Genomic DNA, 72,089 nt, shown 5'->3' on the forward strand with positions numbered 1-72,089 from the left:
AAAGAAATTTAACAACAGAGGATTTTACCGAGATCCCATAGAATCATAAATTCATAAAAATCACCCATAAACGCCTTAAACGCCACTTCTCGGCTAAGCAGGCTGAAGGGCTACAACATGAATTTATTTTTCCTGGTTAAACTCGAACCTTGTGTTTACCATTTCCTTGGTTCATCTTTTTACCTTATGTTCTAACCAAATACTCTTATATTTCATTAAATTCCAAAAATTTAAATAGATATTTTATTATCTCAATCTGATTCCAAGAAAAAATAAATATAGATCATGTCATAGTAAGGTAATAATTTAGCACGAATACTTTAGCCTGTCATTCAAGTTAATCTTATGAAAAATAAAAATTTAAAACAGTAAATAAAAACAGAAAATAAAAACAATATAAACTTACAAATTTGTTATCAGAACTTCAAGCTTTTATTGATATTCTTCAGAAGGGTTTTTTACAAAAGAGAATAGAGGGGAGCAAACTCAACCGTGTCCAACTAAAGACACAGAAGTAACCTATAAATAGATAGAAAAACCGGACATCAAACCCCGGATTCCATCTCTAAATAAAAATAGTAAAATGCTTTATTAAAGCAAATAGTAATATGGTTACAAAATTCAAAAAGTAAAAGTGATATGCCACCCACTTTTTGTCACGATATACCTTGATGTGTTATTTCACCAACTCTGAATAGTGAGATTCCCCTTCCAACATCATTAATCATCTTTCATATTATCTTTTAGAGATTTCTTCAAATTTTCAAAGATTTCATCAATTTGAGATAATTGAGGAGTATTATCCTCTGGATCCTGTGCATACTGCATTTGCATTAGATGTATGAATTGATTTTCGCTGGATTCAGACGCCATAGATTTATCTGACTTTGAATCAGAACATCCAATATTCTGAAAAAGATCATTTTTCATTTCTTCAATATAAACCTCAATCATTTTTTCTTTTGAATAAATCTCAGAATATTTCTGAGTAAGAATCTTGAATGGACTCATAGAGGCTTTTTTCTTTTCTTGTTGATTGTGAAATTCTGTCTGATATAATAAAATTTTCTCCTCCATTTGATGAAGAGTGTCATAACCATAAGGTTTTTCAGTTTCTGGATCATCACGTAATAATTTGTCCCAAAATTTAGTGAAACTAACTCGCCATATGCAAGGGATTCCTTCATCAGTATATCCAAATTCTGGTTGCCATTTCCAGATCCAAGGAATTCCAAATTCCATGAAAATAGACATAAAGTCTTCCCATCAATCCAATGTTCTGAGAATGATTTTTTAATACTTGGGGAAACATTTAACCAAGTATTCATGGGTTTTATAAAAACCTCTGGCAAAATCTTTGCAGATGTACCAAATATCTTCCACCAGATTAGAAACCAATTTGGAACAGGATGATGAAAAACATTTTCACAAATCTTTAGAAACCATGTATGTTTCCTCTTTTCATTTTCATAGAATAGAGTTTTATTAAAACTCTCAATATAATCCCAAAAATTGAATTTGAAACTCATTTTATGACTTTCAGAATAAAACTCTTTTTCAACCAATGGAGATATACCTCATTCTTCAATAGATATGATCTTCTTAATAATGAACTTTGAGAAGTTATAACTTCCTTTTTGCTGAGTATTATTGAAAAGTGAGTTATATCAACACTTTTTGTAGATAACAGAAGATTTTCATAAAATTCTCTTTGCTTGTAAGAACCATATACATATGATGTATTGGTTAGATATCTTTCCATGATAGTCCATGGAGTTTTTTCCCATTGGGTATCTTTTTCTTCTATAAGAAGAATTAATTCACGATGTTTTGTCTCTGTATAAAGAGCTGAATCATTATCATCTTCTTTGATGATATTAGCATATGATGCTGAAGATTGAGAATCTGCATTACTTCTCTGTTTTTGTTTCAAAAATTCTTGAAACTCATTGTATAACTCATTATTTTGCTCAGTATTACTGACTGATGAACTGGATAAGTTCTGGGCTATTAGCCTCTGTTTACCATGCTGTGGAATGATATTAGGGGGTTTTTCCCTACCACCTCGCCCTCTATAAGAGGACTCTCCTCTTCCTCGAGAATTCATATATGTGGATAAAAACCTTAGGATAAATATTCTCGAGTTAAGAAATCAGGAAGATGATTATCTTCACCTTTTTTATAAATGATTTCAAAATCAAAAGGAGCTAAATGAGCCTGCCATCTTGCAAACATTTGCTTAGAAACATCATGTTTAAAATCTTTATTAAACATAAATTTTGCAGATTTGCAGTCAGTTTTTATAATAAACTTTTGATTATATAAATCATCTTGAAATTTCAAAATACATATGACAATAGCTAAAATTTCTTTTACTACGGTGGAATAATTTTTCTGAGCAATATTCCATTTGCCAGAATAAAATCTAATAAGATATTCTTGTTTAGTTTGGGGATCTTTCTGTTTTAATATTCCTCTAAAACCTATATCTGAGGCATCAGTTTCAACTATTTTATCCCATTGGGGATTAGCAAGCATAAGACAAGGAACATTTTTAACATTTTTCTTAATATTTTTAACAGCTATAGTATGTCTTTCAGACCAAGGTAAAGGATTTTTGTTTAATCTATTATATAAAATAGCAGAATCTTTAGTAAGATCTTTAATATAAGGAGAAATATAATTTAAACTTCCTAAAAATCTTTGTAACTGAGTTTTATCAGTTATAATGTCATGAAATTTAGAACCAAATTCTATACTTCTTTGTATACGAATTATTTTACCTTTCTCAATCATATGACCAAGAAATCTAATATTAGTTTGAAATAAAATCATTTTAGATTTTGATATGACAAGTTCATTTTGAATAACAATATTTTTAAACATATCTAAATGTTTAAAATTTGTTTCAATATCATTAGAAAATACTAAATATCATCAATATAAACAATTATAAAATTGCTATAATGATAAAAAAATATCATTCATTATTTGTTAAAATTCAGAAGGGGCATTTTTAAGGCCAAATGGCATTACTGTCCATGCATAATGTCCTATTGGAACATTTAAAGCAGTTTTATATCTATCAGATTCTTTTACTTGAATCTGCCAAAATCCTGATTTTAAATCAAATTTTGAAAATATAATTGCATTAACAAATCTATCTAATAAATCTTTTTTATTAGGAATAGGATGCCTAATCCATTTTAAAACCTTATTAAGGGGTTTATAGTTAATGACTAATCTAGGAACTCCTCTTTTCCTGCTCAAAATGTTTATTAACATAAAAAGCAGTACATGACCAAGGAGATTGAGAAGGCTTTATCAAACCTTTTTCTAATAAAGAATGAATTTCATTCTTACATAATTCTAAATATTCAGAATTCATTTGACAAGTACGAACTTTGGTAGGAATATTCTTTTCATCAAAATTCTCTTCATATGGAAGAGAGATAATATGCTTCTTTCTATTCCATTAAGCATTAGGGAGATCATTACATATTTCTAATGAAAATTTATTATAAATAAGTTTAATTTTTCCCTGTAATTTAGGATTTTGTAATTTATCATCTATAGTTAAAATATTAACTTCTTCTTTTAAAAAATTAATTTGAAAAGATTTCCTATTCAATCTTTTCTTGTAATTCATTAATAATCAATTAAACTTGCAAACAACTTCATTTTTCTTTTTTTTAGACCCGAAATAAATTTAATGCAGCTAAAGCTCTAAACTTCCATCCAAGATACACATCACCGTGGCCAGCAGCGGTTGCGTAGATGGGACTATATTCTTTCGACATATCCATGATGCCTTTGTTAACTGATGGACCCGATGGAATCTGAGAAAATCCAGCCATGTCATGTTGGGTTTGTCCCGAAAACCAGATCTAAAACGCAGCGAAAATTTAAAATTTTTAGATCTACGATATTTCAGGGACGATCGATTGCCTTTGATTCATATTTAGTATATATGTGTAAATAAAATAAATACACGAATAGAGCTTATCCACACGATCTAGATCGTGGTGACGACAATCTTGTCCAAATCTGACTACACGACTTGACTTTGCCACTACTACGAACCGCCAAAATCCGGTCCACCAACTGTATATATCTTCCTCGAAATAGTTGGCACTAGACAACTATCCGATTTTCTCCAAACAAATTAAGAAGCACGAAAATCAGATAAAAATTTATTTCATCAATCAGCCGAGAGCGAAGTTGAGAGAGAAGCAAGAATTATTTTATATATTAAACTCTTCTTCAATCACACCTCTATTTAATTACACGGCTTATTTAATGAATCAATGTCCTACAATCATTTTTAAAACATTATCATTTCAACACTTCCGTAGAACAATTGAATTGCATATTCCTTTTTCATTTCTTAGTCCCCACATTATAAATGCATTGTACAATCAATATTAAAATGCATCACGTGGATACCTCTTATTTCATTCATTGAAATGCCCACTTATTTATATATATAATATATATATATACACACACACACACACTTATATATGTCATATATATATAATATACATGTTCCGATATATAATCATATATATATAATAATTCAACAAATCCAATATTTCAAAAATATAACTTTTATTCGATTTTTCGTGCTTACTTATAATCACTATTATAAGTTAATCATATTAAATTTATTATTATTAAATCCAACTCTTTGAATTTAATTATTTTTGTTCGGGTAGATAACAATCAGTATTTGTGTGACCCTCAATGGTTCAGCAATACAACTAGCTGTGAGTTCACAACTTCTTTGTGATTCAGAACAACATTTGTTCTTATTCGAGCTTACCCTAATTAGCTCCATTCTTTTCATCAACCCCTAGATCAAGAATGTCAGTAACCCAACTCTGATTGCACTCATCGGATCATGATAAGAGCGTCTAGTAGCATCGCCCCATGATATTTTAGGTATCACTGATAGTGCCTGCAAGAACCTTATGCTATGGTTAATGTACAGTATGTTCCCTTCAACCAAGTATATCCCGATCGAATATGCAACTACTGGTATATCGAGAGTTGCTAATTAATTCGATAACAATATGATATATCTCTGATTAATAATAATAGCATTGTATGTGCAACTAGAGAACCACCTTCCCTAAAACACATTTATTGATCTGGCCAGAGACTTCTTGCACTATTAACTAATCAGATTACATAGGATATCTTCACCCGTAGGTGATCGGTGAATCCCCAACTACAATATATTGGCTCCTACGTATTTCGAAACTACACCCAATCTCGTCACTTTATGACCCTCAGTGGAATCGGTAAACAAGTCAAAGTGCATGCTAATACGCAGAGCCTCCATATTGTCCCGGGTCAAAGGATTAATGGTGTACAACCATAACCATGGACTATTTCACTCGATAAGTGATAACCACTTGGAAGGTCCCAGAGAGGGTTGTTCAGTGCATTATCACATGATCACCCATCTATATGAATGAACCTCTCCATCCCTTGTCAATGAAACATAACGTTTTCATCACATATGCTAGTCTCAAGCTCAAGCGATCTTTATCCTTGTTTTAGGCGGCTGAATCAACTAGGAACCGATTTAGAATATACAGTACACTTCCTAATGAGTTTCATGATCTTATGTTGAAAGGCAGACCTCATGGTACTTATTGTATATTCAACGACTTTATCTATGCAGCTTGCATGAGTATACAGATAAAGTAAATGTCATAATATGATTAAAATCATAAAATATTATTAAAATAAATATTGTTGTACATTAGAGTCAATAAAACCCTAGCCACAAGTTGGCTTGTCGGGCACCTACTCTAACAATCTCCCACTTGCCCTATAGCCAACTACCCATAGATCTCAGACCCATTTCTTCACGATGCTTCTCAAACAATGGTCCTGGCAAGGGCTTTTTCAGTGGATCAACAATGTTATCTGCAGAGGCGACTTTTTCTACTGATATGTCTCCTCTTCCCACAATTTCCCGGATGATGTGGAACTTCCTCAGTATATGTTTGGATCGCTTATGAGACCTCGGCTCCTTTGCTTGCGCAATGGCACCGGTGTTGTCACAGTACACCTGGACTGGATCAACTCCTTGAGGTATAACGCCCAACTCTTGGACAAAATTCCTCATCCAAACTGCCTCTTTTGCTGCAGCTGATGCAGCTATGTATTCTGCTTCAGTGGTCGAATCCGCTGTGGTGTCTTGCTTGGAACTCTTCCAAGAGACAGCACCACCATAGAGCTTGAATACAAATCCAGAGGTTGATTTCGAATCATCCACATCTGATTGGAAACTAGAATCAGTATATCCTTCCAATTTTAATTCTCCATTCCCATAGACCATGAAAAAATTCTTAGTTCTTCTCAAGTACTTAAGAATATCCTTCACGGCTTTCCAATGCAATGGACCAGGATTCGACTGATATCTGATTGCAACACTCAGTGCAAAAGCAATATCAGGTCGAGTACATATCATACCATACATGATATTGCCAATAGCAGACGTATATGGAATGCGGGTCATGGATTCTATCTCATCATCAGTCTTGGGGCACATAGACTTGGATAGACTCGTACCATGACACATTGGGAGATATTCTCTCTTGGACTCCTCCATAGAGAATCTCCTCAGTATGGTATCAATATAAGTAGATTGGGTAAGCCCTAGAATCTTCTTTCATCTATCCCTGTAGATCTGTATTCCCAATACATATGATGCTTCACCCATATCCTTCATGGAGAATTTACTAGCTAACCATATTTTAGTTGACTGTAACATCTCTACATTATCCCAATGATTAGTATGTCATCAACATAAAGTACTAGGAATGTCACTGCACTCCCATTAACCTTCTTGTATACACAAAACTCCTCAGAATTCTTAACAAAATCAAACTCTTTGATAGTATTGTCAAATATGATATTCCAACTTCTTGATGCATGTTTGAGTCCATAAATGGATCTCTGAAGTTTGCATACTTAATGTTCACTTCCTACTGATGTGAATCTTTCAGGTTGAGACATGTAAATCTCTTCCTTAATATCACAATTAAGGAACGCTGTTTTCATATCCATCTGCCATATTTCATAGTCATACCATGCTGTTATGGCTAGCAATATCCTAATTGACTTGAACATTGCCACTGGAGAAAAAATTTCCTCATAGTCAATTCCTTGTCTTTGAGTATATCCTTTTGCTACCAGTCTAGCTTTTAAGGTCATTACCTTCCCATCCGCCCCAAGTTTCCTTTTATAAATCCATTTGCTTCCTATAGGAACAATTCCCTCAGGTGGATTTACTAAGGTCCATACTTGGTTCGAATACATGGAATCCATCTCGGACTACATGGATTCAAGTCATTTAGATGAATCGGCATCTAATAAGGCTTTTTTGAAGTTCCTTGGATCACATCCAGGAATAGGCTCATCTTGGCCCTCTTCAAGAAGCAGGCTCATCTTATTAGGTGGCCTTGAGACCCTTTCGGATCTTGTTGGAGCTTGTGTCTCTTAGACTGGCTGTTGGGGTGTAGGTTCTACATTTTCAACAGTGGGTGTATCTTGAATTTCTTCAAATTCTCTAAGAAGGTGGCATTCCTTGAAACAAACACTTTTGTTTCTTTGGAATCAAAGAAGTAATATCCAGCAGAATTTCTTGGATATCCCACAAAGTAGCACAATTTTGCTCTACTATTCAATTTGTCTCCCACTACCTGCTTTACATAAGCAGGACATCCCCATATTCTTAAGAAAGAATATTTGGGATGTTTTCCCATCCAAATCCCATATGGAGTTTTATCCACTGCTTTTGTATGAACATTGTTCAACAATATTGCCGCTGTTTCAAGCGCAAATCCCCAAAATGATGGCGGCAATTAAGTGAATCCCATCATAGATCGAACCATGTCCATCAATGTACGATTACGACATTCTGACACACCATTCATCTGTGGTGTGGCAGATGGGGTCCACTGTGAGAGAATCTCATTTTCTTTAAGATAGTCTTGAAATTCAATGCTTAAGTATTCTCCAACTCGATCAGATCGAAGTGTTTTAATACTCTTTCCTAATTGTTTCTCTACTTCATTTCTGAATTCTTTGAACTTTTCAAAAACTTGAGACTTGTATTTCATCAAATACACATACCCATATCTCGAGAAAGTCATCAGTAAAGGTAATGAAGTACGATTGCCCATATCTTGTGCTAACACTTAGCGGGCCACACACATATGTATGGATTAATTCCAGTAGATCATGTGTACGCTCTAATTTTCCTAGGAAAGGGGCCTTGGTCATTTTTCCTTTCAGACAGAAATCACATGTCTCAAGAGATTTTATATCTGACTGATCAAACATGCCCTTTCCTATTAACTTGTGCATCTTTCTTTGGGAAATATGTCCTAGCCTAGCATGCCACAAGTGTGCTTGATTAAGACAATCTTTCTTTCTTTTATTTGTTGTTGAAATCATGTTTACATGGACATTTTCAATAGGAATATCTTTTATTTTTAAATTGTAGAGATCGTTTTGTAACTCCTGTTCCAATCAAACATTCATTCTTGTAAATTTTGCAAACACTTTTAGCAAATAAACAAGAAAATCCATCTTTATCGAGCATAAAAATGGATACAATGTTTTTAACCAAATCTGGAACATATAAAACATCTCTTAATAACAACTTAAAATTATTGTCTAACATCAAGAAAATATCTCTTATAGCACTAGCAGCAACTCTTGCTCTATTGCTCATTCTTAGAAAGGTCTCATCCATCCCTAAGCCTCTTACTTCTTGTCATCACCTACAAATCATTGCATTGATGAAAACCACATCCAGTATCTAATACCCAAGAAGTTGAGTTAATCGAGATATTTACTTCAATGTAAAACAAACCTTTGCCAGAACCTTTCTGAGCTAGATATTCCTTACAATTGCGCTTCCAATGTCCAGGCTTATTGCAGTGGAAGCAAACATCTTCTATTGTTTTAGGCTTTGCAAGTCCCTTAGAAGTGTTTGTAGATTGCTTCTTCTTGGGTTTGAATTTGTTGGAAGGATCAGAACGTTTCTTTCCTTTCCTTTGTGGTACTTTTTTCGTCCCAGACGAGGAACCCACTAGGTAAAAATATTTTTCCTTTTTTTATGGTGGCTTCATATGTAGTAAGCATATTAACTAACTCTTCAAGGCTAGCCTCCATCTTGTTCATATTAAAATTCAACACAAACCCATCAAACGATGCTGGCAGTGACAGTAACAGGATGCCTGTAGACAACTCATTTGGTAAGACTATTTCTAGTCCTACCAATTTTTCGATGATCCCAATCATCCTCACACCATGCTCATGGACCGAGGCCCCATCTCGCAAACGTGTAGTCATGAGTTCTTTGACAGCTGCATGCCTCAAGGGACGAGTCTGTGCACCATACAACTCTTGTAGGTGTGTGTAAATGTCAGTGGCATTAACAACATCCTTAAACCGCCTCTGTAATTCATTTGACATCGAAGATAGCATATAGCTCTTTACTTTCAAGTCATTGTCCCACCATTTCTCTAGCTTTTCGAACTCATCAACAGGTGCATTGGCTGCTGCCTCTTTTGGAGGAGCTTTAGTGAGCATATATGCTATCTTTTCAAAATTTAAAACAATTTTAAATTCCTTAGCCAGTCATGATAATTCGGTCCGGTTAACTTGTTTTGATCAAGAATCGCAGATAATGGATTTCGTGTCGTCATCGTAAACATACTGAAATTGGAAACAGATAAAAGTTATTGACTATTTTAAATATTTTATAAGACGTAAAATAAGAATTTTTATTTTTTACGAATTGCCTCCCACTATTTTAACATTTTCACCACGCATTGATGAAAAATGGGAAATCTAATTTCCTTAGTGAGTACGTAAGGCCCAATTGCTAAATCATGATCCCAATTATCTTGGAAAATCACAATTTTCAAAAGGTAGATTCCAATTGCAACTCCTTGCAACCCTTACGTAATTTTGCCTCACGTTTGATGAGAGCCCATTATAGGTGCTCTTTCTCTTCACGTGTCAAGCCCGACCCATCAATATTGAACTTTAGTGGACGGTCACCATGAGATCCCCATTATCTAGGCCAATGTCATGGGAGTTCCACATAATTCGCATCAAATATGTCAGTGGAAGTCACAGCTTTCCGGCTTCCAGACCTCCCTATTATCTAGGCCAAGGTCTGACCGCGGGTAGCATTCATCATGCAACCACTGTTGATGGAAGACAAGGAAATATTAAACTTTCTTTTAATTTTTCCTTTTAATGAGCTTTGATATAAATTTTGAATTTCATTCAAAATAAGGGATTTTAATTTTTGAAAATTTGTCTCATCATTTAAAATCTCATGTCTTACTTGTTTGTTTGTTTGCCGATTCATGCAACTATATTTTATTCCATGCAACATCATACGTATAAATAAAATATACAAACAACATTCATCATACATCATATGTATAATTAATTAATGTAGATGATTACGGCATTTTCCTATGTGATCCACGTGAGCCACAGCGTGGATCATTGATCTTTCTAGAGTAATGCAGGTATGCAATGCAATCCTATTACATTGCAGCTTCCATTTTACAAGTCTTCATTCTTCTGCTTCATCTTCTAATTTATACCTCCCATTTATTTTAATGAATTACATTTAACTATTAAATCGTGAAGACAGTAAAATAGGGATACAAACCGGGGTGGGTAACATCAGAAAGTAAAGAGAGTGAGCTCGCAGGCCCAATTAAATATTACAACTTTAAAATTTAATGAATACCTAAACACATTGGTCGAGGCTCGTAATCATCCACTATGCAAATATCTCAATATATTCAATAATATTAATTAATTACATCACATGTAATTAATATAATTAATTTAATCTATCGTTTCCATTAATCATATTTCAATTCAAAATTAAATCAATAAATTAAATAAAACAATTTATTTAATTTCTAATTGATTAACTTTAAATTTTGTGGTAAAATCATATTTTACTTTTAATCATAATATTAATTGAGAATAAGATTAATAAATTAAATAAAACAATTTATTTAATTTCTAACTAATCAAATTTCCAATTAATTGTAAAATCTCTATTTTACACCTAATAAATTAAAAATCAAATTTTAAATAAATTAAGCATTATGATTAATTCTTTAGAAAAATAAATTTGTAAAAATCGAGAATTGGACATAAACAAATTGAGTTTATATTTTAAAATATCATACTTATGGAAATGAGCTAGACATCATCTTCACGAAAGATGAAGCCTCCATTAAAAACTGTATCTTTCATGATCAATTACCAAGTTTTAATAATTGGCCAGAGACGGATGTATTCTAGGGCTAGCCCACTTTTTAATAATTTAGCGACGGTTTTTCAAAAACCGTCGCTAATATTTGCGACGGTTTTAGTAAAACCGCCGCCGATCTGGATCGGCGACGGTTTTAATTGCACCGTCGCTACTAGTGACGGTTTATTCAAACGGTCGCTAATAACAGTCGCTATTAGCGACTGTTTTTTGAAAAACCGTCGCTATTAACCGTCGTACATCAATGTCTTAGTCCAATCAAGTCCCGTCCATTTACAAGGATGAGACCAAATTTATCCTCTGATCCGCCCCACCTCAATTCTACAAAATTTCTCTCCCAAGTCCCAAGCCCTTTAGCGACAGAATAGAATTGCGGACTCCCGAAGAAATCGAATTGCTCATCGGCAAGGCAACAATCCAGGTAAGAATCGGCTATACATTTTTTATTTTGTTTTTTATAGCTTCTCTGTGTGTGATTTGTGGTTTCTTGATTGTTTGTTGTTGAGTTGTTGAGTGACTATTACTTGTTTATTTGGTTAATAATTATTTTATTCTTGTTTAAGATTATAAATTGAACTATTTCAAAATGGAATATCAATCTGCTGCAAAGAAAGGAAAAACATTGATATCCTCTTTCTTTAAGAAGAGAGATCGTCAAGCTAGTGAAGATACTTCAATTCCTACGGTCCTTACAATGCAACAGCAATCCAGTGAAAGTCTTCTATTTCTCAATATCCAAATTCCTTCATGTTTCTCTCCTAGAGACGATCATCAGTCTTCGTCTACTTTTATTGAACGAGATCTAGGAAAAAGAAAACAGATATGTGAATATCATGTTAATGTACGAGATGAGTTAAAACGTTCATATCTAAATATGGGGGCTTATCAACCAGATATGTTGGAGTATCCAGGTACAAAATTTGGAAGCCAGAATCGTCATTTTCAGAAAAAATGGTTTCAGAAATTTTATTGGTTGGAGTATTCGCCTTCAACAAATAAGGCATATTGTTTCTATTGTTTTCTTTTCCTGAATGATGTTAATTCATCTAATATCTCGGCATTGGTCAATGAAGGATTTGACAATTGGAAAAGGGTAAACCAAGGAAAAACATGTGCTTTTCTTGCCCATATTGGTTCTGCAGCTTCTTCACCTCATACTATGTGTGAGAGAAGGGCTGAAAATTTGATGAGGCCCTCACAACATATTGATAAAGTGATGCATGCACAATCTAAAGAGGAAAAAGAGAAAAATCGTCTGCGTTTGAGCACCTCAATTGTAGCTGTTCGTTGGCTAGCACTTCAAGGTTGTGCTTTTAGAGGTAACGATGAATCTCTATCTTCATCTAATCGTGGAAATTTTCTTGAATTGGTGAAGGCTTTTGCAAAAATGAATATAGAAATTGATGAAGTTGTGCTTGAGAATGCTCCAAAAAATGCCCAATATATCGCTCCAGAAATTCAGAAAGAGATTTTACATATTATGGCCAATAGAGTACGACAGATGGTTCGTGAAGAAGTTGGAGATAAATACTTCTGTATTCCTGTTGATGAAGCCCGAGATATATCTAAACGAGAGCAAATGGCCATTATAATGAGGTTTGTGAACAATCATGGGATTTTGACAGAAAGATTTTTTGCCATCAAAAGTGTTAGTGACACTACCTCAATGAATTTGAAAAATGAGATATCAAATGTTCTTGTTCATCATGATCTCCATGTTAAGAAAATCAGAGGCCAAGGATATGATGGTGCTAGCAATATGCGTGGAGCGTGGAATGGACTTCAAGCATTATTTCTCAAAGATTGTCCCTATGCATACTATGTCCACTGTTTTGCACATCGTTTACAACTGACATTGGTTTCTGCAGCTAAGGATGTTAGTGTTATTTGGGAATTCTTTTCTCATTTGGACAATATTGTTAATATTGTCACTTCTTCTACTAAGCGCATTGCTGAATTACATACTGCACAGAGAAATGAAATTGAGTATATGTTGTCAATTGGAGAACGTGATTCTGGAAGTGGTGCAAACCAGATTGGTAATTTGCAACGAGCAGGAGCTACTCGTTGGAGTTCTCACTATGATTCGATAAAAAGCTTGATAGGTATGTACACTGCAACTTGCAAAGTTTTTGAAGTTCTCAGTGATTATTCTCCAAATGGAAGAGTTAAGGCTGAAGTTCGGGGGATTTACAGAAACATGGCAAGCTTTGAATTTGTGTTTATTTTGCACTTAATGCATAAAATTATGAGAACAACAGATACTCTTTGTCAAATTCTTCAAAGAAAATCTCAAGACATTTTGACTGCTATCACATTTGTCACTACTACCAAAACTTGCCTTCAAGAATTTAGAGAATGTGGGTGGAATGAATTTCTTTAGGAAGTTAAAGTTTTTTGCTCAAGAAATGAAATTGATGTACCTGACCTTGATTGTCTATATAAGATTGGACGTTCCTGTCGGCAAACTAAAATAGAACATCATTACCACTTTGATGTTTTTAATGCGGCAATAGATTTCATTTTGATGGAGTTAAATAATCGGTTCAATGAGTCATCGGTGGAACTTCTTTCTCTTAGTACAGCTTTAGATCCTAAAAATTCATTTGACTCATTTAACAGTGATGATATTTGCAAGCTTGCGAAGAAGTTTTATCTTGGAGATTTTACAGATCAAGAAATTGTTGCTTTGGAGTATGAATTGATACATTATAAACTTGATGTGATGCAGAATTTAAAGGTTTCTACACTTGTTGAGTTGTGTCAGCAATTGACCGAGAGTGGACGGTCAAGTGTTTATGTTATGTTGACTAGATTGATTCATCTTGTTTTGACATTACCTGTGTCTACTGCCACTACTGAGCGGGTTTTTTCAGCAATGAAGCATGTGAAGACGGCACTTCGCAATAAAATGGAGGATGACTTTCTTGCCGATTGTTTGACACTCTATATTGAACGAGATTTAGCTAAACATATTGATGTAAATTCTATTATTGATGAATTTTATGTTTTAAAATCTCGTAGGGCACAACTTCGTTATACGATATAATGTAAATTTTTTTTTAATAATATATAACTTATCATATTGACTTCAAGCCCCCCCAACTTTTATTCCTGGATCCGTCCCTGTAATTGGCCAAATAAAAATTATTTGTTGCCCATCTCTTTTTTCATGTAGTGTACACGACATGAAGCTGTCATGTACCTCCATCATATGGAGAGCATACGAGCTTCTCGTGCTCGGCCAGCATATGTTCGCAACAGCGTGCAGGTAGAGGTCTAACCTCGGCTTTGGGCTGCTTCCGCTAGCGGTTACAATGATGAAAATTTATTTGTCCAAATTCCTTTCCGATCCGGTTAATCGATTAATTTTGGAAACGATCTATAAATTAATTATTTAACATAAATATGAATCAAAGTACAAACCTGGCTCTGATACCACTGTTGGGTTTGTCCCGAAAACCAGATAAAAAACGCAGCGAAAATTTAAAATTTTTAGATCTACGATATTTCAGGGACGAAAGATTGCCTTTTATTCATATTTAGCTATATGTGTAAATAAAATAAATACACGAATAGAGTTTACCACACGACCTAGATCGTGGTGATGACAAACTTGTCCAGATCTGACTGCACGACTTGACTTTGCCACTACTACGAACCGCCAAAATCCGGTTCCACCAACTGTATATATCTTCCTCGAAATAGTTGGCACTAGACAACTATCCGATTTTCTCCAAACAAATCAAAAAGCACGAAAATCGAATAAAAATTTATTTCATCAATCAGCCGAGAGCGAATTTGAGAGAGAAGCAAGAATTATTTTATATATTAAACTCTTCTTCAATCACACCTCTATTTAATTACACGGCTTATTTAATGAATCAATGTCCTACTATCATTTTTGAAACATTATCATTTCAACACCTCCGTAGAACAATTGAATTGCATATTCCTTTTTCATTTCTTAGTCCCCACATTATAAATGCATTGTCTAATCAATATTAAAATGCATCACGTGGATATCTCTTATTCCATTCATTAAAATCAAGGTCCGAGGGAGGGTTGTTCAGTACATCATCACATGATCACCCATCTGTATGAATGGACCTCTCCATGCCCTTGTCAATGAAAAATAACGTTTTCATCACAGATGATAGTCTCAAGCTCGAGCGACCTTTATCCTTGTTTTAGGCGGCAGAATCAACTAAGAACCGATTTAGAATATACAGTACACTTCCTAATGAGATTCATGATCTTACGTTGAAAGGCAGACCTCATGGTACTTATTGTATATTCAACGACTTATCTATGCAGCTTGCATGGGTATACAGATAAAGTAAATGTCATAATATGATTAAAATCATAAAATATTATTAAAATAAAGATTGTTGTACATTAGAAGTCAATAAAACCCTAGCCACAAGTTGTCTTGTCGGACACCTACTCTAACACGTCAGCCAGTATTCTCCACTTACCAAAAGCCTCGTGCCTTTCTACCCGTTCAGGGTCCTCACAAGCTAGTATGTTTACCACATCCCTTGCCACGCAGTATTCCTCTGCGCTAATTCGCTGCCTGTCATCCTTCGCCCGTACTGTGTCGATGGAATCAAACATGGCTGTTTAGTAATCTAGAGTTCCATGGAACCGACAAAAGATTGTTGAAGTGTCGTGTTGGATTCTTGTTCGACAAGGGTCAAAAACCTTGGGTGACAGTATATTAAGTCGTCTGAGGAGGAGGTCTCAGTGATTTGCGGTGCTCACGCGCTCATCTGGCACGTAGGTAAGGAAAATTCACAGCCAAGGCTTCTCCACGTCGAACCTGAAGATCATGCTCGAGCCTGACATCACATCCTGATATAGCAGCACCGTGGAATTCGAGTGGTACTCCAGATGGATCAGCTAATTTTATTAACCTCTGGTAGACTAGCTGAAACCCTTGAGCATGAGCTGATTTTGGAGTCGTCTACACCTGTGATTCGAATAGACGGGGGCCCACCAGGTTGATGCTAAACAGCCCGTATGAAGGACGTCCATTGACTACCTTGAGCGATTTGAAAATCTATTATGTGAATTCTATTCTCGGTTTCCATTGCTTCCCCGATTATTGTTAGAGTAGGTGCCCGTCGAGCCAAGTGTTGGCCGAGGGTTCATGATTAAACTCTATGTATAAACAGTCTTTATTTTAATAATATTTGAATTTATTATTTTGGCACTTCTTTATCTGTATACCCATGCTAGTTGCATAGATAAAGCCCTTGAATATACAAATAGTAGAAAGAATATGAGATGCTCATATGATGAGTATCATGAAACTCATATTTGGAATACTGTATATTCTAAACAGTTCCTAGTCGATTCAGCCGCCGCTAAGAAGGATATAGGCCGCTAGAGTTCGAGACTAGTATCTGCGATGTGAGTACCATGTTTCATTGGTAGGGGACATTGTGATGTCCGAGCATGCAGATAGGTGCTCCTTGTAGAGTGCACTGAACAACCCTCCATAAAAGGACTTTCCAAGTGGTTCTCACTTATCGAGTGAAAAAGTCCTAGTTTATGGTTGTACACCATTAGTCCTTATGACCCGGGACAACATTGAGACTCTATGTGCTAGAATTACACTTTGACTTGTTTACCGACTCTCATGGGGTCATCAGGTGGCAAGGTTGGGTGTTCTGTCGAAACATATAGGAGTCGATGCATTGTAGTCGGGGATTCACCGCTTACCTTCGGGTATGGATATACTATGTGTTCTCATGTATATGTAGTTTGAAATCTCTGATCAGAGTATGGTGGTAATTAAGAAAGGGGTTTCTTAGATTACACCATCGATACAACTAAGACATGACACATAGTATCGATTCATTGACAACTCTCGATAAACGACAACTCTCGATAAACCAATGGTTGTCGACCATAATTGAATGGTTCTTGCAGGCACTATCATTTGATACCTAGGGAATCATGTAAGCGATGCTGCTAGGCGTTTAACATGATTGGTTGGGTACTATCAGACTTGGGTTCTGACGTTCTTATTATCAAGGAGTTGATAAATAAGAATGGAGCAATTGGGGTATGCTCATATAAGGACATGTTTAGTCCGAATCACATGGAGATGTGAACCCACGGCTAGTTGTATCAATGAACCATTGACGGCCACACAAGTACTAGCTTTCTAAATCCCGTTGAGAAGTAAAATAGTTCAAAGTGTTGAACGGCTTATAAATGAGTTTATAAGCGTAAGGAAAAATAGAAGTATGACTTCTATGAGAGAAATGTAACTTTTAATTTATGAATGTGTTCCTGAATTAAAAGTAGGCCAAGTGAATAATGTATTTGAAAATTGTGATTTTCATAAACATTATTATGGACTAAATTAAATTAATTCAAGTGTTGAATTAATTAAACACTAGTGGGCCTAGTATAGTCCAAATAATTAAATTAATTCAAGTGTTGAATTAATTAAATAACATTGGGCCTTGTAGAGCTCAATTGGAAATAATTATTTAACTAGTGGGCTTGAGTAAAATCAAGTAAACTATAAATGGACTCAAATATGTTTGGGACATTTAAATAAAAGTCCATGGGCCTTGTAATTGTTACAAGCCCACTTGATATGCATGCTTGGGAGATGAAAGGTTGGAGAATACTTTTGATTAAAAAATTGGTATGGCATGCAACTTTTTGCAACACCTTTTTCCACACCCAAGACAAGTCTTCCCCCTCTCATACACATACCTTGGTCCGAAACTTGAGGGATCTCTCTCCAAGTTTTTTCTCTTCTTTTCTTCTTCAAGTGTTGAGGAAGAAATATTCTTCTCCTTGAAAAATCCTATTAATTTTCTAGTGCAAATTAAGAGGGGATTTACCTAGCAAGTGGTGGGCCTAATTTTGAAGGAAGGAGAGCTTGTAGATTGTCTTGCCTTGAAGAGCTTTGTTGTTTGACAACAAAGTTGGAGCCACAATCAATCTTTTAAAGATTGATAGGTATATCTCTCAAACACCCTATGTATGACATGTGTTTGTTTTTGTATTTGCTACACAAAATGTGGGGTGGCCGAAATTTCTTGAGTAAAAATTCGATTTTTTAAACTTCCGTTGCGCTTCCGGTCACCGTAACCGATCCCTTTCAATTATGGCGTCAGATGAAACGTATGCAAACTTGTAGTATAGGCAGATTTGATAAAGCACATGCATGGAAGACATCAATTGAGAACTCGTTGGTTCCTCGCACTAACTTCTTGTATATTATGCTTCCATAAGCCAACAATCTAGCCCGAAGCCCTTCCAAAATGTATGCGCTTAATCTTTCTAAAGGCTCGCCAGATACCGACACGGCTGCTGATATTGCAACATTGATTTATCTGTAAAAGAGATGGTGTCTACTTCTGAAACTATCTTGGAACAGGAAATAAACAATTGTTTCAGGTCCATATGTTGTGCCATTTCAAGGATTCTGTCGTACCCGGTGAAAAGAGTGTTGGATCTCGGTTTTCTCGTGCCCAAAACGGAGCAGAAGTTTAAAATTTTTATTTTATTTTGACAATCAAAATATATATGTTTGAGCACTGCTATGGTTTTATGAATAAGCATTCATATGGAGTCTAGTAATATACCTTTAGTGAATTAATTCACTTGGCTCCAACTAATCCGGTATAGGCAGATATAGCTCTTGATGAATTCCCTACGAACTTTCTTCAAGAACTCCCTTTTTTATTCTTCGAATCAGGTCCACGACTAGAAGATTTGTTCCTCTTCCAAATAGCACTAGAATATTTGGAAGAAGTTTCAACGTAAGAGATCAAATTGAGAGGCGGCTCAAGATCTTGAATAAAATTCAAGTTGGCCGAAAATTCTTTGTGAGGAGAGGGAGGATTTTCGAAAATACCAAGTGTTATGGAGGCTAGGGTTAAGTCTCCTACTTAAATAAACCTCCATGACCTAATTATCATAATATAATAATTGGGCCTATTTAATTAAAATTAATGAGCTTGATTAATTAATTGGATTATTGGACTAGTTTAATTAATTAATCAAAGTCCATTAAAACTTTAATTGTTTAGTATGTTGGACTTATACTCTTACATACCCTATTAAACACACTTTTCACTATATTTAATTTAATATTACTTTTGAGTTTAATAAATTAAATACATTATAAATTCAACATTTGAATTTAATATTTAAATTATAAATTCAACTTTTTGAATTTACTATCTTATAAATTCAACTCTTTGAATTTATTCTCTCAACGGGAACAAATGATCCAGTGCTTGTGTGACCCTCAATGGTTCAGAGATACAGCTAGCTGTGGGTTCACAACTCTTTGTGATTCAGGACATAATCCTTTATTCGGGTTTACCCTAATTTGCCACATTCTATGCATCAACAATTGATCCGGAGAATGTCAGAAATCATATTTCTGATTAAACCTATCGAATCATTGTAAGAGCGTCTAGTAGCATCGCCCCATGATTCCCTAGGTATCACTGATAGTGCCTACAAGAACCAGTAGTCTATGATTAACGTACAGTACGGTCCCTTCATCTCATATATCAAATCGAATCTGCAACCATTGGTTCATAGAGGGTTGCATAATAATTTGATAACTATGTGATAAATATAAATAGTGGCGTCGCATGTACTTTTTGAGAACTCATTCTCTAACGTCCATCTTATACTCTGGCCAGAGATTCCACGCACTATTATTTCATCAGATCACATAGGATATCCACACTCGTAGGTGAGCGGTGAATCCTCGACAACAATGCACTGGCTCCTATATGTGTCGCAACTGTACCCAATCTCGCCACCTGATGACTCTCCTGGAGCCAGTAAACGAGTCAAAGCACTGCCCTAGCATATAGAGCCTCAGTGTTGTCCCAGGTGGTAAGGACTAATGGTGTACAATCATAACCACGAACTTATCCTCTCGATGAATGATAACAACTTGGAAAGTTCGAAAGAGGGTTGTTCGGTATAATCATCATATGACTACCCATCTGCATGTTTGGACATCTCTATGCCCTTACCAAGAAACGCGGTACACAACATCAGATATGCTAGTCTCGATCTCAAGCGACCTTTATCGATGTTTTAGGCGGCTGAATCGATTAGGAACAAATTTAGATTATATAGTGTTTACAAATGAGTTTCAATATCGAATTACGATTCATTTGTATTAAAGTATAATCAAGGACTTTATCTATGCAGATTGCATGGGTATACAAATAAAGTAAAACATGACCATAAAAAGTTAAATTATATTAAAATAAAGATTGTTTATTACACTTGATTCAGTAAATTCCCTAGCCAACCGTTGGCTTGCAGGGCATCTACTCTAACAATCTCCCAATTGCTCTAGAGCCAACTACCCTTAACTTTAATCACATTGTTTCGCAATGCTTTTCAAACAATGGTCCTGGCACGGGCTTTGTAAGTGGATCAACAATATTATCTGCAGAGGAGACTCTTTCGACTGATATATCTCCTCTTCCCACAATCTCTCGGATGATGTGGAACTTCCTCAGTACATGTTTGAATCGCTGATGAGACCTTGGTTCCTTTGCTTGCACAACGGCACCAGTGTTGTCCCAGTACACCGGGACGGGATCAACTCCATTAAGAATAACGCCCAACTCTTGGACAAAATTCCTCATCCAAAATGCCTCTTTGGCTGCAGCAGATGCAGCAATGTATTCAGCTCCAGTGGTGGAATCCACAACTGTGTCTTGCTTGGAACTTTTCCAAGAGACAGCCGCACCATTAAGCATGAATACAAAACCAGAGGTCAATTTTGAATCATGTATGTCACATTGGAAGCTAGAATTAGTGTAGCCTTCCAATTTCAATTCTCCACCCCCATAGACCATGAACAAGTTCTTAGTCCTTCTCAAGTACTTAAGAATATCTTTCATGGCCTTCCAATGCATTGGACCAAGGTTCGCCTGATATCTGCTTGTAACACTCAGAGCGTAAGCAATATCAGGACGTGTCAATATCATACCATACATGATACTACCAATGGCTGACGCATATGGAATACGTGTCATCATCTATATCTCTTCATCAGTTTTGGGACACATAGCTTTAGATAGAGCAACACCATGACACATTGGTAAGCATCCACTCTTGGACTCTTCCATAGAGAATCGTTTCAAAATGGTATCGATATAAGTGGTTTGGGTGAGCCCAACATCCTCTTTGATTATCTCTATAGATTTGTATTATCAATACATAGGATGCTTCATCCATATCTTTCATGGAGAATTTACTTGCCAACCATACTTTAGTTGATTGCAGTAATTCTACATCATTCCCAATGAGTAGGATGTCATCAACATAAAGTACTAGGAATGTCACTACACTCCCACTAACTTTATTGTACACGTATGGTTCTTCAGGATTTTTAGCAAAACCAAATTCCTTGATAGTGCTATCAAATCGGAGGTTCCAACTCCTTGACGCCTGCTTGAGACCATATGTTGATCTATGAAGTTTGCATATCTTATGCTCACTTCCTACTGATGTGTATCCCTAAGGTTGAGACATATAAATTTCTTCTTTGATGTCTTCATTGAGGAATACAGTCTTTAAATCCATTTGCCATATCTTATATTCATACCATGCTACTGTGGCTAGTAGTATTCTAATGGACTTAAACATAACAACTGGTGAAAAAGTTTCCTCATAGTCAATTTCTTGCCTTTGAGTATAACATTTTGCAATCTGCCTTGCTTTGAAGGTCACTACCTTCCCATCCGCCCCAAGTTTTCTTTTGTAGATCCATTTGCATCCTATGGGAACGATTCCCTCAGGTGGATCTACCAATGTCCAGACTTGGTTTGAATACATGGAGTCCATTTCAGACTGCATGGCTTCAAGCCATTTGGTTGAATCAGTATCAGGTATTGCTTCTTTGAAATTCATTGGATCACATCCAACACAATGCTCATCATGGCTTTGGTCATGAAGAAGCGTATATCTTTCAGGTAGTCTAATAATCCCTATTAGACCTTCTAGGAGCTTGTGCTTCAACTACTGGTTGTTGGAAAATTTGTTCAACTTCTATAGTTGAGGGTAGTATCTTGAATTTCTTCAAGTTCTATCATCTTGCCTTTTTTATCTAATAGAAATTTTTTTCCAAAAAGGTGGCATTTCTTGAAACAAACACTTTTGCTTCATTGGGATGATAGAAATAATATCCAACAGAATTCTTTGGATATCCTACAAAGTAGCACAAAGTGGATCTACAATCCAATTTGTCTCTCACTGCCTGCTTCACTGAAAGCAAGACATCCTCATATTCTCATGTAAGAATACTTGGGAGTTTTTCCCATCCATAACTCATATGGTGTTTTATCAACTGCTTTAGTATGGACATCATTCAACAACATTGCCGCAGTTTCAAGCGTAAAGCCCCAAAACGATGTAGGAAATTCAGTGAATCCCATCATGGATCGAACCATGTCCAACGAGGTTCGATTACGACGTTCAAAAACACCATTCAATTGTGGTGTTGCTGATGGAGTCCACTGTGAGGGAATCTCATTCTCTTTTAGATAACCCAAAAATTCAGCACTTAAGTATTCTCCATCTCGATCAGATCGAAGTTCCTTAATATTTCTTTCTAGATGATTTTCTACTTCAGATCTGAATTCTTTGAACTTTTCAAATGCTTCAGATTTGTGTTTCATCAAATACATACCTATACCTCGTATGGTCATCAGTAAGGATAATGAAGTAGGATTGCCCATATATTGCGCTAACACTTAGCGGGCCACAAACGTCTGTGTGGATCAAATCCAGTAGACTATGCGCACGTTCCGCGTTTCCATTGAATGGAGTCTTTGTCATTTTTCCTTTTAGACAGGACTTACAAGTAGGTAGAGAATTTATGTCTGACAAGTCAAACATGCCTTCTCCCACTAGTTTGTGCATCATTCTTTGGGAAATGTGACATTGTCTAGCATGCCATATTTGTGCGGGATTTGGATCATCTAACTTTCTTTTGTTTGTTGTTGAAATAATGTTTACTTGGACATTCACTTATCATTTCCAGAATATTTCTGGCACATATAATTTCTTATGCCCAGACTTCTTGCAGTGAAATAAATATGTTCTGACTTATCGGGCTTTGTATGCCCTTTAAGTGTCCTTCAGAGTTTGCCTCTTATTGGGATTGTTCTTCTTGTGAAGGCAGAACATTTTTTTCCCTTACATTGTGGGTCATTTTTCGTCTGACGAGAGACCCATTAGAAAAACAACAATTTTCTGTTTTATGGTGATCTCATAAGTTATAAGTGTATTGTCTAGCTCTTCAAGGCTATCATTTATCTTATTCAAATTGAAGTTCATCATAACCCCGTCAAATGAGGAAGAGAAAGAAAACAAGTTGATGTTATCTAGTAACTCGTTAGGAATCACATATTACATGCCCACCACATTCTCAATAAGCCCAGTCATACGTACACCACACTCATGGGCCAAAGCCCCATCTTGCATACGTGTAGTCATGAGCTCCTTGAAGGTGGTGTGCATCATTGTATGAGTTCATTGAACCATGCAACTCTTGCACGTGTATTCGAATGTCAGCAGCATTCAACATTTCCTCAAACTGTCCCTACAGTTCATTTGACATAAAAACGAGCATGTTACACTTTAGCTTGCATACTATGGTCCTACCATCGTGCATGCTTTGTCAGTTCAGCATGACTGACAATAGTGTATATGCCATTTTATCCGAATTCAGAACAATTTTCCCAACTAGTCTTGAAAATTAGATTTGATTAGCTTGTTAATAATAAAAATGGATACGTGATGAATCGAAAATATACTGATACGGAAACAGAATAATGGTTGCTGATAATTTAAAATAATTCTAAGATATAAAATATGGATTTTATTTTATAAATCTCCCTCTCATTATTTTCACATTTCCACCACCCTTTGATGAAAAAGGGAAATCTTATTTCCTTAGTGGGCACGTAGAGTCCAATTAGCCAATTATAATCCCGAATAATATGAGTCCAATTATAATTTCTAAAAGGTATAATCCAATTGCATCCCTATGCAACCTCTGCGTGTTTTGCCTCACGTTTAATAAGGACCCAATAATATGATGTCATTTATTTTCACGTGTCAAACCAACCCATCAATATTGAATTTTAGTGGACGGTCGCCATGAGTTCCCACAATAATATAAGCCAAAGTCATGGGAGTTCCACTCAATTCACATCATATGTCCGGTGGAAGTCAGAGCTTTCCGGCATCCATGCCTCTCCAATAATATGAGTCAGAAAACTGTCCACGGGTAGCGATCAACATGCAACCACGATTTTAATTTTAAAATTGTCTTATCATTTTAATTTAAAATCGCATGCCACGAGTTTGTATGTTTGTCGGATTCATGCAACTATATTATCTAATAATATACATACATGCATACTACTATATATCGCATATATATCATAATATGACATTCAACAATAAATAAGGATGATCGATCACCAACACTATTAGATCCATATGAGCCAGACATGGATCCAGATCAAAAACCTAGGTGAATGCAGGGATGCAAATAAAATTATTACAAGAGCTTCCAATATTTTATATGTCTTCATCTTGTGCATCGGGCCCACCATCTTCCGGTGTTGATCTCTCAGTATTTCTAATAATTACATTTAAATAGCCATGGCACATAAGGGATACATCTCATGGGGTGGGAATGTGCCATAAACCAGGTCCACTTTAATAATATCAAATATTAACAAAATGAACAAAACTGTAAAATATCCTAACATACACCTAACACATTGGTCAAGACTCTCGATCATCCTTCATGCATTTAATATCAAACATTAACATCAATTTAATTAAAAAAATTAATTAATTGATAAATCATACATCTAATAATTTTATTACTAACCACCACAATTATTAAAGAATTTAATAAATTAAATAAACACCTTTATTTAATTTCTAATTAATTCAATAATAATTGATTTCTTTGTAAAACTCATTTTTACCATAAATAATTAAAAACATATTCTAATTATTTATTTTACAATAAAAATATTAATTTTCCAAAAATTAAATTTTCAAAATTGCGCGCACCCGTCACGCGCTGTGCTGACGCTTCGAATAGCGTTCGCGCGTGCAGCCGCCGAGCGCTGTGCGGAACCTCTGCACAACGCGAGTGCGGCACTGTGCGCGCCTGCCCGGAACAGTTCCGGGCAGCTCCCCAAATTTTTTTTTATTTCTGGGAAAATAAACTTTTTTATGGTGCATCAATTTTCTGAAAAATTTTCTTGTGTGGTTAGAAATAAATTATTCAATATGATTTAAAACCATACGATATAGAGAACCTGGCTCTGATACCACTGTTGGATCTCGGTTTTCTCGTGCCCAAAAAGCAGTGGAAGTTTAAAATTTTTATTTTATTTTGACAATCAAAATATATATGTTTGAGCAATCGTATGGTTTTATGAATAAACATTCATAGGGAGTTTAGTAATATACCTCTAGTGAATTAATTCATTTGGCTCCAACTAATCCGGTATAGGCGGATATAGCTCTTGATGAATTCCCTACAAACTTTCTTCAAGAACTCCTTTCTTTATTCTTCGAATCAGGTCCACGAGTAGAAGATTTGTTCCTCTTCCAAATAGCACTAGAATATTTGGAAGAAGTTTCAACGTAGGAGATCAAATTGAGAGCCGGTTCAAGACCTTGAATAAAATTCAAGTTGGCCGAAAATTTTTTGAGAGGAGAGGGAGGATTTTCGAAAATACCAAGTGTTATGGAGGCTAGGGTTAAGTCTCCTACTTAAATAAAACTTCCATGACCTAATTACCATAATATAATAATGGGCCTATTTAATTAATATTAATGAGCTTGATTAATTAATTGGACTAGTCCAACTAGTTTAATTAATTAATCAAAGTCCATTAAAACTTTAATTATTTAGTATGTTGGACTTGTACTCTTATAAGCCCATTAAACACGCTTCCCATTATATTTAATATAATATTACTTTTGAGTTTAATAAATTGAATCAATTATAAATTCAATATTTGAATTCAATATTTAAATTATGAATTGAACTTTTTGAATTTACTATTTTATAAATTCAACTCCTTGAATTTATTTTCTCAAAATTTAATTATCATAAATTCAACTCCTTGAATTTACTATATCATAATATAAATTCGACTCCTTTAATTTATTCTCTCAACGGGAACAAATGATCCAGTGCTTGTGTGACCCTCAATGGTTCAAAGATACAGCTAGCTGTGGGTTCAAAACTCTTTGTTATTCAGGACATAATCCTTTATTCAGGCTTACCCTAATTTGTCACATTCTATGCATCAACAATTGATCCTGAGAATGTCAGAAATCATATTTCTGATTAAACCCATCGAATCATGGTAAGAGCGTCTAGTAGCATCGCCCCATGATTCCCTAGGTATCACTGATAGTGCCTAAAAGAACCAGTCGATTATGATTAACGTAAAGTACGGTCCCTTCATCTCATATATCACGATCGAATCTGCAACCATTAGTTCATAGAGGGTTGCATAATAATTCGATAACTATGTGATAAATATAAATAGTGGCGTCGCATGTACTTTTGGAGAACTCCTTCTCTAACGTCCATCTTATACTCTTGCCAGAGATTCCACGCACTATTATTTCATCAGATCACATAGGATATCCACACCCGTAAGTGAGCGGTGAATCCTCGACAACAATGCACTGGCTCCTATATGTGTCGCAACTGTACCCAATCTCGCCACCTGATGACTCTCCTGGAGCCAGTAAACGAGTCAAAGCACTGCCCTAGCATATAGAGCCTCAGTGTTGTCCCGGGTGGTAAGGACTAATGGTGTACAATCATAACCACGAACTTATCCTCTCGATGAATGATAACAACTTGGAAAGTTCGAAAGAGGGTTGTTCGGTATAATCATCATATGACTACCCATCTGCATGTTTGGACATCTCTATAGCCCTTACCAAGAAACGCGGTACACAACATCAGATATGCTAGTCTCGAGCTCAAGCGACCTTTATCGATGTTTTAGGCGGCTGAATCGATTAGGAACAAATTTAGATTATATAGTGTTTACAAATGAGTTTTCAATATCGAATTACGATTCATTTGTATTAAAGTATAATCAAGACTTTATTTATGCTGATTGCATGGGTATAGCAGATAAAGTAAAACATGATCATGAAAAGTTAAATTATATTAAAATAAAGATTGTTTATTACACTTGATTCAATAAATTCCCTAGCCAACCGTTGACTTGCAGGACATCTACTCTAACAAAGAGAAGGTTGTGTGACTACACCATTAAACGAGTCACTGTCGTCGATATCAGATTCGGGCATATAAACTCGTTCCTCAGGAGTCAGGACCCACAGAGCATGGATCAATTTGTTTTCATCCTCAACAGCAGAAGATCCATTTAAGGGCGACCCATATAGAAATCTCTATAATCTGAAGAAGATTTTCATATTCAATTTCACACCTGCGGTAATGAATAAAGATTTGTCGAACGTGGAATTTTTTGGTAGAATTCATATTTGGCAAAATATTATTTTGATTGAAATCGCATGTCGGCGTCGAGACTGCAGCTGTAGTTGGTTATAATTTTGAAATTTCCAGGTTTAAATAATAATCAAATTAAAATGGTGACAGATTCCTTTGACCAAGGAATCATAAAGTCAACCATCTTATCTATATTTAACGTTTAATATCATAAAAATTCTTAGATGACTTGTATTTCTATAGGTCGAAAAAAATATTTAATGGTGCAATTTTTTAGGATATTTGAGTCCAATTAAAATAAAATCCGATTTCATCGGGATGGAATAGCATTTCTATCGTATAAATACATAGATATTCATTCCTGAGACGAGTTAATCATATTCATATTTGTAATAAAAAGTAATATTTTTTATAGATGACTCTAATAGAATATATGTATCACAAAATTGACATACAATATTGTCTCACGGAATTTTTTATGTAATTTTAATTACCTACAAGATTTGATTACCAAACGAATGAAAATTAAATATAATTGAAAGTACGATTAAAGTTGACTATCTTTTATTAACTAATTTGCATCAATTTGGTGAGGTGTTTTTTTATTTTTACAGAAATATTTTAAATCTCCATTTTATTTTAAACTCATCTCAAACTTAATAATTAATTTTCATTTGGTTGTATATTGATTTGGTGAGTTATTAAATTAACATTATTGTTATATCTTTATTATATTATTGTTAGATTTTAAATCGGATTTTTCTAACCATCTAACTATTTATACCACATTTTTATTAATTTTTTATTTTATAATTTTTCACAATGTGGTAGTATTAAATAAAACAGAGAGGCATGTTTCGTTCCCTAATTTTTGGTACTTATAATTAATATTTATAAATTAGTACTTAAAAACGATTTAATGTTAAATAATGAATGTTTTCATATTAAATAAATAAACTACATTTAAATATGTGAGGTCCAAAAATAGAATCAAAACACAATATAAAAAGAAGTTCCCCCAACTTCGAAAAACTAGCTAGTTCAGATACCAAAACAAGAATCATAAGATCCTCCGCCACGATGACGTCGAGTCAGGCCCCCGCCGCCGCCAACCGACATACAGTCCCCGGTATCCCTGCCTCAACTCGTACGTCGCGAAAACCAGAATCGGAAAACGATTCAAGCTCAAGGACAGGAACACCACCTTCACCGCCGAGCTCCGTGCCGGAACCACCACGTTTCTCACTATGGCCTACATCTTGGCCGTCAACGCCTCCATCTTATCCGATTCTGGCGGCACGTGCTCAGTATCCGACTGCATCCCTCTCTGCTCAGATCCCTCGGTCTCCCCCTCCGACTGTGTGTACAATTCCAATCTCCGCCTTATTCAACCAGACGTCACCTGCAAATTCGAGCGTGTCAACCAGGGCTATGCCGCGTGTTTGGAGAAAACCCGACAGGATTTGATCGTCGCCACCGTTGCTTCCTTCCTCATAGGCTGCGTAATCATGGGAGTTTTCGCCAATCTCCCGTTAGCTTTAGCACCAGGGATGGGCACCAACGCGTACTTCGCCTACACTGTCGTGGGCTTCCACGGCTCTGGTACTGTGTCCTATCAAATCGCATTAGCCGCCTTTTTCATCGAAGGATTATTATTTTTATTAATCTCTGCCGTTGGATTCCGTGCCAAGCTTGCAAAATTGGTACCAGAGCCTGTCAGGATTTCTTCCTCTGCCGGAATCGGATTGTTTTTGGCTTTCATTGGATTGCAGAGCAACCAAGGCATTGATTTAGTAGGTTACAGCTCCTCCACATTAGTCACCCTGGCGGCTTGCCCGAGTTCATCCCGCGCATCCTTGGCGCTGGTGAGGACATTTGAAAACGGAACTGTTTTGTTGATCCCTGGTGGTACAGTATCCAGCGATATACTCTGTTTTGTCAAGAACTGAAGAACATGAGCTGATGCTCAGTGAATTGAAGAAGAATTGCATTTCAGTTAACCCAAAAATAACCGTTGTACACATCTTTAAATACACTATAAGAGATGAGCTAAGAAACGTGTTTCTAAAAAACGCTACACAACACAAACGTGTTTTAGTATTTAGTACAATTAACACTCCCCCTTCAAGCTTGGTGTGGATGTGAACACAAAGCTTGAACCGAAAAAATGAAAAAACATTGAGACTATGCAATGCAACAAGCTTGGATTGTGGTATGACTCCCCCTTCAAGGTTGATGCAGGTCATACACGCCTAGAAGCCCGAGTAAGTAAGCATGTTAAGTCTTCCCTAAGATTTTAGTAAAAATGCCCCCGAGTTGCTAGTGTGTAGGGATGTATTGGGTGCGTATGAGGCCTTCTTTGATTTTTTCACGGACCAAATGGCAATCAATCTCAATGTGTTTAGTCCTGTTCATGATAGACTGGATTGGCACCAATGTGGATAGCAGCCATATTATCACAAAACAATGTTGTAGGGCCACGAATATGAAGTCCCATGTCACACAAAAGACCAACAATCCAGATGATTTCACAAGTAGTGTTTGCCATGGCACGGTATTCGGCTTCGGCAGATGATCGAGAAACAATGTTTTGTTTCTTGGATTTCCAAGAGAGGAGGGAGCCCACTAGCTTAACACAAAATCCCGTAACAGAGCGGCGGGTCATGGGGTAAGCAGCCCAATCGGAATCACAATATGCAGTAAGAGAGAAAGAGGTAGAGGTCCGTAACAAGATACCTTGACCTTGACTTTTCTTTAGGTACCTAACCACTCGAATGACAGCATCCATATGTGATTTCTTGGGAGCATGCATGAATTGGCTTAGAGATTGGACAGCATAGCAAATGTCAGGTCGAGTTATGGTCAGGTAGATCAGCCTGCCAACCAAGCGCTGATATTCATGTGCATCCAGCAGTAAAACATCATCAGGGGTACTTGTGTGATCATGTTGCAGACTGGAATCTAGCTCGTGGCTGGTGAACTTTCAGTTTTGCTCCATAGGTGTATCAAATGGTTTGGCCCCTGCCATGCCCGTGTCAGCAATGAGTTCCAAAGCATACTTCCATTGATTAAGGTAAATATCGGCTTTGGAACGAGCAACTTCAATGCCCAAGAAATATTTAAGAATCCCAAGGTCCTTGAGTTGCAACTTGGAATGAAGAAATGCTTTGAGTTCATTGATTGCAGTCAAACTACTCCCTATGATGACAATGTCATCAACATATACGACGAGCAAAGTAATTGATGCAGCAGCATGTTTAAAGAACAATGAATGATCATGCTGAGATTGAAATAACCAAACTCAATCATTATAGTTGAGAACTTCAGATTCCACTGCCGAGAGGCTTGCTTTAAACCATAAAAGGATTTTTGTAATTTGCAGACCTTGTTCCCTCCTTGTACATTGTATCCCTGGGGTAGGTTCATGTAAATGTTCTCATCTAAACTCCCTTGGAGAAAAGCGTTGGTCACATCCATTTGGAAAAGAGGCCAATTGTAATGCACTGCCACATGCAGAAGACAACGAATGGTCACAATCTTTGCAGTGGGAGAAAAAGTGTCATGAAAATCTATACCCGGCTGTTGTGTATAGCCCTTCGCCACCAACCGTGCCTTAAACCTCTCCACACTTCCATCGGACTTGAATTTGATTTTGTATACCCATCGGCACCCAATGGGCTTCACTTGTGGTGGTAAATCAACCACTTTCCATGTGTGATTTTTCTCTAGAGCAGCAAGTTCTTCGTCCATAGCGGCACACCATCTAGGATCAGTGATTGCCTCATGGTAGAATTGGGGTTCTTTAACCGAAGACAAAGCTGCTAAAAAGGATTGATGTGGCTTGGAAAAATGATTATATGCAAGGTGGTTAGCCATGGGATACAAACAGGCATTAGGATTGTGGTTATGAATGAATGAACAAGAGTAATCATGTGTCCAAATAGGAGGAACTATAGTTCTAGTGGACCGGCGCAATGGAACAGTTGCAGGTGTAGGACCAGGAGGAGATGGTTCAGGCGAAGGGATAATCATAGGTGGTTCGTCAGGGACAAGTGAGGGATCCCCTACACCAGAGGATGGAGTAAAAATGGGAGTAGATTGGTTAGGGACAGCAAATGGAAAGATGTGTTCATGAAAAATCACATCTCTAGAGACCAGTGTCTTGTTTGATTGAAGGTTAAGGAGTTTATACCCTTCTGGACAGTAGAATAGCCAATAAAGACACAAGGAACAGCTCGAGGTGAGAATTTGTGTCCGAGTGGTAGGATAGATGCTTGAAATCTTAGTGCTCGAGCAACATCAAGGATGTGTCTGTGTTTTCGCTCCACTATCCCATTTTGTTGTGGAGTATATGGACAAGAACTATGGTGAATCACCCCCAATGAGGAAAAGAAATTGGTAAACTCAGATTTAAAGAAATCAGTGGCATTATCTGTCCTTACAGCAAGAATATTTTTAGAGAATTGTTTGTCTACTAAAGCAAAGAACAATCTAATGAGCCTAAGCACATCCATCTTAGATTGCATGAGATATACCCAAGTTCCCCTTGTAAAGTCATCAACAATGGTGAGAAAATACCTTTCACCATTGTGGGTGGTAGTATGAAATGGACCCCAAATGTCCATATGAATCAACTGGAAGGCAGAAGAAGACCTGGACACACTAGCTTGTGGAAAAGCTAAACGACATTGCTTGGAAACAGGACATATAGAACAATGCGACAATGAATCATTTCTTTGTATAAAGGGTAACAAATGCATTCTGGATATTGACATATGTCCTAACCTTTTGTGCCAAGTATCAATACTAACAACCTTCAAGAATCAGCAGCAGAACAAGAATATAGGCTATCCATTCTAGGTATAAAAGAATGAAGATTGAAACTATCCTTGAGAGATGATTTGGAAACTGTCTTTGAGATGAAATGATATAGTCCATGTCATTTCCTTACCAATCCCCATTACTCTCCCAGTCCTGAGGTCCTGAAACACACAAAAAGGTGGATAAAAGGTGATAAAACAGCCATGGTCTTTGGTAAATTTGGACATGGACAGGAGGTTGAATTTAAAGTGAGGAATATATAAGACATGTTCGAGTTTAATGGAATTTGTTAATTGAACTGAGCCAGTCTTATGAACAGGTGCTTGACTACCATTTGGCAATCTCACTGCACTAGTGGAATCTACCATGGATTTAGAGGCTTGCAATAAAGATACATCACCAACCATATGCTCATTAGCTCCTGTATCAATAATCCATGCCGAACTGAAAGCTTGTGAAGTATTACCTGCCATATTCACTACTGGTGCACATTCATTTTGTATGTTATGATTTCCCAGAAGCTTTAGAATTTCAGCTTACTGGTCAGGAGTGAAGATAGGTGGAGTTCCAACTGCTATTTTTGACTGAGCAACAATGTTTTCTTCTACAAAGTTAGCATCTCCTGACATTCTTCCTTGCTTCCCGTTGTCTCTGTACACCTTCTTGGTTAGTCCCTTATTCGGAGTTTTGTACAACTTATGCCATGGAGGGTAACCAAAAAGCTTATAGCAATGTTCCTTGGTATGTCCACTGCAACTACAATGATCACAGAATAAATTCACGCAATCCTTCGCTGAACTTCCTGCCTTAGTCTGATTAGTGTAGAAGGCTGCTATGGGAGCCTCAACTGATGATAAAGCCCTATGAGATTCTTCCTGAGACAATAGGGAAAAAGCTTGCCCCACCGTAGGCAATGGAGTCATCAGTAAAATCTGGCTCCTTACATTCATGTAACTATCATTAAGCCCCATTAAGAACTGAAGAAGCCGCTGCTGCTATTCATGCTCTAAATATCTTCTAGCAACATCACATTCACACGAAGGTAATATCACAAGAGCAGAGTATTCATCCCAAAGTTGTTTTAGCTTGCAGAAATATGTTGAGATAGTAGTAGTACCTTGGGTTAGACGGCCAATTTCTCTATGTAGTGAGAAGATTCGCGATCCATTGATCTTGTCAAACTGCTCCTTCAGATCAGTCCACACTGATGAAGCATCAGATGCGTAGATGATTCCACCGAAAATCTCCTTTGAGAGTGTATTCATTATCCATGACAATACAAGAGCATTGCACCGTTCCCATTGAAGAAGATTTTGGCTACCTACTGGGGGTCTTTGACAACTGCCATCAATCAACGGAATTTTGTTCTTCGCCCGTAGCGCGATCAGCATGGCTCTGCTCCAAATGCCATAGTTTTCCACATCAATCAGCGGATCACTAACCAAATTCAGTCCTGGAGTATCCGATTGATGAATATACCACGGATCATTGAAGTTGCAATTGCTAGCCATCAGCTTTCTGGAAGAAAATGGGAGGAAAGAAAAAAAAATGAAGTTGCTTGAAAAAATACGCAACTGCGCAGCAGTTCTAAAAAAGCCCTAGGAATGATTCTTATGGCTCTGATACCATGTCAAGAACTGAAGAACATGAGCTGATGCTCAGTGAATTGAAGAAGAATTGCATTTCAGTTAACCCAAAAATAACCGCTGTACACATCTTTATATACGCTACAAGAGATGAGCTAAGAAACGTGTTTCTAAAAAACGCTACACAACACAAACAGTGTTTTAGGTATTTAGTACAATTAACATGTTTGCATGGCAGAATGGAGAGCCCCACATTCTGGCTAGGCGTGGTTGGATTTGTGATTATCGCTTATTTCTTGGTGAAGAACATTAAGGGAGCTATGATTTACGGGATTATCTTCGTTACCGCTGTTTCTTGGTTCAGAAACACTAAGGTTACAGTGTTTCCAAATACTCCCGCCGGCGATTCTGCCTATGATTATTTCAAGAAAGTGGTTGATATTCACCAAACCGAGAGCACAGCCTGGGCTCTGAGCTTCAAAAGCATCGGAACCGGTCATTTCTGGGAAGCCCTGATCACATTTCTATACGTAGACATACTAGACACCACGAGAACCCTCTACTCCATGGCTCATTTCGCCGGATTTACGGACTCGGCTGGCAGTTTTGAGGGGCAATACTTCGCGTTCATGTCCGACGCTTTGGCGATCGTGGTGGGTTCTTTGCTAGGGACATCGCCGGTGACGGCATTCATTGTGTCGTCGACGGGGATAAGGGAAGGAGGGAGGACGGGGCTGACGGCTTTGACTGCAGCGGGGTACTTCATGATGGCTTTCTTCTTCACGCCGCTGCTGGCGTCAATCCCGGCGTGGGCGGTGGGGCCGCCGCTGATATTGGTGGGCGTGCCGATGATGCGGGCTGTTGTTGAGGTGGAGTGGGATGATATGCGGCAGGCGATTCCGGCGTCTGTCACTTTGCTTTTGATGCCTTTGACTTATTCAATTGCGTATGGTTTGATTGGTGGGATTGGGACTTACATTGTTTTGAATTTCTGAGATTGGAGTAAAGAATTATTGGGAAAATATAGGAATAATAATAATAATGGTGAGGTGAAAGAAGTTGTATAGATATATTACATTGTTTTTTTTTTTATTATTATTGGTGTTTAATAGTGTTCAAATTCGATTTTAGGGTCCCCTGTAATGGACAATGATGTAATTTTTGAAGTACAATGTCACATTTTGTTCCTATTTATATAAGAGATGTTGTGCGGCTACAATGTTTATTTTGGAGAATTACTTAAATATGATGTCTTGGTTTTGTGTTCCTTAAAACTTTTGAGTATCATTTATACAAATTTCAATAAAAGTGATAAATATTCGATTTTATAATGAATGACGTATTCAATTGTTATGACTTTAAATATATAATTATTTGGGGTTCATTATTTGGGAGCCTCGACGAATAATCCAAACATACTATTGTTAAAATTTCGAGTTGCATTATTGATAGTAAAAACACAAATCAATCTTACATTTGGTATATTTTTTAGATGTTTCCCATTTGAAATGGTTATTATATATACACCGATCAATAATTTTATAATTTTTTTACTTTGTTCAAATTTATTTTAATCTATCTCACTTCTTTGCGTTTGGGAAATGATCAATTACAATTTGGGTATTGTATAAGTCATAAAAATATATTATAATTTTATATATTTTAATTTAATATTATTTAATTTAAATTATATCATCTTGCTTTTTAAATATATGACAATTTTTTTCTTAAATTAAATATACATAAATAAAGACTGTATATATTGATGCCCATTTGAATCATTTCAAAAATAAAATATATTTTTCAGTTTCACAATTTTTTTTAATTATTTCTTCCAAATGAACACTAAAAAATATACATAAAACAAATACTATATATATTTGTTTATAAAATTAGAACAAAAAACTATTTCTTCAATAAACAAGCAATAAGAAACCGAATTAATTAAGAAGCAAAAACAGAACAAATCGACATCTTTTGTCTCAATATATTAAATTTCTAATTAAGTACCATTTTGTTTGATAAAAATTCTAATTATTTATTTTCCAAAAGTAATATGCCTTACAAGGTTGTCATAATTAATAATAATTTATAATGTATTCCTAAAAATAGAAATGATCCTGAATGCTTGAATAAATGTTGTTGGATCCCAATTTCCCTTATAGCATGATTAATTTGTATCTTCCAATAATTGTCTTATGTAGAGGTGAGCAAAATTTCGGTTAAACCGAAATAACCGACCGAACCGAGCCAATTCGGAAATTCGGTGCGGTTATTTCGGAAATTCGGTTTTCAAATTAAAAAATTTCGGTTATATCGGTTAATTCGGTTCGGTTACGGTTTTCAAAATTTTGAAATCGGTTAACCAAATTAACCGATATAATAAATATTATTATTTAATAAATTTTTATTATTTATAAAATTTTATATATTTATTAATTTTAAATTTTAAAATCGATATAATATGTAATAATTGTATTCAAACAAAACTTATACATTTGTGATGTATGTGATTTTATGTTTTTATGCACTTGTATAGATTGTAGTATTTAAGAAAAATCACATATATAATTAAAGTTAAATCACAATTTTTTTAAAAAAAAAAAACTAATCGGTTAATTCGGTCGGTGACCGAATTAACCGATTTTAATTCGGTTCGATTTTCATCGGTTATGAAAATTAATTCGGTCGATTCGGTTATGGCTAAATATTTCGGGTCGGTTCGGTTATGGTTAATATATATATAGACACACACACACACATACGACTAGGGGTGAGCATTCGGTCGGTTCGGTTACCTATATATATATATATATATATATATATATATATATATATATATATAATAAGGTTTTAAATGATACTGTTGGGATTAGTGAAAGTTTTTTTACAATCAGGACTCACGGCTGGTCGAATCTGAATTCGAAATCACGAATGTTTTTTTATTGAGATAGGTTTATGTTATTATATTTATTGAGAGATGTTTAATTCACTACATCATATTGATATTGAGAATTATAGTGAAAGGAATTATTCACATTTTTATGATATATTTGGATGAAGTGATTTGAAATAAAAATTCAAATTCAAGAGTTAAATTTAGGGCTAATTGCATCAACACACACACCATGTAATAAATCAAAAAAACGAAAAACGTTTTATGTAAAATTAATAGTATTTTAGACATCGTGTTTTTTAAAAATCAAATATAAAACCCATATGAGAGGGGTAAATATACTTAAGTTTTTATAACATAAAGGTTAAATGTGTTTGATTTTTTAAAAATAAGAATGTATCAGTCTATTAATATTTTCAGGGTGTAGATGAAACCAATTTCGGAATTCCACAAATATCTCACTATTTATTTTCCATACACAAGTTAATCCAAAATTCAAAAAAAAAAAAAAAACTCATTAAATAGCCTAATTAACCACATGTTAATCCAGCTTACAAACTACTAAATCCGTAATCAACAATCAATTCAAATTTTACTAAAAAACACATACAAAATCCGTTGTTACTAAAACAAACATGAATACCAACGAACTCTTTATTTCTGTACTTTCATAACATTTTAAAAATCATTTTACTAAAAAAAGGAATTTGATTTAAGAAAAAACATAAATGATCGAAAAAAATAGATGTCGAAGTTTATTGCTTGACTCACTGTATGAAAGGTCTGGTTTATTTTTATTATTGTTATTATTTTTTTATGGTTTGGTTTGAATTTATTTGTATTTGTGCTCTAATTGCATTTATCGCCACACAAATTCCGCCATGGTCGGTTCCAAGCCTAGTTAAAGGAGGAGGATTGCACCAACATAAAACTTTTGGCAATTTTCATGCATGGACTTCCCTCGCTACAAGAAAATTCAGAATCAACAACACACATACGACAACGGTTTTAGTTAGGATGTTCCTCGGAAAGAAGGTGTCTCAAGGTCCGACCGCAACATCTTGGCAAGGTGCTACCTCTCGAAAGGGACTCAAGTGTAGTGTCAAATATGAAAGGGTTCGACTGCGAGGACCGCTACATCTCCTTAGGAACTCGAATGTAGTAGTAAAAAAAAACATTAATATACTTCGCAATATTATGCATCTCAAGTAGGATTAGATTAAGCTAGTAAACAAAGGTTTTATGAAGATCAGGATGAGATGGTTCAAGGAATTCCACCAAAAAAAAAAAATCTTGGTCGTGAGAAACAAAGTAGAAGAGAAAGTGATCAAGATCAAAAAAACCGTCCATACTTTACACTTATAAAAATGTGTAAAGCTTAGAAAAAATGGGGTAGCCAAGAAAGCGGTGCAATAAACTAAAGATAATGCTTTCGAAGACTTTTATCGAAAACATGATACAATATAGGGGAAAACAATATCTATAGAATAGCTAAATTAAGAGAGTGGAAAACAAGAGATCTCAATCAAATAAGATGTATTAAACATGAGTCAAGTAGGGTGTTAGCGAATTACTAGGAAATAAAAGAGTGATGGAAGAGGTATTTTCATCACCTTTATAATGAAGGTCAAGATAATCAGCCTCAAAGGAAATTCAAAAAAATGTGTTTTTATCGAAGAATTCAAACTTCAAAGGTAGATGAAGATTTGAAAATGATGAAGACCGAAAAGACAGTAAGACCTAATGATATTCTTATCGAGGTAGCCATTGGATGACTTGCAAAGCGAGTTAACATGATATGAAGAACAAAGAAAATGCCCAACCAGTGGAAAAAGTATAGTTCTCTTGTTTAAAAACAACGGAGATATACAAAACTCTGTGAACTATATTGACATTGAGATAATGAGTCATACCATAAAACTTTGGGAAAGGGCGATTGAAAAAAAATTAAGATAGAAGAGTACGTAAGGTGACAAAAAATCAATTCGGATTTATCCTTAGAAGAAATGTTTTGAGAGAAAAAGTAAGACTTAAGCATGTTGTTTATTAACCTAGAAAAAATATATGACCGAGTGCACACAGAAATTGTGTGGATGGTTTTAGGAAAGAAATATATAAGAGTAACATATATTGAAATCATCAAAGATATATTACAAGGACGTAGTGTCACTAAGAAACGATTAATTGAAGGGTTTCATATGAGAATAGGACCATGGGTGGATCCAGGATTTTAGGTTTTTGGGAGACCGCATAATAAGTGACGACAATGTGCAGTGGTGTCGGAGCTACCAATTTCCTGTGGGAGTTGCCAGTTTCGCTCTTTTAACTTCTGGTCTATGTGATTTTTGTTACTACTTAGAACACATGTTTAAGCCAGCAGCTTGCTGAATGTACTTTCTTCAAGGTAAGCAAAAATGTAGACTCCATATCTTCCAAATGATCAATAATTTATGGGTAAAATTATAGTTTTGATACTGTACATTTGTTTGTAACGGCCCAACCATTTGTGAAATTATCCGCTTTAGCCCATGATCTCACAGTTTTAAAACACGTCACAAGAGGTTGTTACAAACTCATTTAGATGTCTAGCATCTCTCCCGTGATTTGACAATGTGAGATTTCGCCTATGGGCAACCTGAACCTGACCTGATTATTTTTTTGGACCAGATATCAGGTTCAACTCGATTTGACACCATATTTGTCATTTCATATACTGTTGTGGTTGATTAATTTATTACATACATGGTTTGTGTGTGTTTTTTTTGTTGTCTAATTTTTTTTTATTACATTTCAAGCTGAAACCGACCTGATTATTTTTTTATTGAAGGCACAAATATATAAAATTTTGAATGCAAGAATGTGGAAATGTATTAAAGCAGAATTTTGAAATATTCATGTTAAGGTAACAACCACCTGTTGCATGCACCTCATATTTTTATTAAACAAGATTGGAAGCATTTTGGAGAAAGGTTTAACATCTAAACTCGACCAGAAAACATTATATGTTGGTTTAAGTATGCAACATTGCATGACAAATTAAAGCAATAAAATCCAACTTGAAAGGAAGATTACTTTTAGATACAAGAAACAAAGAGCACTTGCTGAAATCAGAGGCTCTTGCTGTCTTATCACGCTTCCTCCTATGATATTTATCATCCAAGTCAATCCAACCTTGCAAAACATAAACAAATCAATTTGAACACCATCACCTCACATAAGATTGTTGTTGCTGCTCTCCGTGTTTTCCTGCCCTTCTATATGTTTCTTGTCCTCGTGCTTCTCATCCTCATTGTACTCGTCCTTGTTCTCATCTTCGTTTGCATTCTGCTATATATTATCGCATTTAAGAGAAATGACAAGGCCCGATCAGGTAGCAGTTTCATAATAAACAAATTTAGGATTAGCCTATCACAATGAAGAGTAATTACGATAATTCAACGAGTTAATCATATTTACCGAATAAAAAGGCATGTAATATTGAAAGAAAAAGTATACTCTTAGCATATAACAATAATAAAAATGCTAACCTATCAAAATAATGAATTTGACACATGTTAAATATACAAGTTCAGTACATCATAACCATTAGTATGATTATGAAGACAAAATATAAAAAGGGGTCGTACTTTTTTGAATGAAACAAAAGCAAAAATTCAGTCTAACATATGCAACATATAATCAACAAATATACATTGTAATAATATGATAGTTATGTAAAGGATATTCGTAGAAACTTACCTTAGTACTTTTGAAATTATGTATGCCACCGTTCAAGTCTTTCATTTCAATGTCCTCGCCATTTATCCGAAACCGATGTAATTTCGGCGTACTTAGCGATCCCAAAGTGAAAATTTTCATCAGGGGGCAACCAGTTATTTGAATATCGACAAGTGATGGCAACTCAAATGCGTGCTTCCATTGGCAAAAACTTCTCAACTTACAATTGCCTTCAATATCCAAATATTCCAGATTAGGAAAGACAGACTTAACAGTTATATGTGCCTCATCCTCAATCACGTCAATCATCTCTTTGCAATGGTATATATGTAGCATATTGAGATTAACAAGATCTTTTGCTATTGAAGATGAGATTAAGTTTCTGATGCCATCAATTTTATCTAGAAACAAGATTTGAAGATTATAAAAGAAACTGAATGGGATGTGATGACACCATATCTTGCTTATTTTATCTGGAAAGTCATTGAGATGAAGTTCGTTTAGGCCAATAATTTCAACCTGCAAAAGATAGACAAATTAAATAAAAATTGTTGATGCAACAAAACATTAAAAAAATCTCAAAGAAATCCCATTTTAGCAATGGCTATGATTATAAAACAAAACAAAAACCAGTATATGAATCTTATACATATTGCTACTATTATTCAAACCCAATAACGATGAAATATTTGTTTCTCGATCTGTATATTAGCATCTGGACACATATGACGTTATATTATTTAAAATACGAAGAAAAGAAGTACCTTTTTATTGCAAAAGAAATGAATAGAATGATGGTTGTGGGTGGGTTCTGAATCTATTGGCACAAAACTATTCAGCCTTTGCAAATTTCCAATCCACACAACTCTTTCAGCTTTGGAAACTTGATGCGTTCAACACCTCTGTAGAATGTTGTCAGGCATGGTAGATCCTCTAGTATCAGTTCCCTCAATTCTTGGAATATGATATGGAGATTTGCATCATCCCTAAATATTTCTTCTATAGTGTCAAGATTACGAACGACGATCTTCTCAATCATGCCACCGGTTGGGCATTGGTCGATTTTGGTTCGGAGCTTTGGGCAGTATTCGATTTCTAGTTCTATCAACTGGGGGAATTTTATGATTTCAACTCCATGGGTGAAAGCTAAAAGGTTTGGCAGAAAGTACAGTTTCAGTCTCTTCAACTTTGGGAACTCAATAATAGAAGCCTCTGTGTTGCTTTCCATTTCATACCTCTTACATGAAGAAATTTCAAGGCTTCGAAGTTGTACAAGACTCCTTGCTGTTGCCATTGAGAAGAGATATCGTAGATTGGGGCAACGGATAATGTATATGGATTTGAGGTTGACCAGTGAAACATTCTGATTAGGACTCTTCCACAAATATCCCAACTTCGGAAGACGTTCAACAGCTAGTGATTCTAGATTTTGGAAGGAATTGGATCCCTCTGGTATTGTACCATCAATTATCTCTTCCAACTCTTCGAGATCTCTCAGCTGCAGGTGCTCCAACACGGGGAGTTTGCAATCGATTGCATTCATCAATTTCTCCACCGTTGAACAATTTTGAAGTACGAGCTTCCTCAAGCTTTCAGTCTCACCTAGATTAAAACCGTTTGAACCATCTCCACGTAATTCTAGCGACTGTGTGTTCTTTCCTAGTCGTCGAATCCAATTTCCTACTGTCACGTCTCTCGGTAATTGGAGTGTGATTCTTCTCTCATGCTTCATGACATGAAATAAATATTGGTCATCATAAGCACGTATTTGATATCTTCTTAACTGCTTTGAAAGCAATATCTCTTGGGCGACCAAGTTGGGATCAGATATATCAATCTCCAAGGAAGTCAAATTGGTGAGAGACTCAAGTTCTGAAAGACTAGCATTCCTTTCTTCACTTACATTTCCCTTTGCTTCCCATTTGTTAAAGCAACCAACTATCTTCAATTCCTCCAACCCAACCAAGCTTGATATGACACCAGCCACTATTCTTTTGAGTTTCTCGCAATCCCTCAATTCTAATAATCTTAGAAATTTCAATTCCCCAACATTTGCTGGTAACTCTTCAATTTCGTTACAGCGCCAGACGTGAAGAATTTTCAAACTTGCTAACTCTCCAACAATTGATATGTCTTTCACCTTGCAAAAATACAAGTGCAACTTTCTAAGTTTTTTTAAGAATTCCAGAGATGATGGAAGTGATTGAAAATTTTGATGTGAAAAATACAAGACTGTCAGCTCCTCCATTCCTTTAAAACAAATATCATTGACCTCAAATCCTTCGGGAAGTTCTGAATAATTGGAATTCAGAATCATCAAGAGACGAAGATTTGGAAAATCCAACCCAACAGGAAGCTTGGCATTGACAATTGAAATGTCCACTGACATCCAATTGCAATTGCGAGATGAATCTTTACTAGACAAATCCATCGAGGACACATTCAAAAACCCTTGCTTTTCTTTTGAACCAATGAAAATAGCCACATCACGGACAACATCATGCATTTTTACCTCATCTTCCTCACTGCCAGTCATCAATAAAAAACGACTTCTAAGCCTCTCCAATAAATGAAATGTTCTGTTTCTTCCATCTTCAATATTGTTGATTCCCTCAAACATGCCTAACCCAAAGCTGAGCAAAGCCAAGTCCTCAATCTGGATGTCATCATCTTCGGGAAACAAGCAACATAGCAGGAAAATGAACTTTTCACTTTCAGTTTGCAAGAAATCGTAACTCAGTTTCAGAGGCATATAAACAATTTCCAGAACTTGCGGGAAATTCGTTGGGTTAGCTCCTCTCAGTTGTAAAAGTGCATCTTTCCAGGTATTTATTCTTCTATTTTTCAGAGCTTTACCAACAGTTGCAATCGCAATTGGCAAACCTTTGCATTCTGCTGCGACTTCTTCTGCTATGGGACGCAAATATAAATCATCCACGCAATCACCAGATTTCTCTCTAAAAAGTGTCCAAGCTTCTTCTTTGTCTAAGACTTGAATTTCAATAACTTTATCGGCTTCCATTTCTTCACATACATCTTTGAGCCGAGAAGTCAATATAATTTTGCATCCTCCTTAAGGAACTCCTATATCCTCCGGCTCAAAGCTTTTCCAAACATCATCAAATATTATGAGTTTCTTCTTCGAATCCATTAGCCTGGTGCGCAATATATGCGCTCTACCATCCAAAGTCTTCTCGTTCAAACCCAAACGTAATATTTCTGCAATTTGATTCTGAATTTTAGTCTTGTCAGTTTGTTGACTGACAACTACAGTCACAACCTCATCAAATTCTTTTGTCACCCTATCCTCAATTCTTCGCACCATAGTTGTCTTCCCAACACCTCCGGCGCCGCAAATCGCTATCATGCGGACGTTGCCATCTTTCAAAGACTTGATGATGTCTTCCTCCATGCTTTTTCTCGATTGAAACTCCAAAGTTGGTCCATGAGAGATAGATACCATTGATGCCGGAGGGGTGGGGTCAGTTATCCTAATCGAATTTCCTTCATTTCGTAGTTTTGCGATGCCTTCTGCTATTTCTTTGGCACTCTTTCCCACCGAGTACCGAGGGATTATTTTCCACAGCTTAAGATCATCGCAGCCTTGCAAAATCCTCGTCGCCTCCTCAAGCTTCTGAGTGCTTTCATTTGACCAGTTTTCGACCTCAGTCGTAGCACTCTCGGCACGAAGCCGAGCATCTTCAATCTTTCCCTCCATATTGCGCCTTTCCCTTTCCAAACGACCAATTTCATCCCTCAGGCCTTGAACATTTCCGTCGAAGCACCACCAATAATCGACGTGGAGCTTTACGGGAGACCAAAGGACCTCAGTAACTATCCATTTTCCAACTCCTATTACACATTTAAGCGGATTTACCAAACAGTCTGCCATTAGAAAACAAGCGAATGGGATGGAAAACCCTATGTGAATCTGTTTCTCTACGTTGGCAAGACCCCGAAGCAAAACCAATTACAAATACATCAAAGTCAACTTATTAAACTGCAATCCTTCTTCTTGTTTTTCCTTGAATCTGAAACAGAAAAAGCAATGAGATTAGAGACGGGGTTGACGAATTGCACTCTTCCTACACTACCATCTATATCAGAACCAAATGGTCCGTAATTAAAAATCCAATGAAAAAAAATGGAAGTTTCATTTGAGGCATTTTAACATCAGAATGAACGAGAGACTAATGCAAGGAACTCACTCTGTTGCGATTATGACCGAAGGAGTGCTGCTGGAACAGATTATGGGGCATGAGAGATAGATACCATTTTCTTCATCTGCTTCAGTAATCCTTGATTTGGTTTGGGCAGGAAGATAATTAAGTTCTTGTTTTGGTTCTTCCAGGGAAGAGACTATAAGGATCTTAGATAGCTAGAGTCAAGTGATGCAACTCCGATGGGCCAATTCCTTTTCATTTCCATAATTATTTACGAATATATATATATATATATTTAATATTATTTTACGGTGATAAACAGTGGATTGATAAATATTATTCAAAGTAGGAAAGTGACATTTGGATTTAATAAAATATCAACAGCATATAATATCTTTCCATTATCATCACCATCATCGTTATATTAATAAGCAAGTTTCCTATTATTATTATTGGGAAAAATCAGAAACTCCTTGAATTCATTGAACCCAACCTTTTCCCAATCTCAAGTCAAAGCCAGCAAACCAAACATTATTGGACATTAAATTATGGAAATTCAAACCAATCAGGACGTCTCCCTTCATTTTTTTAATCCATAGTCGGTAGGATTAGGAAAAGGGCATCTCGGTCTAATAAAAATAAGCGTTAAAAGTTGTCGATACCCAACGTAAATGATAGAAGCGAGTTATCTAATTAGAAATATAAGTGAGTAATTTAACATTCACTTCGTCTGTATTTTATGTGTTTGAAAAATTTATCTCATGCCAAAAAGATGAGTGTCAAATACAAATGAAAATTATCCGTAATCAATTATGGAAATTTTTTGATTAACACGCCAAATACAAATGCAAATTATCCGTAATTAATTATGGAATTTTTTTAATTAACACGCCCTATAGAAATTCAAAAAACAAAACAAATCAACAAATAACGTGTATAAAATTAATTTAATCAAGTATAAAACCCATTGCAAATGCGGCGTATGTAAGAAAAAAATGATAGTCTGAGATCTGCAAAAAAAAAAAAAAAAATTCAAGATCTTTCAACAATCAGATAATTCACTCGATTTTCAACCATCTTACCAACGACAATGAAAGGAAAACATAACGAATAAATAAATGACAATGTATTGAAATCTGCAAACGCACTAAAAAGTTCAAAAAAGAAATTGAACTTGTAGAAAATTTCCTTTTCTTATACTCTATTTTTCCTTTCTCATTCTATGCTTCAAGTGCTCGTTCTCTTCTTCACTTCTTGTTTCTTGTAAACAATAAAATATTTCAGTTGAAACATGTGTATCTTAAAAATGTAACAAAACCGATGGGAGATAAATAAAAACGATGAAATTTGTCATAAGATATCAAGGCACTCAAATAGAATACACATACCATTTTCTTGAACTCCAAAAATTTCTCAATACTTCAGGATTTATTAATTAAAAGAGACCATTTTACACTTCAGCACAGGTCGATTCAGAATTATGGACTGCCAAAATTCCTAAATCTAAATCGTGTTAATATATCCTAATTCTCTCCAAAAATTTCTAAAATATAAAACTCACTTCTTGTACCAAATAAAGCAAGTTTTGATCTACATACCACTAACGAGCCTGGCTCGAGCTAGATTCGTTAAGTATGCTCGTTTTCGAGCTCTTTGAGCATTCTGAGCCAAAATGCCAATTAATATATGAAAATTTGAAGGGCGAATTTCTCATTTTATAGCATTCATATGATGTCATATCTTTCACTAAAACTTCAATGTGGACAACAAATAAACAATTGATGTTGCTAAATTAACGGCCCAATTAAATAACCCAACAAATTAGTCGAGCTCGGGCCACGTAAACGAGCTTAAGCTCGCGAGCTTACGAGTCAAATATCTTTAAACTCGAGATAGACACGATAAGCTTCAAGAGCGATCTCCAACGAGGTTTTTACCTAACCGAGCTCTGAGCAGCTCGCGAGCGACTTGGTTTGCTTACATCTCTATTTATGTACATATTTATCTAAATTATAAAAATAATCTATCTAAAAAGAATAATCATTCATAATTAGAAAGTTATTTTTTTATAACACTATTTGTTATATATAAACTTAAATATTTCTATATTGTATCTTTCTTACGAGCATACAACTATCGATTGATTATATCATTTGACTCGAAGTGATTTTTTTAAATTATATATCATCGTGATCTTTGAGTAATGTATTAACATTCTCTCAAAATGAAAATAACTTGTGTCACCTATTTTAGGAAAGAGGCTTGAGCTCGAACTCATGTGATAATGAAACCTCTATATAATTAAAAAATGAAATTAATTTATCAAGATATGTAATTAAGTCGAATTAACAAATTGAATTGAATAAATCCTCAATCAATAACTATATATTGAGAATGAAATAAATTACTGAAATTAAATACTCTTCTAGGGTGTATTGATTCTAGACTTTTAATGACTTTTATGGAGTTCAAAAGTCTAGATGTATTCAATCTAGACTTTTATATATTTTATAAAAGTTTAGTGGTATTCAATGTAAAATTTTGTAGAATTTTAAAAAGTTATGTGGTATTCAAAATTGACTTTTAAAAACTCTACAAAATTCTATAGATATTCAAAATATCAATAGACTTTTAATGACTCCATTGAATTCTATTAAGTACAAGAACTAAAAAGCCTAAGGTACCATAATCAAATGTCATAAATGTCTTTGATTCAACCTAAAGATTTAATTGTACATTTAATTGAAAAATCTCTCAAACTTACATACTCAATACAAACATTAAATGTGAGAACCCAAATTTTTTGTCATGTAATTATTTGTTTAGTATAGACATGTATAATAATTTATTTTCAAGTTATGATATTATTGTAAAAATAATAAATTCGAAAATATTAAATAATACATAGTATTTGAAATTCCAAACCAATAAATACATGGAATTCGAAATCTAGTGCAAGATACACGATAAATTAAGGCTGAATATCCACCTAATTGGAATAAAATATTACATACAAGGCAGTTATTTTCAAAAATAAAGCATCTCAATATTTATGGAAGGATTATCTCGAAATTATGGAAGGAGCATCTCCAAATTAAGAAATGATATCAATTGAATTATGATAAGATTTTCACCACCCCTCTATAAATAAGAGAAGCTTTCATTCAAAATTTACACCTCAATTTTTGAGTTCTCTCTATATTTTCGAAATTTCCTCTCCAAAATTCTACTGCAATCATCAAAGTTCTGTCCAAGTTCAGAAAATATTACTCTCGCTCAAATTCACAGAATCTGATCCCCACCGTTCAGAATATGCTTTCATATGTTTTGAAAACATATACAAATTTCAGCCAAATCCAACAGTTATTTTTTCGTTATGTCATTCGCAAAATAACTGCTCAGATTTTATACGAGAACATCATACCTACGAATTTTTGTCCATAAGCAGGTTAAAACGACTTCCAAACTCGATCTCCGCCATTCATAATTATTTTATGTACTTGTGAACGTACTGTAAAAGTTTAAGCCCGATCCAACGGTTCAATAAGACGCAAGGAATTTTCTAAGGTGGCTGATTTTCGATAGATGTGCTGCTGCGTTTTCGAAGTGTCAGTTGCATGATTATTCTATGGTTTCCGAGTTCTTCACGTTTTCTTCCAGTCTAAAGTAAGTGGGCTTATTTTAAAATATGTTGCGTATGAAATATCTCGTTTTTGAAAGTTTTGATCGAGCACCTTTATTTTGTTTTGACCCCTTCTTGGTATGATTATCGTATGTTTTATATTTTGAGTATTGTGAATATTAAACTGGATATGGGTGGGAATCCCAATATGCATGATATGTTTATGGTTCTTAGATGGTGAGATTCTAACAGTTATATGGTCTCGCCCCCTTAAAGAGGTAAAAATTAGGGACTGATATCAGTAAACCATGGAAAGTAGAGGAATCTCAGTACCTTGGCCAAAATTATGTTTATGGTTATGATGATGACATGTTATGAGAATCATGTTATACATGATATGATAAGTGTTTTCGAAATTCATGTGTATTTTTTATGTATGTGCTCGAATGACCCCCACTTGCTGAGTGATGACCATATCACTCATCCTTTACTCTAATCTCCCCAGATAAATCAGAAAAGAAAATCGAGGAAGATAAACAAGACCAATTTTGAGGCTGATAATAAGAAGAATCAAGAAGTTTATTTTAGTTTTCGCTTAATAAGTTGTAAACACTTCCGCATATTTTTATCGTTTTAAAAATCTACGTTGTAAAGACAATGTTATGATTAATTATGAGTAATAAACTGGTTTCTGGTTTATATTATACTACGAGACTTGTTGTTTCCAATTGTGTGGTTGTAAAACAGCGTCGGTGTCGAAACCCCGGTCTCGGGGCGTGACATTTAAGTGGTATCAGACCGCCAGGTTCATAATCCAGTTAGGAAAAAAAATCTTTCAGATTTTGGCAAAGAGACAATGTAGTCCCCTTCGGAACGACCAACGAGTAATATTCACAACTTTGTTGTGAGGCTTGGTTCGAAAATGCGAAATTCCTTCATTTAGACCTCCGAAATCGCGTTTTTGCCATTTAAGGAAAGTTTCGTAGAACTCATAACTTTTCATAGGAAACTCAGAATTTAATTCCGTCAACTGTTCTGGAATCCTCTCGACGTATTCTTTCTATCCATGGGTCAATGTCCCAACTTTCTATTTTTGAATAAATTCAGGAAATATCCCATTCAACGCTTTTTTGGGACTACTTGTCGAATTTTTATGGAATTGTATTATGGGGACAATTAGTATTTGTGTATATTGTTGAGAATATACCTATTATAGATAAGTCGAGTTTAACTTCCAAATTAAAAAGAAAAATTTGACTCGATGATGATATGTTATTTATGAAAACTAATATGAGAAAAGTTGATATAAGAATTATATCATAAGTTTTCGGTATTTCACTATAGAAGTTGATTTTGTGTCAATAGTTAACTGTGTGGGCATTAAGTTTGGGTTATTAAGAATGTTAAGCGCTAAGTTTAAATATATATAATCTTGGAATATCTTATATAAAATGAATGCGAGAGATAACATCTTTAGTTTAAGAAATTTATATTATTTTGGGATAACTAGTAGGCTATGACATTATGTAAATAAAATAAGTAATAAGATAGTGATGAATATCAAAGAAAGTATAGTAAAATAAGTTTTGACTTTTTATGGTACTAAGAATGATTCAAAAAGAATGACATTCAATGAAATCTTTTGTGTTAGAGCGTGATAGGCTCATGGTCTTGATGAAAGTAAGATTTAGTAAAATAATAATTATTTGAGTTAATGACTAGGTTATAATTTTCGGGATTTAAGTCAATAAGCTATAGATCGATATTGAGTTAAGTTTCAATATTGTATTTGAGGTCTTGCACATGATCTTTTTCATTATCAACACATGTATATAAGAACAACTATAATAAATTAAATATATTAAAAGTTTATAAATTTATACTAATTACAAATATTTTAACATACTTATTATTTATTGCTTTCATTTAGATAGATTTTTCCCAAAGTGGCCGACAGCATTTAACCCATCGTACTTATTTCTTTTTTTCGTATTATTGTGTCAGCTCTCTTTCTTCTTTTATTAAATTTTAATTGAGTATCATTTTGTTTGTTAAAAATTCTAATTATTTATTTTCCAAAAGTAAGATGCCTTACAAGGTTGCCATAATTAATAATAATTTATAATTTATTCCTAAAAATATGAATGGTCCTGAATGCCTGAATAAATTCTAGTCGCTTTCTTTGGCCCAAACAGATCCCAATTTCCCTTATAGCATGATTAATTTCTATCTTTCAATGATTGTCATATGTATATATATATATAATAGATATAATAAGGTTTTAAGCCCAGTTAAAGGAGGAGGATTGCACCAACATAAAACTTTTGGCAATTTTCATGCATGGACTCCCCTCACTACAAGAAAATTCAGAATCAACAACACACATACGACAACGGTTTTAGTTAGGATGTTCCTCGGAAAGAAGGTGTCTCAAGGTCCGACCGCAACATCTTGGCAAGGTGCTACCTCTCGAAAGGGACTCAAGTGTAGTGTCAAATATGAAAGGGTTCGACTGCGAGGACCGCTACATCTCCTTAGGAACTCGAATGTAGTAGTAAAAAAAAAACATTAATATACTTCGCAATATTATGCATCTCAAGTAGGATTAGATTAAGCTAGTAAACAAAGGTTTTATGAAGATCAGGATGAGATGGTTCAAGGAATTCCACCAAAAAAAAAAATCTTGGTCGTGAGAAACAAAGTAGAAGAGAAAGTGATCAAGATCAAAAAAACCGTCCATACTTTACACTTATAAAAATGTGTAAAGCTTAGAAAAAATGGGGTAGCCAAGAAAACGGTGCAATAAACTAAAGATAATGCTTTCGAAGACTTTTATCGAAAACATGATACAATATAGGGGAAAACAATATCTATAGAATAGCTAAATTAAGAGAGTGGAAAACAAGAGATCTCAATCAAATAAGATGTATTAAACATGAGTCAAGTAGGGTGTTAGCGAATTACTAGGAAATAAAAGAGTGATGGAAGAGGTATTTTCATCACCTTTATAATGAAGGTCAAGATAATCAGTCTCAAAGGAAATTCAAAAAAATGTGTTTTTATCGAAGAATTCAAACTTCAAAGGTAGATGAAGATTTGAAAATGATGAAGACCGAAAAGACAGTAAGACCTAATGATATTCTTATCGAGGTAGCCATTGGATGACTTGCAAAGCAAGTTAACATGATATGAAGAACAAAGAAAATGCCCAACCAGTGGAAAAAGTATAGTTCTCTTGTTTAAAAACAACGGAGATATACAAAACTCTGTGAACTATATTGACATTGAGATAATGAGTCATACCATAAAACTTTGGGAAAGGGCGATTGAAAAAAAATTAAGATAGAAGAGTACGTAAGGTGACAAAAAATCAATTCGGATTTATCCTTAGAAGAAATGTTTTGAGAGAAAAAGTAAGACTTAAGCATGTTGTTTATTAACCTAGAAAAAATATATGACCGAGTGCACACAGAAATTGTGTGGATGGTTTTAGGAAAGAAATATATAAGAGTAACATATATTGAAATCATCAAAGATATATTACAAGGACGTAGTGTCACTAAGAAACGATTAATTGAAGGGTTTCATATGAGAATAGGACCATGGGTGGATCCAGGATTTTAGGTTTTTGGGAGACCGCATAATAAGTGACGACAATGTGCAGTGGTGTCGGAGCTACCAATTTCCTGTGGGAGTTGCCAGTTTCGCTCTTTTAACTTCTGGTCTATGTGATTTTTGTTACTACTTAGAACACATGTTTAAGCCAGCAGCTTGCTAATGTACTTTCTTCAAGGTAAGCAAAAATGTAGACTCCATATCTTCCAAATGATCAATAATTTATGGGTAAAATTATAGTTTTGATACTGTACATTTGTTTGTAACGGCCCAACCATTTGTGAAATTATCCGCTTTAGCCCATGATCTCACAGTTTTAAAACACGTCACAAGAGGTTGTTACAAGCTCATTTAGATGTCCAGCATCTCTCCCGTGATTTGACAATGTGAGATTTCGCCTATGGGCAACCTGAACCTGACCTGATTATTTTTTTGGACCAGATATCAGGTTCAACTCGATTTGACACCATATTTGTCATTTCATATACTGTTGTGGTTGATTAATTTATTACATACATGGTTTGTGTGTGTTTTTTTTGTTGTCTAATTTTTTTTTTATTACATTTCAAGCTGAAACCGACCTGATTATTTTTTTATTGAAGGCACAAATATATAAAATTTTGAATGCAAGAATGTGGAAATGTATTAAAGCAGAATTTTGAAATATTCATGTTAAGGTAACAACCACCTGTTGCATGCACCTCATATTTTTATTAAACAAGATTGGAAGCATTTTGGAGAAAGGTTTAACATCTAAACTCGACCAGAAAACATTATATGTTGGTTTAAGTATGCAACATTGCATGACAAATTAAAGCAATAAAATCCAACTTGAAAGGAAGATTACTTTTAGATACAAGAAACAAAGAGCACTTGCTGAAATCAGAGGCTCTTGCTGTCTTATCACGCTTCCTCCTATGATATTTATCATCCAAGTCAATCCAACCTTGCAAAACATAAACAAATCAATTTGAACACCATCACCTCACATAAGATTGTTGTTGCTGCTCTCCGTGTTTTCCTGCCCTTCTATATGTTTCTTGTCCTCGTGCTTCTCATCCTCATTGTACTCGTCCTTGTTCTCATCTTCGTTTGCATTCTGCTATATATTATCGCATTTAAGAGAAATGACAAGGCCCGATCAGGTAGCAGTTTCATAATAAACAAATTTAGGATTAGCCTATCACAATGAAGAGTAATTACGATAATTCAACGAGTTAATCATATTTACCGAATAAAAAGGCATGTAATATTGAAAGAAAAAGTATACTCTTAGCATATAACAATAATAAAAATGCTAACCTATCAAAATAATGAATTTGACACATGTTAAATATACAAGTTCAGTACATCATAACCATTAGTATGATTATGAAGACAAAATATAAAAAGGGGTCGTACTTTTTTGAATGAAACAAAAGCAAAAATTCAGTCTAACATATGCAACATATAATCAACAAATATACATTGTAATAATATGATAGTTATGTAAAGGATATTCGTAGAAACTTACCTTAGTACTTTTGAAATTATGTATGCCACCGTTCAAGTCTTTCATTTCAATGTCCTCGCCATTTATCCGAAACCGATGTAATTTCGGCGTACTTAGCGATCCCAAAGTGAAAATTTTCATCAGGGGGCAACCAGTTATTTGAATATCGACAAGTGATGGCAACTCAAATGCGTGCTTCCATTGGCAAAAACTTCTCAACTTACAATTGCCTTCAATATCCAAATATTCCAGATTAGGAAAGACAGACTTAACAGTTATATGTGTCTCATCCTCAATCACGTCAATCATCTCTTTGCAATGGTATATATGTAGCATATTGAGATTAACAAGATCTTTTGCTATTGAAGATGAGATTAAGTTTCTGATGCCATCAATTTTATCTAGAAACAAGATTTGAAGATTATAAAAGAAACTGAATGGGATGTGATGACACCATATCTTGCTTATTTTATCTGGAAAGTCATTGAGATGAAGTTCGTTTAGGCCAATAATTTCAACCTGCAAAAGATAGACAAATTAAATAAAAATTGTTGATGCAACAAAACATTAAAAAAATCTCAAAGAAATCCCATTTTAGCAATGGCTATGATTATAAAACAAAACAAAAACCAGTATATGAATCTTATATATATTGCTACTATTATTCAAACCCAATAACGATGAAATATTTGTTTCTCGATCTGTATATTAGCATCTGGACACATATGACGTTATATTATTTAAAATACGAAGAAAAGAAGTACCTTTTTATTGCAAAAGAAATGAATAGAATGATGGTTGTGGGTGGGTTCTGAATCTATTGGCACAAAACTATTCAGCCTTTGCAAATTTCCAATCCACACAACTCTTTCAGCTTTGGAAACTTGATGCGTTCAATACCTCTGTAGAATGTTGTCAGGCATGGTAGATCCTCTAGTATCAGTTCCCTCAATTCTTGGAATATGATATGGAGATTTGCATCATCCCTAAATATTTCTTCTATAGTGTCAAGATTACGAACGAGGATCTTCTCAATCATGCCACCGGTTGGGCATTGGTCGATTTTGGTTCGGAGCTTTGGGCAGTATTCGATTTCTAGTTCTATCAACTGGGGGAATTTTATGATTTCAACTCCATGGGTGAAAGCTAAAAGGTTTGGCAGAAAGTACAGTTTCAGTCTCTTCAACTTTGGGAACTCAATAATAGAAGCCTCTGTGTTGCTTTCCATTTCATACCACAAAACTTGTCCAATCCTCTTACATGAAGAAATTTCAAGGCTTCGAAGTTGTACAAGACTCCTTGCTGTTGCCATTGAGAAGAGATATCGTAGATTGGGGCAACGGATAATGTATATGGATTTGAGGTTGACCAGTGAAACATTCTGATTAGGACTCTTCCACAAATATCCCAACTTCGGAAGACGTTCAACAGCTAGTGATTCTAGATTTTGGAAGGAATTGGATCCCTCTGGTATTGTACCATCAATTATCTCTTCCAACTCTTCGAGATCTCTCAGCTGCAGGTGCTCCAACACGGGGAGTTTGCAATCGATTGCATTCATCAATTTCTCCACCGTTGAACAATTTTGAAGTACGAGCTTCCTCAAGCTTTCAGTCTCACCTAGATTAAAACCGTTTGAACCATCTCCACGTAATTCTAGCGACTGTGTGTTCTTTCCTAGTCGTCGAATCCAATTTCCTACTGTCACGTCTCTCGGTAATTGGAGTGTGATTCTTCTCTCATGCTTCATGACATGAAATAAATATTGGTCATCATAAGCACGTATTTGATATCTTCTTAACTGCTTTGAAAGCAATATCTCTTGGGCGACCAAGTTGGGATCAGATATATCAATCTCCAAGGAAGTCAAATTGGTGAGAGACTCAAGTTCTGAAAGACTAGCATTCCTTTCTTCACTTACATTTCCCTTTGCTTCCCATTTGTTAAAGCAACCAACTATCTTCAATTCCTCCAACCCAACCAAGCTTGATATGACACCAGCCACTATTCTTTTGAGTTTCTCGCAATCCCTCAATTCTAATAATCTTAGAAATTTCAATTCCCCAACATTTGCTGGTAACTCTTCAATTTCGTTACAGCGCCAGACGTGAAGAATTTTCAAACTTGCTAACTCTCCAACAATTGATATGTCTTTCACCTTGCAAAAATACAAGTGCAACTTTCTAAGTTTTTTTAAGAATTCCAGAGATGATGGAAGTGATTGAAAATTTTGATGTGAAAAATACAAGACTGTCAGCTCCTCCATTCCTTTAAAACAAATATCATTGACCTCAAATCCTTCGGGAAGTTCTGAATAATTGGAATTCAGAATCATCAAGAGACGAAGATTTGGAAAATCCAACCCAACAGGAAGCTTGGCATTGACAATTGAAATGTCCACTGACATCCAATTGCAATTGCGAGATGAATCTTTACTAGACAAATCCATCGAGGACACATTCAAAAACCCTTGCTTTTCTTTTGAACCAACGAAAATAGCCACATCACGGACAACATCATGCATTTTTACCTCATCTTCCCCACTGCCAGTCATCAATAAAAAACGACTTCTAAGCCTCTCCAATAAATGAAATGTTCTGTTTCTTCCATCTTCAATATTGTTGATTCCCTCAAACATGCCTAACCCAAAGCTGAGCAAAGCCAAGTCCTCAATCTGGATGTCATCATCTTCGGGAAACAAGCAACATAGCAGGAAAAGGAACTTTTCACTTTCAGTTTGCAAGAAATCGTAACTCAGTTTCAGAGGCATATAAACAATTTCCAGAACTTGCGGGAAATTCGTTGGGTTAGCTCCTCTCAGTTGTAAAAGTGCATCTTTCCAGGTATTTATTCTTCTATTTTTCAGAGCTTTACCAACAGTTGCAATCGCAATTGGCAAACCTTTGCATTCTGCTGCGACTTCTTCTGCTATGGGACGCAAATATAAATCATCCACGCAATCACCAGATTTCTCTCTAAAAAGTGTCCAAGCTTCTTCTTTGTCTAAGACTTGAATTTCAATAACTTTATCGGCTTCCATTTCTTCACATACATCTTTGAGCCGAGAAGTCAATATAATTTTGCATCCTCCTTAAGGAACTCCTATATCCTCCGGCTCAAAGCTTTTCCAAACATCATCAAATATTATGAGTTTCTTCTTCGAATCCATTAGCCTGGTGCGCAATATATGGGCTCTACCATCCAAAGTCTTCTCGTTCAAACCCAAACGTAATATTTCTGCAATTTGATTCTGAATTTTAGTCTTGTCAGTTTGTTGACTGACAACTACAGTCACAACCTCATCAAATTCTTTTGTCACCCTATCCTCAATTCTTCGCACCATAGTTGTCTTCCCAACACCTCCGGCGCCGCAAATCGCTATCATGCGGACGTTGCCATCTTTCAAAGACTTGATGATGTCTTCCTCCATGCTTTTTCTCGATTGAAACTCCAAAGTTGGTCCATGAGAGATAGATACCATTGATGCCGGAGGGGTGGGGTCAGTTATCCTAATCGAATTTCCTTCATTTCGTAGTTTTGCGATGCCTTCTGCTATTTCTTTGGCACTCTTTCCCACCGAGTACCGAGGGATTATTTTCCACAGCTTAAGATCATCGCAGCCTTGCGAAATCCTCGTCGCCTCCTCAAGCTTCTGAGTGCTTTCATTTGACCAGTTTTCGACCTCAGTCGTAGCACTCTCGGCACGAAGCCGAGCATCTTCAATCTTTCCCTCCATATTGCGCCTTTCCCTTTCCAAACGACCAATTTCATCCCTCAGGCCTTGAACATTTCCGTCGAAGCACCACCAATAATCGACGTGGAGCTTTACGGGAGACCAAAGGACCTCAGTAACTATCCATTTTCCAACTCCTATTACACATTTAAGCGGATTTACCAAACAGTCTGCCATTAGAAAACAAGCGAATGGAGATGGAAAACCCTATGTGAATCTGTTTCTCTACGTTGGCAAGACCCCGAAGCAAAACCAATTACAAATACATCAAAGTCAACTTATTAAACTGCAATCCTTCTTCTTGTTTTTCCTTGAATCTGAAACAGAAAAAGCAATGAGATTAGAGACGGGGTTGACGAATTGCACTCTTCCTACACTACCATCTATATCAGAACCAAATGGTCCGTAATTAAAAATCCAATGAAAAAAAATGGAAGTTTCATTTGAGGCATTTTAACATCAGAATGAACGAGAGACTAATGCAAGGAACTCACTCTGTTGCGATTATGACCGAAGGAGTGCTGCTGGAACAGATTATGGGGCATGAGAGATAGATACCATTTTCTTCATCTGCTTCAGTAATCCTTGATTTGGTTTGGGCAGGAAGATAATTAAGTTCTTGTTTTGGTTCTTCTTCCAGGGAAGAAGAGACTATAAGGATCTTAGATAGCTAGAGTCAAGTGATGTAACTCCGATGGGCCAATTCCTTCCTTTTCATTTCCATAATTATTTACGAATATATATATATATTTAATATTATTTTACGGTGATAAACAGTGGATTGATAAATATTATTCAAAGTAGGAAAGTGACATTTGGATTTAATAAAATATCAACAGCATATAATATCTTTCCATTATCATCACCATCATCGTTATATTAATAAGCAAGTTTCCTATTATTATTATTGGGAAAAATCAGAAACTCCTTGAATTCATTGAACCCAACCTTTTCCCAATCTCAAGTCAAAGCCAGCAAACCAAACATTATTGGACATTAAATTATGGAAATTCAAACCAATCAGGGCGTCTCCCTTCATTTTTTTAATCCATAGTCGGTAGGATTAGGAAAAGGGCATCTCGGTCTAATAAAAATAAGCGTTAAAAGTTGTCGATACCCAACGTAAATGATAGAAGCGAGTTATCTAATTAGAAATATAAGTGAGTAATTTACATTCACTTCGTCTGTATTTTATGTGTTTGAAAAATTTATCTCATGCCAAAAAGATGAGTGTCAAATACAAATGAAAATTATCCGTAATTAATTATGGAAATTTTTTGATTAACACGCCAAATACAAATGCAAATTATCCGTAATTAATTATGGAATTTTTTTAATTAACACGCCCTATAGAAATTCAAAAAACAAAACAAATCAACAAATAACGTGTATAAAATTAATTTAATCAAGTATAAAACCCATTGCAAATGCGGCGTATGTAAGAAAAAAATGATAGTCTGAGATCTGCAAAAAAAAAAAAAAAATTCAAGATCTTTCAACAATCAGATAATTCACTCGATTTTCAACCATCTTACCAACGACAATGAAAGGAAAACATAACGAATAAATAAATTACAATGTATTGAAATCTGCAAACGCACTAAAAAATTCAAAAAAGAAATTGAACTTGTAGAAAATTTCCTTTTCTTATACTCTATTTTTCCTTTCTCATTCTATGCTTCAAGTGCTCGTTCTCTTCTTCACTTCTTGTTTCTTGTAAACAATAAAATATTTCAGTTGAAACATGTGTATCTTAAAAATGTAACAAAACCGATGGGAGATAAATAAAAACGATGAAATTTGTCATAAGATATCAAGGCACTCAAATAGAATACACATACCATTTTCTTGAACTCCAAAAATTTCTCAATACTTCAGGATTTATTAATTAAAAGAGACCATTTTACACTTCAGCACAGGTCGATTCAGAATTATGGACTGCCAAAATTCCTAAATCTAAATCGTGTTAATATATCCTAATTCTCTCCAAAAATTTCTAAAATATAAAACTCACTTCTTGTACCAAATAAAGCAAGTTTTGATCTACATACCACTAACGAGCCTGGCTCGAGCTAGATTCGTTAAGTATGCTCGTTTTCGAGCTCTTTGAGCATTCTGAGCCAAAATGCCAATTAATATATGAAAATTTGAAGGGCGAATTTCTCATTTTATAGCATTCATATGATGTCATATCTTTCACTAAAACTTCAATGTGGACAACAAATAAACAATTGATGTTGCTAAATTAACGGCCCAATTAAATAACCCAACAAATTAGTCGAGCTCGGGCCACGTAAACGAGCTTAAGCTCGCGAGCTTACGAGTCAAATATCTTTAAACTCGAGATAGACACGATAAGCTTCAAGAGCGATCTCCAACGAGGTTTTTACCTAACCGAGCTCTGAGCAGCTCGCGAGCGACTTGGTTTGCTTACATCTCTATTTATGTACATATTTATCTAAATTATAAAAATAATCTATCTAAAAAGAATAATCATTCATAATTAGAAAGTTATTTTTTTATAACACTATTTGTTATATATAAACTTAAATATTTCTATATTGTATCTTTCTTACGAGCATACAACTATCGATTGATTATATCATTTGACTCGAAGTGATTTTTTTAAATTATATATCATCGTGATCTTTGAGTAATGTATTAACATTCTCTCAAAATGAAAATAACTTGTGTCACCTATTTTAGGAAAGAGGCTTGAGCTCGAACTCATGTGATAATGAAACCTCTATATAATTAAAAAATGAAATTAATTTATCAAGATATGTAATTAAGTCGAATTAACAAATTGAATTGAATAAATCCTCAATCAATAACTATATATTGAGAATGAAATAAATTACTGAAATTAAATACTCTTCTAGGGTGTATTGATTCTAGACTTTTAATGACTTTTATGGAGTTCAAAAGTCTAGATGTATTCAATCTAGACTTTTATATATTTTATAAAAGTTTAGTGGTATTCAATGTAAAATTTTGTAGAATTTTAAAAAGTTATGTGGTATTCAAAATTGACTTTTAAAAACTCTACAAAATTCTATAGATATTCAAAATATCAATAGACTTTTAATGACTCCATTGAATTCTATTAAGTACAAGAACTAAAAAGCCTAAGGTACCATAATCAAATGTCATAAATGTCTTTGATTCAACCTAAAGATTTAATTGTACATTTAATTGAAAAATCTCTCAAACTTACATACTCAATACAAACATTAAATGTGAGAACCCAAATTTTTTGTCATGTAATTATTTGTTTAAATATAGACATGTATAATAATTTATTTTCAAGTTATGATATTATTGTAAAAATAATAAATTCGAAAATATTAAATAATACATAGTATTTGAAATTCCAAACCAATAAATACATGGAATTCGAAATCTAGTGCAAGATACACGATAAATTAAGGCTGAATATCCACCTAATTGGAATAAAATATTACATACAAGGCAGTTATTTTCAAAAAGAAAGCATCTCAATATTTATGGAAGGATTATCTCGAAATTATGGAAGGAGCATCTCCAAATTAAGAAATGATATCAATTGAATTATGATAAGATTTTCACCACCCCTCTATAAATAAGAGAAGCTTTCATTCAAAATTTACACCTCAATTTTTGAGTTCTCTCTATATTTTCGAAATTTCCTCTCCAAAATTCTACTGCAATCATCAAAGTTCTGTCCAAGTTCAGAAAATATTACTCTCGCTCAAATTCACAGAATCTGATCCCCACCGTTCAGAATATGCTTTCATATGTTTTGAAAACATATACAAATTTCAGCCAAATCCAACAGTTATTTTTTCGTTATGTCATTCGCAAAATAACTGCTCAGATTTTATACGAGAACATCATACCTACGAATTTTTGTCCATAAGCAGGTTAAAACGACTTCCAAACTCGATCTCCGCCATTCATAATTATTTTATGTACTTGTGAACGTACTGTAAAAGTTTAAGCCCGATCCAACGGTTCAATAAGACGCAAGGAATTTTCTAAGGTGGCTGATTTTCGATAGATGTGCTGCTGCGTTTTCGAAGTGTCAGTTGCATGATTATTCTATGGTTTCCGAGTTCTTCACGTTTTCTTCCAGTCTAAAGTAAGTGGGCTTATTTTAAAATATGTTGCGTATGAAATATCTCGTTTTTGAAAGTTTTGATCGAGCACCTTTATTTTGTTTTGACCCCTTCTTGGTATGATTATCGTATGTTTTATATTTTGAGTATTGTGAATATTAAACTGGATATGGGTGGGAATCCCAATATGCATGATATGTTTATGGTTCTTAGATGGTGAGATTCTAACAGTTATATGGTCTCGCCCCCTTAAAGAGGTAAAAATTAGGGACTGATATCAGTAAACCATGGAAAGTAGAGGAATCTCAGTACCTTGGCCAAAATTATGTTTATGGTTATGATGATGACATGTTATGAGAATCATGTTATACATGATATGATAAGTGTTTTCGAAATTCATGTGTATTTTTTATGTATGTGCTCGAATGACCCCCACTTGCTGAGTGATGACCATATCACTCATCCTTTACTCTAATCTCCCCAGATAAATCAGAAAAGAAAATCGAGGAAGATAAACAAGACCAATTTTGAGGCTGATAATAAGAAGAATCAAGAAGTTTATTTTAGTTTTCGCTTAATAAGTTGTAAACACTTCCGCATATTTTTATCGTTTTAAAAATCTACGTTGTAAAGACAATGTTATGATTAATTATGAGTAATAAACTGGTTTCTGGTTTATATTATACTACGAGACTTGTTGTTTCCAATTGTGTGGTTGTAAAACAGCGTCGGTGTCGAAACCCCGGTCTCGGGGCGTGACATTTAAGTGGTATCAGACCGCCAGGTTCATAATCCAGTTAGGAAAAAAAATCTTTCAGATTTTGGCAAAGAGACAATGTAGTCCCCTTCGGAACGACCAACGAGTAATATTCACAACTTTGTTGTGAGGCTTGGTTCGAAAATGCGAAATTCCTTCATTTAGACCTCCGAAATCGCGTTTTTGCCATTTAAGGAAAGTTTCGTAGAACTCATAACTTTTCATAGGAAACTCAGAATTTAATTCCGTCAACTGTTCTGGAATCCTCTCGACGTATTCTTTCTATCCATGGGTCAATGTCCCAACTTTCTATTTTTGAATAAATTCAGGAAATATCCCATTCAACGCTTTTTTGGGACTACTTGTCGAATTTTTATGGAATTGTATTATGGGGACAATTAGTATTTGTGTATATTGTTGAGAATATACCTATTAGAGATAAGTCGAGTTTAACTTCCAAATTAAAAAGAAAAATTTGACTCGATGATGATATGTTATTTATGAAAACTAATATGAGAAAAGTTGATATAAGAATTATATCATAAGTTTTCGGTATTTCACTATAGAAGTTGATTTTGTGTCAATAGTTAACTTTGTGGGCATTAAGTTTGGGTTATTAAGAATGTTAAGCGCTAAGTTTAAATATATAGAATCTTGGAATATCTTATATAAAATGAATGCGAGAGATAACATCTTTAGTTTAAGAAATTTATATTATTTTGGGATAACTAGTACGCTATGACATTATGTAAATAAAATAAGTAATAAGATAGTGATGAATATCAAAGAAAGTATAGTAAAATAAGTTTTGACTTTTTATGGTACTAAGAATGATTCAAAAAGAATGACATTCAATGAAATCTTTTGTGTTAGAGCGTGATAGGCTCATGGTCTTGATGAAAGTAAGATTTAGTAAAATAATAATTATTTGAGTTAATGACTAGGTTATAATTTTCGGGATTTAAGTCAATAAGCTATAGATCGATATTGAGTTAAGTTTCAATATTGTATTTGAGGTCTTGCACATGATCTTTTTCATTATCAACACATGTATATAAGAACAACTATAATAAATTAAATATATTAAAAGTTTATAAATTTATACTAATTACAAATATTTTAACATACTTATTATTTATTGCTTTCATTTAGATAGATTTTTCCCAAAGTGGCCGACAGCATTTGAACCCATCGTACTTATTTCTTTTTTTCGTATTATTGTGTCAGCTCTCTTTCTTCTTTTATTAAATTTTAATTGAGTATCATTTTGTTTGTTAAAAATTCTAATTATTTATTTTCCAAAAGTAAGATGCCTTACAAGGTTGCCATAATTAATAATAATTTATAATTTATTCCTAAAAATATGAATGGTCCTGAATGCCTGAATAAATTCTAGTCGCTTTCTTTGGCCCAAACAGATCCCAATTTCCCTTATAGCATGATTAATTTCTATCTTTCAATGATTGTCATATGTATATATATATAATAGATATAATAAGGTTTTAAATGATAGTGTTGGGATTAATGAAAGATATTTATGTTATTATACTTGTTGAAAAATGTTTATGTCACTATATCACATTATTTATGATATATTTGGATGAAATGATTTGAAATAAAAAATCCAAATTCAGGAGTTAAATTTAGGGATAATTGCATCAACACACACATCATGTAATAAATAAAAACAAACAAAAAAAATCTTATGTAAAATTAACATTATTTTAGAAGTGTTTTTTTAAAATCAAGCATAAAACCGATATGAGAGGGGTAAATATAATTATGTTTTTATAACATAAAATATGAAATGTGTTTGATTTTTAAAAACTAAGAATGTATTATCCTATTAATATTTTTTAGGGTGTGTAGATGAAACCGATTTTTGAATTCCTCAAATATCTAACTATTTATTTTCCATACATAAGTTAATCAAAAATGATACTCACGGGAAATTTAAGGTCCGGTTCCAGCAAGTGTCACTAGTTCAGACGCAGGTTTTAAATTACCCTGAGCCTGAAATCACAAATAAGATCGTTAGGAGGGGGCCTGGAGGGTGTCCTAGCGTAGCCCCTCCGACGCTCAAGTCAGAGACTGAGGATATATGGGGGGAGCAGCTAAGGGTGCTGCTGAAACAATATAGTGAATAATCTAACCGAACAATCAAACCTGGTATTTATAGGAGGATACCTGAGCCCTTGATGGGCTTGTCTTCCATTTGGGCTAGGGATGAGCCAAGAGTAGTGGGCCCATCCATGTCTTCCATCTGGGCTAGGCCCATCCATGGGGTATCACCAGTCTCCCCCTCCCGAGTCGAAATAAATCGTAGGTTCAAAGTTCGATTAGTTGTGATGTCCTTGATTTATCGGCGACGAGGACGTACCGTAATAGAAAAATTTATTTCGTTTGTCGTTGACGAACGATTTTTGCCGTGCATTTTTCCTGCCGTTCTCCAGTCTCCAAAGATTTGGAAACAAATCAAATCGTAATCCTGCTCTGAAAGGAAAAGATATCAAATAAAATCGCAATCTTAGTAAGATTTGGGCTCCCCCTATAAATATAGGCTCCTTCCCCACTTCAATTTCACTTTTTCTCCACATAATTTATACTTCTTCAACACAACATCCTCTCCAAAAACTTTTCACACGCTCGCCCCAACCTCCGCTCGAGCCAACACCCTCGCCTCGCCCCGCCGACGCCCAGCCACCTCCTCGCGCGCCGCGCGCGCAAGCCCTCCACTCGCAAAGCCTCACCGCAAGCCCACTCTGAGCCCCTCGTCGCGCGCGCCTGTTTGCCCAGCCGAGCACTCACCCAGCCGCACGCGCACGCCGTCCACTGCATGCTAGCCCTTGCACACACGCCCGCACTAGCGCACGCTCACCCTGCTACCAGTCGCGCCGCACGCTCGCCCCAGCCGAGCGTCATGCTCGCCGTCCCCATCTCCCAGCTCGCCCCACACCGCCTCGCCAAGTGCTCGCCCGGTGCGCCCTCGCCCCGCACGAGCGCGCCACACGCCGCCCACCACACGCTCGCCTTGCCCCTGCCCAGCGCGCACGCTCGCCCAGCGCCAGCACCTCGCCCATCTCCTGGACAGCGCACGCTCGCCCGAGCGCCCTACGCCGCGTGCTCGCCCACTCCGTGCTACGAGCTCGCCCTCGCCCCCCGCCGCGTGCTCGCCCACTCCGTGCCACGAGCTCGCCTAGCCGCGCGCTCACACCCTGCAACGAGCTCGCCCCGCCAAGCCACGCTCGCCCTCGCCCCCCGCCGCATGCTCGCCCGGCGCACCCTCGCCCCGCACGAGCGCGCCACACGCCGCCCACCACACGCTCGCCCGAGCGCCCTACGCCGCGTGCTTGCCCACTCCGTGCTACGAGCTCGCCCCGCCGCGCGCTCACACCTTGCCACGAGCTCGCCCCACCGCGCCATGCTCGCCTCGGGCTCAGCACTTGTTCATTCTTGCGGTCCTATCTTTTGAGTATTTTTCCGCGCCTCACCCGGGTCAACTTTCTCTCCTATCTGTTTACTTACCCTTAGTGTCCATGTCTTCATCTGATTCTGAGTTTAGTTCCTCGAGCGACCCCGAGAGGTTTAGCGAGTCTAGCAGGTTTAGCAGGTCCAGTGAGTCTAGCCAGAGTAGGACTTCCCTAGCTGATCCTGATTTTACCCTTGATCCTCCTGAGGAGGAAGTCACCACTCATAGTCGTCCAGGTAAAGAAGTTCGTCACGTGATTCAACAGATGAACATATCTGAGGCAGATAACTTATGGTACGGTCATTTGTCGTCCCAAATCCCTCCTGGTAGTGAGTCAAAACTTAGGACTTTGTGGCACATTCCTTCCTCGCACCAGATCATCATTCCTAGCCCAAAGGACCGGCCCTATCTAGCCCCTAAGGGCTATTATACCTTCTTTCAGCATCATTTTGATGCAGGTCTTCGTTTTCCTCTGTGCGATTTCTTCCAAGAATTGAGCAAGTACAACCAGGCGCATTTAGGTTTACTCACGCCCAATGCTTTCCGTTTAATAAGTTGTTTCGCTGTGTTATTCAGGGCCTTAGACTTCCCTTTAAATTGCACCACTTTCTCTTATTTCTTAGTTCTATCCAGATCAAAAGATGGACCTTTTTACGTAACCTCCAGGTCTAGCCACAAACTTTTTGACGGGGCCCCCAGTCATGTGAAGGACTGGAAAAAATATTACCTCTTTATCCAGCCTCCCAAAGAATTAACTTGCTTCACGGATTGGTATCCTACCTTCACCAAGCCCGACCTTTCCAAGGGTTACAAAAAAGGTGAGGAGTACCTGCGGATAATGAGTGTACTAGGAGATCGATGCTTTAACATTCCCAAACTTCTATCTGAAGATCTTCTGTGTCACGTCGGGTTAAGTCCCGCGAACATTAAGCTGAAGGAGAATGCTGGTAGATACTTTCACTTTTCATGTTTCTCGTCTTTTTTTTTATGTTATTCGATAACATTCTTATTGGTTCACTGTTTCTGCTTGCAGGTACTAGAGTCATGAACGCCCTATTTCTCCGTGAACTTTCCAAAAAGAAGGCCGAGGGTTCCTCATCAGGCACCCCAGAAGTCGGTTATTTCGGTAGTCACGACGGGCACAAAGGGAGATTGTTCCGTTGCTGAGAAAAAGAAAACAGATTCCTGCTCTACTATTGTGAAGAGTCCTGCTAGCTCCCCTACTACTATGAAGAAGAAGAAGGCAGCCCCCTCCTCTTCCGCCCCAAAGCGAGTCTCCTCTCCACCTCCTCGCGTCAAGTCCCCTCCACCGTCCGATAAGCACAAGGCATCCACTGATCCTAGCTCATCAGTCCCACACCATGGTAAACGCAAGATTTCTGAGATCTCAGTCGTATCGGTCTCTTCTCCAGAAGGGTCTGAGTCAGAGGAGGAGCCTCCTCCCGAGTCGGGGGTGCATCCTCTATACACCTCGGATACGACCATCGTGGGGCGGGGTCCTACTCCATTGGCTCAGAAGGTGATATATCAACTTCCTTCCGACGCAGATGCAGCGTTCATGGGTTCACTGGGGTGGTCTGCACTCCTTCGCCGGACATGCAGCAGTGTCACTAAGGTATATTTCTCCTTCTAGTCTTTAGATTGATGTCCAACATACGTTTGATCTTCTTGTCGTCTTTTCACCCTTGTCTACTTATGCAGGGCATGATGTACGTCGGGGAGTTGGCTGAGCGTGTTAATACCGCTCGATCTGATGCCTGTCAAGAATTACGCGAGGGCCAGGCTCTCCGCGAACAGCTTCAGGCTACTATCGATGAGATGAAAGTGACACACGCTAAGGAGCTTTCCGAATCCCAAGCTCGCGGCGACGAGCTTTTGAAGGAGAAACAAGAACTTCTAAAAAAGAAACAAGAGTTTCAGCGACTGACAGAGGACTTTGTGAAGGAGAACCAGAGGCTATAAAGGAAGAGTTAAACAAGCTGAGCATAAAGACGCCAAGGCACGACATGCTGCAGAAGCCTCCTCCTTCAAAGAGGAATTTCTCAAATCCGAAGAATTTGTCGAGATCTGTGGCCCGAAAGCTTTTCACTACCTGGGGGTGGGTTTCGAGGGTGCAGTCGACCTCTTCAAGGCTCAGGGTTATCCTCCGCCAGGCGCCCCTACTGACTTCATCGACCTTGAGGGCTTCATATTGAGTCTCCCCCCCCGATTCTTAGATCGAGCTCCCTTATTTATGTTACTTTCTGCACTGCTTTATTTTCCGTAGGATTATGCGACTTTTGCGATATTTATACTTGGTTACTTCCTTTTGCGCACTTTTGTCATGTATGAAACTCGTTTTCTGTCGTACTGAATATTTTATGTTTGCATTTACTGCTTCTTCTAAATTTATCTCTGATGCCTTTAAACCACTAGGGTGAATAAAATCGACATGATACGAACTCCTCTGCTAGGAAATAGTAGCAGGAAATTGAAAATTCAACACCCCCACCCTCTAACTCTTCTGCTAGGTAATACCTTAGCAGGAAAATAAAAATTCAACCTCCCCTCCCTCTAACTCCTCTGCTAGGTGATATCTTAGCAGGAAAATAGAAATTCAACACCTCCACCCTCTAACTCCTCTGCTAGGTGATATCTTAGCAGGAAAATAGAAATTCAACACCTCCATCCGCTAACTCCTCTGCTAGGTGATACCTTAGCAGGAAAATAGAAATTCAACACCTCCACCCGCTAACTCCTCTGCTAGGTGATACCTTAGCAGGAAAATAGAAATTCAACCTCCCCTCCCTCTAACTCCTCTGCTAGGTGATACCTTAGCAGAAAAATAGAAATTCAACACCTCCACCTGCTAACTCCTCTGCTAGGTGATACCTTAGCAGGAAAATAGAAATTCAACACCTCCACCCGCTAACTCCTCTGCTAGGTGATACTTTAGCAGGAAAATAAAAATTCAACCTCCCCTCCCTCTAACTCCTCTGCTAGGTGATACCTTAGCAGGAAAATAGAAATTCAACACCTCCACCCGCTAACTCCTCTGCTAGGTGATACCTTAGCAGGAAAATAAAAATTCAACATCCTCACCATCTAACTCCTCTGCTATGTGATGCCTTAGCAGAAAAATAAGAATTTCAACGTCACCACCATCTAATTCCTCTGCTAGGTGATACCTTAGCAGGAAAATAAGAATTCAACGTCACCCCCATCTAATTCCTCTGCTAGGTGATACCTTAGCAGGAAAATAAGAATTCAACGTCACCACCATCTAACTCCTCTGCTAGGTGATACCTTAGCAGGAACATAAAAATTCAACACCTCCACCCGCTAACTCCTCTGCTAGGTGATACCTTAGCAGGAAAATAGAAATTCAACACCTCCACCCGCTAACTCCTCTGCTAGGTGATACCTTAGCAGGAAAATAAAAATTCAACCTCCCCTCCCTCTAACTCCTCTGCTAGGTGATACCTTAGCAGGAAAATAGAAATTCAACACCTCCACCCACTAACTCCTCTGCTAGGTGATACCTTAGCAGGAAAATAAAAATTCAACATCCCCACCCTCTAACTCCTCTGCTATGTGATGCCTTAGCAGAAAAATAAGAATTTCAACGTCACCACCATCTAATTCCTCTGCTAGGTGATACCTTAGCAGGAAAATAAGAATTCAACGTCACCTCCATCTAATTACTCTGCTAGGTGATACCTTAGCAGGAAAATAAGAATTCAACGTCACCACCATCTAACTCCTCTGCTAGGTGATACCTTAGCAGGAAAATAAAAATTCAACACCTCCACCCGCTAACTCCTCTGCTAGGTGATACCTTAGCTGGAACATAAAAATTCAACACCTCTACCCGCTAACTCCTCTGCTAGGTGATACCTTAGCAGAAAAATAAAAATTTAACCCCTCTACCCTCTAACTCTTCTGCTAGGTGATACCTTAGCAGCAAAATAAGATTTTTCTTCTACACGCTGCTCCTCTACTAGGCGATGCCTTAGTAGGAAAATAAAATTTTTCTTCTACGCGTTGCTCCTCTACTAGGCGATGCCTTAGTAGAAAAATAAAATTTTTCTTCTACACGCTGGTCCTCTACTAGACGATGCCTTAGTAGGAAAGTAAAATTTTATCACCCTCATAATATAACAACATTCACATTCATTAACTGAAACGAAGAACTTTATTTTATTGAATTCCAACGGATTACATAGGAAAATTCAGAAAACAAAATACATCAACGATAGTATCAAGCATAATACTTCCTAAGGTGATAAGCATTACAGGGCCTCTTCAACGCCTTGCCTTGCGCGTTCTCCAAGTAATAGGCTCCAGAACTCAGCTTCTCGATAACTTTGAAGGGGCCTTCCCACTTTGGGTCCAACTTTCCTCTCTGCTCTTCTTGCACCTTCCTCAGGACCAAGTCACCCACCTGGAAGTTTCTTTGAATGACTCTTCGATTATAAGACTGTGCAATGCAGTTCTTATAAGCTTCCAGTTGAATGCTGGCAGCCTCTCTCTTTTTTTCCACAAGATCAAGGTCAGTAGCGCGTCTCGTATCATTATCCTCGTCATAAAACACTACCCTTGCCGATTCCAACCCAATCTCAGCCATGAGCACTGCCTCATTACCGTAGACTAAACTGAAAGGAGTTTCTTTGGTTCCTTCCCTCGGAGTGGTTCAGTATGCCCATAAGACACTTGGTAGCTCATCCACCCAATTGCCCTTAGCTTTGCCAAGTCGAACCTTTAGACCATGCACCAGTGTCCGATTAGTCACCTCCACCTGACCATTACTTTGCGGGTAAGCTACAGAGGTAAAGACTTGTTGGATCTTCATCTCTTTACACCAAGCTTGGATCCTGGCCCCTTGGAACTGTCTCCCATTATTGGATATCAGTTTCCTAGGTACTCCGTATCTGCATACTATACTCTTCCACAAGAACTTCAGGACGTCATTCTCAGTGATTCTGGCCAGAGGCTCTACTTCCACCCATTTTGAAAAATAGTCAACTGCTACCAATAGGAACTTCTTCGGACAAGGAGCTATAGGAAAAGGCCCCACAATATCTATCCCCCCCATTGGTCAAAAGGACAGGCGGCCGTGACAGCCTTCATCGCCACGGCCCATCTCTAAGGCCCACAGGTGAATGGCCCATGACAAGCCCATGTATTCTCCTATAAATACCAGGTTTGAGCGTATGATTATGCATTCAATATATTGTTTTCAGCAGCACCCTTAGCTACTCCCCCCATATATCCTCAGTCTCTGACTTGAGCGTCGGAGGGGCTACGCCAGGACACCCTCCTGGCCCCCTTCTAACGGTCTTATTTGTGATTTTCAGGCCCAGGGTAATTTTGAAACCCGCGTCTGGACTAGTGACACTTGCTGGAATCGGACCCTAAATTTTCCTTGAGTATCACTTGGCGCCGTCTGTGGGAAATTTGAGTTGAGACGTAGAGATGGTAGGTAAGAGAGGGAGTAAAAGAGCTACCTCAGCATCATCGCGTCCTCAGAGCAGACCCGAACAATCTTATGTTGAGACAAGACAGGAACAACCGCATCTTGAGACGAGACAGGAACAACCTAGTCAAGAGACAAGAGCCGAGCAGCCCCTTCACGAAACAAGGGTCGAGCAAACCCGTCCCAATGATAATGTGGAGAACTTGACCCTAGAAGAGTTGGGCCAATTTATCACCCGGACAGTGGATGAGGCCTTGAAGAGGAGTCAAGAGTCTATGTTTGCAGAAGAGCAGAACGCTCGCCAGGAGCGAGAGGAGAATGTTGAGGGGCACCAGAGCCGGGTTGAAGAGACGCAGCCCCTCCAAAGTGGGGAAGTTAGTGAGATAGGGGAGATGTGGAAGGAAATACAGATGTTGAGGCAGCAGTTGGGAAGCAGATCGCTGGAACCTAAGAGAGGAAGTCCTTTTTCCCTAGCCATTTTAGAAGAAGGGCTTCCTCCGAATTTTCGACAGTCGAATGTGGGAGAGTACAATGGACATACTGACCCAGAGGAACACTTGGGGAGGTTTGAGAATGCGGCCCTGTTACATCAATATTCAGATGGGGTCAGGTGAAGGGTGTTCTGGGCACGTTGGTGAGGTCAGCCCAGCAATGGTTTAACACCTTGCAGCCCAACTCCATACGGTCTTTCGAGGATTTTTCTATCGCTTTCCTGCACCGATTTGCTAGCAGCAAAAGGCACCAGAAAAATTATTTGATCTTGTTCGTGA

The 72,089-nt window shown here is 36.3% G+C and overlaps 8 protein-coding genes and 1 pseudogene across 9 annotated transcripts; 3 read left to right on the top strand and 6 right to left on the bottom strand.

Moving 5' to 3' along the window:
- Positions 1-3,692: 3,692 nt before the first annotated feature.
- LOC142538569 (scarecrow-like transcription factor PAT1) lies at positions 3,693-27,929 on the bottom strand (annotated as a pseudogene).
- Positions 27,930-27,961: 32 nt separating this feature from the next.
- Positions 27,962-35,515, top strand: LOC142538570 (adenine/guanine permease AZG1-like). Its single transcript, XM_075643879.1, has 3 exons — positions 27,962-27,984; positions 28,942-29,828; positions 34,517-35,515. The coding sequence occupies exons 1-3, from the start codon at positions 27,962-27,964 to the stop codon at positions 35,296-35,298; spliced, it is 1,692 nt and encodes a 563-aa protein (XP_075499994.1). The 3' UTR covers positions 35,299-35,515.
- Positions 35,516-40,937: 5,422 nt separating this feature from the next.
- LOC142540985 (disease resistance protein At4g27190-like) lies at positions 40,938-43,938 on the bottom strand. Its single transcript, XM_075647507.1, has 2 exons — positions 41,681-43,938; positions 40,938-41,435 (listed from the first exon to the last, which is right to left on the bottom strand). The coding sequence occupies exon 1, from the start codon at positions 43,936-43,938 to the stop codon at positions 41,752-41,754; it is 2,187 nt and encodes a 728-aa protein (XP_075503622.1). The 3' UTR covers positions 40,938-41,435; positions 41,681-41,751.
- On the bottom strand, positions 43,757-45,277 carry LOC142540986 (disease resistance protein At4g27190-like). Its single transcript, XM_075647508.1, has 2 exons — positions 45,125-45,277; positions 43,757-44,947 (listed from the first exon to the last, which is right to left on the bottom strand). Exon 2 carries the CDS (start codon positions 44,806-44,808, stop codon positions 43,990-43,992), a length of 819 nt encoding a protein of 272 aa, XP_075503623.1. The 5' UTR covers positions 44,809-44,947; positions 45,125-45,277; the 3' UTR covers positions 43,757-43,989.
- A 7,870-nt stretch (positions 45,278-53,147) lies between these two features.
- On the bottom strand, positions 53,148-58,185 carry LOC142540984 (disease resistance protein At4g27190-like). Of its 2 annotated transcripts, none has more exons than XM_075647506.1 (3): positions 58,036-58,185; positions 54,573-57,858; positions 53,148-53,415 (listed from the first exon to the last, which is right to left on the bottom strand). In XM_075647506.1, the coding sequence occupies exon 2, from the start codon at positions 56,846-56,848 to the stop codon at positions 54,644-54,646; it is 2,205 nt and encodes a 734-aa protein (XP_075503621.1). In that variant the 5' UTR covers positions 56,849-57,858; positions 58,036-58,185; the 3' UTR covers positions 53,148-53,415; positions 54,573-54,643. The 2 variants fall into 2 exon arrangements, with proteins under 2 accessions (XP_075503621.1, XP_075503620.1); XM_075647505.1 differs by lacking the exon at positions 53,148-53,415 and adding an exon at positions 53,830-54,327 and having other exon boundaries at positions 58,036-58,184.
- On the bottom strand, positions 56,900-57,718 carry LOC142538571 (putative disease resistance protein At1g61190). Its single transcript, XM_075643880.1, has one exon. The coding sequence runs from the start codon at positions 57,716-57,718 to the stop codon at positions 56,900-56,902; it is 819 nt and encodes a 272-aa protein (XP_075499995.1).
- Positions 58,186-65,931: 7,746 nt separating the features above from the next.
- Positions 65,932-67,031, top strand: LOC142538572 (uncharacterized). Its single transcript, XM_075643881.1, has 2 exons — positions 65,932-66,811; positions 66,898-67,031. The coding sequence occupies exons 1-2, from the start codon at positions 65,932-65,934 to the stop codon at positions 67,029-67,031; spliced, it is 1,014 nt and encodes a 337-aa protein (XP_075499996.1).
- A 61-nt stretch (positions 67,032-67,092) lies between these two features.
- LOC142538573 (uncharacterized) lies at positions 67,093-67,826 on the top strand. The gene is made up of 2 exons (XM_075643882.1): positions 67,093-67,479; positions 67,566-67,826. The coding sequence occupies exons 1-2, from the start codon at positions 67,093-67,095 to the stop codon at positions 67,824-67,826; spliced, it is 648 nt and encodes a 215-aa protein (XP_075499997.1).
- A 2,278-nt stretch (positions 67,827-70,104) lies between these two features.
- On the bottom strand, positions 70,105-70,470 carry LOC142538576 (uncharacterized). The gene has a single exon (XM_075643883.1). The coding sequence runs from the start codon at positions 70,468-70,470 to the stop codon at positions 70,105-70,107; it is 366 nt and encodes a 121-aa protein (XP_075499998.1).
- Positions 70,471-72,089: the final 1,619 nt, after the last annotated feature.

The sequence above is a fragment of the Primulina tabacum genome, chromosome 3 (assembly GCF_025594145.1).
Source record: "Primulina tabacum isolate GXHZ01 chromosome 3, ASM2559414v2, whole genome shotgun sequence".
In the NCBI taxonomy this organism is placed as follows: Eukaryota; Viridiplantae; Streptophyta; class Magnoliopsida; order Lamiales; family Gesneriaceae; genus Primulina; species Primulina tabacum.

Bases quoted from the DNA above. Each gene is read 5' to 3' on its own strand.
- LOC142538570 (XM_075643879.1), top strand. From the start codon at position 27,962: ATGTCGGCGTCGAGACTGCAGCT. The intron at 27,985-28,941 runs GTAGTTGGTTAT...TAGCTAGTTCAG, and splicing joins TCGGCGTCGAGACTGCAGCT to ATACCAAAACAAGAATCATA. The intron at 29,829-34,516 runs GTTTTGTCAAGA...TTAGGTATTTAG, and splicing joins AGTATCCAGCGATATACTCT to TACAATTAACATGTTTGCAT.
- LOC142540985 (XM_075647507.1), bottom strand. From the start codon at position 43,938: ATGGAAGCCGATAAAGTTATTGAAATTCAAGTCTTAGACAAAGAAGAA.
- LOC142540986 (XM_075647508.1), bottom strand. From the start codon at position 44,808: ATGGCAGACTGTTTGGTAAATCCGCTTAAATGTGTAATAGGAGTTGGA.
- LOC142540984 (XM_075647506.1), bottom strand. From the start codon at position 56,848: ATGGAAGCCGATAAAGTTATTGAAATTCAAGTCTTAGACAAAGAAGAA.
- LOC142538571 (XM_075643880.1), bottom strand. From the start codon at position 57,718: ATGGCAGACTGTTTGGTAAATCCGCTTAAATGTGTAATAGGAGTTGGA.
- LOC142538572 (XM_075643881.1), top strand. From the start codon at position 65,932: ATGTCTTCATCTGATTCTGAGTTTAGTTCCTCGAGCGACCCCGAGAGG. The intron at 66,812-66,897 runs GTAGATACTTTC...TTCTGCTTGCAG, and splicing joins TAAGCTGAAGGAGAATGCTG to GTACTAGAGTCATGAACGCC.
- LOC142538573 (XM_075643882.1), top strand. From the start codon at position 67,093: ATGAAGAAGAAGAAGGCAGCCCCCTCCTCTTCCGCCCCAAAGCGAGTC. The intron at 67,480-67,565 runs GTATATTTCTCC...CTACTTATGCAG, and splicing joins CATGCAGCAGTGTCACTAAG to GGCATGATGTACGTCGGGGA.
- LOC142538576 (XM_075643883.1), bottom strand. From the start codon at position 70,470: ATGGCTGAGATTGGGTTGGAATCGGCAAGGGTAGTGTTTTATGACGAG.